At 35.3% G+C, this 58,723-nt stretch overlaps 2 protein-coding genes, 1 long non-coding RNA gene and 2 other non-coding genes across 7 annotated transcripts; 2 read left to right on the top strand and 3 right to left on the bottom strand.

The window, feature by feature from the left end:
- Positions 1 to 8,395: 8,395 nt before the first annotated feature.
- LOC117687003 (uncharacterized) lies at positions 8,396 to 31,527 on the bottom strand. 2 transcript variants are annotated; one of them, XM_034463017.2, is made up of 6 exons: positions 31,473 to 31,527; positions 13,298 to 13,480; positions 11,821 to 11,950; positions 11,171 to 11,311; positions 10,487 to 10,648; positions 8,396 to 8,905 (listed from the first exon to the last, which is right to left on the bottom strand). In XM_034463017.2, the coding sequence occupies exons 1-6, from the start codon at positions 31,510 to 31,512 to the stop codon at positions 8,854 to 8,856; spliced, it is 708 nt and encodes a 235-aa protein (XP_034318908.2). In that variant the 5' UTR covers positions 31,513 to 31,527; the 3' UTR covers positions 8,396 to 8,853. The 2 variants fall into 2 exon arrangements, with proteins under 2 accessions (XP_034318908.2, XP_034318910.2); XM_034463019.2 differs by lacking the exon at positions 31,473 to 31,527 and adding an exon at positions 17,403 to 17,619.
- On the top strand, positions 18,994 to 28,111 carry LOC136273164 (uncharacterized). Its single transcript, XR_010711382.1, has 3 exons — positions 18,994 to 19,091; positions 25,153 to 25,233; positions 27,632 to 28,111. It is a non-coding gene; the product is annotated as an uncharacterized lncRNA (long non-coding RNA).
- Positions 23,252 to 23,334, bottom strand: Trnal-uaa (transfer RNA leucine (anticodon UAA)). The gene has a single exon. It is a non-coding gene; the product is annotated as a tRNA-Leu (tRNA).
- Positions 25,001 to 25,083, bottom strand: Trnal-uaa (transfer RNA leucine (anticodon UAA)). The gene has a single exon. It is a non-coding gene; the product is annotated as a tRNA-Leu (tRNA).
- A 2,048-nt stretch (positions 31,528 to 33,575) lies between the features above and the next one.
- On the top strand, positions 33,576 to 57,337 carry LOC117687890 (uncharacterized). Of its 2 annotated transcripts, none has more exons than XM_066084129.1 (4): positions 33,576 to 33,884; positions 39,384 to 39,573; positions 50,153 to 50,229; positions 54,155 to 57,337. In XM_066084129.1, exons 1-4 carry the CDS (start codon positions 33,841 to 33,843, stop codon positions 54,195 to 54,197), a joined length of 354 nt encoding a protein of 117 aa, XP_065940201.1. In that variant the 5' UTR covers positions 33,576 to 33,840; the 3' UTR covers positions 54,198 to 57,337. The 2 variants fall into 2 exon arrangements, with proteins under 2 accessions (XP_065940201.1, XP_065940194.1); XM_066084122.1 differs by lacking the exon at positions 33,576 to 33,884 and adding an exon at positions 37,739 to 38,024.
- Positions 57,338 to 58,723: the final 1,386 nt, after the last annotated feature.

Raw genomic sequence — 58,723 nt, 5'->3', positions numbered from 1 at the left:
GATGGTGTTCGAAGCAACTACCACAACAGCTATAACCCAGCAACGGGTCGATTTACCGCCCCCGTAAAAGGCTTTTATGTTTTTGCATGGGAAACGGTGACTGGGCCTAACAAAATATTTGACACTGAGTTACTGGTAAACGGTGAACGGGTGATGTTAAACAATTGCAACAACCTAGCCCCTGGTGGAGCTTACGTCTCCTGCTCGGGAACGGCACCCACTCTCCTAAAACCAGGGGACATCGTACACGTCCGAACTACTTCCGGAACCTACCTGCACGGGGGCGGATGGTCAAGTTTCAGTGGGTGGCTCGTGCATACATTGTAGATTGTAATCAAACACTCTAAATACCAATCTTTTGCCTAATATGTATGTGATCTGCAGACTATATAGCTACTGGGTATCTTATTAAAGCTTACAACCAACTATGAAATGGCTTGAGTAGTGAGTTTTAAAAAAGTAGTGATTTGTTGGGTTTTTAAACAATGTATTGAGTGAGTTGAAGATGTTAACAAACAAATACAGTTTATAAGCATTCTCAAATTGAGATAACGGCTGAATTTTATTGTTTGGACGTACATAAATGTAAATATTAACTAAAGATTGTTTTTAAGCTAATACTGTAGATTCCTAATTATATGCGAGAGATTAATATCCGCGTAAAATCGCGAGAAATACATCTCGCGGATTTTAAAATCTCGCTTTATTTTTTGGACACATGTAAACTAAGTAAAGGATATAAGCCAAAAACTGTCCATTCTGTGAGAGAAAGAACTGATCGAGGCCCGAAGGGCCGAGATCAGTTCTTTCTCTCACAGAATGGACAGTTTGAGGCTTATATCCGACTTAAAACATTCTCCTCTTTTGTTTTAAGAATGGACTTCAACAGGTACACCAGTAGACAATGAAAATAGAGCTATTTATAACCACCCCTAACAAAAACGCGGTCTTGAGTAGAATTCTGTTTCTATTGTCTACTTAATGGACAGGTACAGGTGACTTTTTAGGTATAACTTGAACTGCAAGATTTTTCATTCATTCACACAACTTGTGTTTTAGTATCGAGATGTCTTCCTCTGATGGAGAAAGCATTTTCTTAAAATAACTCAGTCAAAATGCAAGGATGGTTATGAAAATCATCCAAACACGGATGGTGTTCTAAGTGACATTCTAGATATGGAGGCTGTGCCAGATTTTGATTTAATTCGAAACTGTGTCTTTTCTGGTATCTCTGATGAAGATATGATTAGCGCCAGTCAAGAGGTAGAGAGCAATAATAGGTTTTTTTAATACGGAGTGGTTTATCTAAGAAAACGGAGGCAAAGTCAAATCTGGATTTTCCTGATTCCACACATGTATACATGTATATATACAACTGCATTTGGATTATTTTCCACTCATGTACCAGTGCATTTGAATTATTTTACAGAGTTGTGTCAATTCATTTGGATTATTATATTTCAAAGCATGCTTTATTAAATTTCATTTTGTTCTCAGATGTATGGCATGCTATTTGTTTTATTACACGTCACCTGTACCTGTCCAATAAGTTTACAATCACTATCCATTATTTTTTACTGGGCAGATTTCACTGTCCATTCTTTAAAATAATGGACAGTTTTTTAAACTTATTGGACACTTACAGGTAACTTTTTGGATTTGTTTTCAAATCTACAAGCACTTTATGCTATATAATGGTTTAAAATAACAAAGGATGTTTTAAATGTTTTAAACAAAACTATAGCAATTCGGTGTTCGCGATTTTATATTCTCGCGATTTCATGCAAAACGTCTGAATCGCGGAATTAGGTCAAGATCTAGTAAATGATTCCAGAGTGTCTTTAGGTGCTAGAACCATTATGACGTCATTATTGATTTGAATAATCTTTTCCCGTACTTTACGGCTTTGAGGGAATTATGTAGAAAATTTTTAAACAATTTATTGGCATTTTATGTTAAATCATAGGAAAAGTAATCCCGGTACCTATATTCAGTTTGACGTCATTTTAAGGAAGATGTCAAGGCCTCGTTTAAAGTCGTTTTTGGAGAGACTGTTATCCTTCATATTTCATAGAAAATGATTGTTTAAAAACGATTTTTTATTGTGTTTACCAAATATTAAAGCCCCGGTATACCCTATGAAACAAAGCTATTATTATGAAGCGTCATTGAAAGAACTTATATCTTGAATTTCATAAACTTGTATGCACCTTTCATTTACTAGATCTTGACCTTAAGCACTCGCGTAAAATAAGGAATTTACAGTATACTTTTAACATAAACGAAAAAATTATGCTAACGACAGAAAAATTGGGTCAACAATATCTTCCCTATTTAAAAAGATTCAAGGTATGCCAAGGTTTGTTCAGATGTCCCTATAAACACAACATGGCGTTCTGTTTTCTCGTCGTTTTCGTTTTTGTTAATGTCCATTTGGGGTTTTCTGACGGTTTGTTGCTAACGGATCCGTCACATATAGAACAGCGATTCAACCAAATGGAGAGTAAATTTCAGGGACTGTCTCAAGAAATGAAAGCGCTGAAACAAGAAAACGCGGCGCTAAAATCTGAAGTATTGTCAGGTACTGTAAATCTAAAATATTTTGCTGTTTTTTTTTATTAATGCACTAAATCAAATAAATAGCAAAATGCCAATTTCATTTGTAAATAGGAAGTAACCTTCAACAATGGACTAAAACAAATCAATTTTCTTGTCGAAAAATCATTTTCCACCAAATTTTGTAGGCGTTGTTAAGGTCTTCCGTTTCCAACGGAAGACCTTCTTGTTTTCGTTTTGGGTTTTTTTCTTCGCTATTTTTCTTTTTTTCCAACAAATTTTGTGCACGCGAATTCTCAAAAACGACTCAACCGATATTCATTAAACTTTCAGATATGATAGATACTGATCTAAACTTTATACGTAATGTTTTATTTTGATGACGTCATTTCCGTTTTTGAGATATTGACGTTTTAGGGATTTTCAGAGAGTCGGCTTGTCCTGGGATCTTCTCCATTGTTTCAAACTTTCAGGGATTGTAGTCGAAAGATTGTAGTTGTGTCTTTAGGCATTTATTTTTGTCTGACTCAAAAGGCGCTGAAGCTCGCCTGGACCCGAAAATTGAGATTAAACAAGAGGACCATGGGCCACATCGCTCATCTGAACAGCAGTTCCTTGTAACATTACATTTCGTAGCATATGCTTTTTCTGTTTTAAACATTGAACCCCTTTCTGGGGACCCAGTATTGGTCCGAGGTTTATCGTTGGCTTAAACAACATAAATAGTAACATAGGAATGAAAATGTGTAGCACTGCAGTAGGACCGCACGTACACAGGCTGAAAAACTGAACGTAGAAGAGTTCCACTTCAAGAGGAAAAACTCTCAGACTGTACAGAACATCAAGAAAGATAACTCTTGGTTCCATTACATTAGAGTTTACACAATTTGAGGAGCCTTGCATTGTAATCTCACAAACTGAAGCATTATAGTTCTCGAGAAAAACTTTTAAAAAAACCATTTTCAATATATCTATCTATGTTAAACTTTGAACCCCTCTTGGGGCCACAGTATTAGTCCAGTGCTAAAGCTTTAATTATTTGGAATCTACATATTTAAGGATGCTTGCATAGTAATTTCACAAGCTGAAGCATTATAATTCCCTAGAAAATGTTTTCAACATTTTCCCTCTATATTTCTATGCTAAACTTTGAACACCTTTTGGGGCCCCAGTATTAGATTGAGGTCACGGCTTTTATAATTTCGAATCTATACTATTTGAGGATGCTTACGTAGTTATCTGACTAATTGATGCATAGTAGTTCTCGAGAAGGTTATAGAAGAAAATATGTTTATTTTACAATTATGTATCCAAGCAATGTAATGATTTTATCATGTGTTACGTAATTAGGGGTTTTTCGGGGCAAAAAGTCCAAACTTTCCATCACCCATATCTCAAAAAGGAAAACTATTTCGAAATGCATTATAGAAGAAAAGATGCTCAAAATGATATACTTAACAACATGCAACCTTCAAAATTTTATTCCGCGGCCCCAATAAGGGATACTAGTAAGTGGCCGGCCCCTAAAACGTTTTTTCTCAGATATCTCAAGAATGGTGACGAATTTCTAAACACTTGTTGAACAAAATGTCTTAAGAATTAAATAACCTATCATTTGATAGCAAGAAGAAGGGGCTGGTCTCTCAAACTAGAGACCAAGAGGGTTCTAAATGTTTTTAACCAAAGCTCTTACAACTGAAACAAAATAGTATCTGGTCCTTAAAATGTAGACCCTGTTCTTCTATTCTAAATCATGTTTATAGCTGTTAAATAGCAAAATCAAGATCGAACATATGCATCTCAAATTCTATAATCAGACGGAAGACCTCCTCGTTGCTCGCAACGAGATCGTGTCTAGTTATTCTAATTACTTTTGCGATAGAGGCTAGCTTGTTTTGGTGCAATGGAATTGAATCATTACAATTTGTGGTGAGAATTTTCGTAAATTGCTAATTGCAAACAGATTTTCGGTAACGTAAAATTGTTGGCTCATTTTAATGATTAATAAATATATATTATTTTAAGTCTTAATTAAATGTAAATCTGTGGGTGTTACACAAACGTATCGAGTTAAATAATGGCAGGAGAAAGTTAGATATTGATTTAATTTCAAATTGTGTATGCGAATCGAGATATGACCTATCTTGTTTTACATTATAGTTTTACATATAATTATTATTATATATTTCCTTTCTACAGAAATCACAACATTGGTCTATTTTTCCGCCTTCCGAATAAGCCCCTTAGCTTATTCGTCGTGGACACATGCAGACGTCGTATACGATGGAGTTCGAAGCAACTATAAAAACTGCTATAACCCAACAACGGGTCGTTTCATAGCCCCCATAAAAGGCTTGTATGTTTTCACGTGGGAAACAGTGACAGCCCCTGGAAAATTATTTGACACTGAATTATTGGTAAACGGTGAACGGGTGATGTTAAACAGCTGCAACTACAACGCCTTACACAGCTCTCAGTCACCCTGCACAGGAGTTGCGCCAACCCACCTTGACTCTGGAGACATTGTACACATCCGGGCTACTACTGGAAACTACCTGGAAGGTGGCGGATGGTCAAGTTTTAGTGGTTGGCTTGTCCATAGAACATAATCAATCACAACCATAAGGAGCCATTTGCATTATATGCATGTGATCTTTTTACCTTATAGCTATCATATTAAAAAATACAACCAACTATAAAGTGGTTTGAGTAGTAAGTGTTAAAATTGTAGTGATTTGTTTTAAGCATTGAATGCTTATTTTTGGATCTTCTCGGTCTTATAACACACCATGCGGTGCACAACGCGCGGTATAATAATTTGTTGCACTACTTGGTGTGTTACAGGACCGACGACATCCAAAAAAAGCATTCAATGCTTATATTTATATTCATACTGATGTCTTTTTGTATGAAATATATGTGTATCATCGCTGAAAAATCATTATATACTCTCTTAGTCAGGGATATTGAAATGGAACAGTCATTATGACATTAACATTTTAGTTAGTTCGCTTTGGCGACTAAAAATATAGTGCAAGAAACTTTTTTTATTCACCAGTAGATATGATTTAATGATGATTTTTCATTGGTACATATCAGATTGGTTATGTAAGACTGAAAGTTTTATTTAATCTTACAAAAATAAATGACCAAAACGCGTGATGACGTCTATATTTGTGCTCATGGCGCATGAATTAACTAAGTGTATTCAAAAGAAATTGAACATTGCAGATTTCCAAATAAATGCAAATATAAGGGGAAATATAAATGTATGTAAATATTGGGTTGTAAACAAGATACTTGACGGAGTTAAATATATAACATACAGACAATGTTGTTCAGGTATTCTCTAATTGAGATAATGACTAATTTTATTGTTTGCTCATACACATAACTATGTAAATATAAAGATTGTCTTCAGGATGGCGTTCTTTTTTTTTAAAAACACTAACGACGAAACAATGGTGTTAAATTTTGGGTCATGAAATCGTTTATCTTTTCTTTGTAACAAGATTCCAGGTCTTCCTAGGTTTGTTACTATGTGACAAGATCCCTCAACACAACATGGCGGTCTGTTTTTTCGTCGTTTTTGCTTTTGTTAGTGTCTATACGGGTTTTTCTGACGGTTTGCTACTTTCAGATCCGGCACATGTAGAACAGCGACTTAACCAAATGGAGAGTCAGATTCAGGGACTGTCTCAAGAGGTGAATACACTCAAACAAGAAAACACGGCGCTGAAAGCTCAAGTGTCGTCAGGTACATTAAATGAATTGAATTTTTGATTTGGTACTGTATACAGGGATATATTAGCTCCCGTTTTATTTTCGTCCCTACTGTCCTCTTTAAACACATTTAAGTCTGGGTGAAACTGTAAGTGTGTAGAAGTGCGAAAACTTCACGGGGCGAATATTACACAGGGCGAATATTACACGGGGCGAAAATAACCATGTATACAGTATTCTATTTAGCGTTTACTGTAGACTGCTGCATCCGATTAATTAAGTGGATAAGTAAATGTCAAAGAAATATGAAATAGATATTGGCAATTTCTTTTTAGAAATGCGCTTAATAAATCCCCACTAACTCATTGAAGAACTATTTTCCGCCAAATACCGTAAAAGTTAAGGTACCTCACTACAATTAGACTTATACTTTATAGGACATTATGTCACAAAATGGCAATTTAAACGTTTTGTTAAATTTTTTGTATCAATCGATCTGGTGATATATTGTCAATATGCCCATTTTTAGCCTATTATTCTTAAAAACATCTATCTATCAAGGTCTATCATTATCAAATAATTGTCTCCTTTGTCGGAACGTATTGCAATAAGAATAGTTCATTCTTATGAATAATAAATATAAATCAGATGAGGATATGAATTCGCAAAGAAAAAAAAGAGGGGTGGGGGTACATGTAAAGAGAAAAATATTGTAATATATTTGCAAATCTCTTAAATGCGATACAGAAATATAAATATTGATTCACAATTAATGTGTAGGAAATAAGCGTAATTTAGCAAAACAGTGTATATTTGTAAGTGTATAGAGATATTTCCCCCTGTAAATGTTACACTTATTTTAATTTTGTTTTAAATTCCTTTCTACAGGAAACACAACCCTGGTCTATTTCTCCGCCTACCGAACAAACGACCTGAACTTTCCTTCAACCACATCAGCAGATGTTGTATACGATGGTGTTCGAAGCAACCACCATAACTGCTATGACGCAACAACGGGTCTTTTTACCGCCCCCGTAAAAGGCTTGTACGTATTCACGTGGGAATCTCTGACTGCCGCCGCCAAAATATTTGACAGCGAGTTAATGGTCAATGGCGTCGTGATTATGTTAAACAACTGCAACTTCCTATCCACCCAAGGGGCTTACTCGTCCTGTACAGGGGTTGCGCCAACTCACCTTGAACCCGGGGACATTGCGCACATCCGGGCTACTTCCGGAAACCATCTGCACGGGGGCGGATGGTCAAGTTTTAGTGGATGGCTTGTTCATAGAACGTAATCATAGCCAACCAGAATGACTCATGTGCCTAATATTCATGTGCTTTTAAGGTATAAAACCGCATGTATCTAATTAAAAACTGCAACCAACTATACAGTTGTTTGAGTAACGAGTTTCTAAATTGTAGTGATTAGTTTGGTATGTAAACAGGATACTAAATAGATTTGAATGTGTTGGCACACACACACACATCCAAATAAATAAGTCTTACCCGATTTTTATGTGTATTTCTTACAGGAAAAAAAGGAAAAACTGCTTAGTTTACAAATACTACTAAAGAATCAAATATTCTTACAAATAGAAATAATTGAGCTTAAATTGTGTGAATTTTGAAAAAAATAATCGACCTTTAAACATGCGAATTGTATTTTCAAAATAAGGATGACGATGCATGTCTAGACTGTATCAATATATCTTTGCTCGGTTTTTATTAGTTTAATCAAATCATAATTTCATGATTTTGTACCGCTTAGAATTCGCTTGTAGTGACCACTGTTTAATAAAATATAAATTGGCGTTTTAAAATATTATTTAAACAATAAAATGCTTTTTTGGTGATTCATGCGGGTTATGAAGGTGGCGACATCGCGGCAAAATAGATAACCTCCGTTAGCGAGTTCTGTTAATTTTTTTCTGCAATGATCGCCACCTTCATAACCCGCATTAATCATCCAAGAAAGCGTTTTATTGTTTTTTTGTTTATATTTACATCTTTCTTTTTTCTTAATTTTTGCTACGTAATTTAACAAGCTTTTTTTTCTTGTCGAGTGTTTTTACGACCACCTCTCACAGCAAAAACGTCAACGTTGTGTCTTTGAATATATTTATTCTTCAACAAAGTAGAAAATTTACTGTATAACGTGCATAAAACTTTTACATGCATATGTACGCTTCCATGTAATTTGATATATCTCTGATGTTGATATAGATAAATATATAGACATCCGACCCTATAAGAGCACCATACATGTATATTACATCATAAAATGTCCTGGAATCTGTATAATCCGGATGCCAACCAAACTCTCTCCACTTCGATTTTACTATAGTCATTGTGATACCCTGCCCCTTGACACGGTGCAGTTGTGTATCCGTATGTTTTCCGGACAGACCAGGTCTAATGCTTCCACTATGGTCGTTTACTATACGTCTGATGATACATAAAAGTACAAAATCCACCCATTATGGCTTCTTTAAGTTATTGCCTCTTGGTACAGTATTGCGTTTTGATCACGTGATAATGGCTGTGATGCTGGATGATTTGATGAACACGTGGTCAGTAGTAGTTCCGGCTGTCACGGATCTGGGGGCGTGGTATCTGGCCATTCCTGTTGAAACGAAAGTAAAATTCATCTGATGAATTCGTAACAAAGAAATATCTAGTATTTCAGTCTACTTAATGCAATACTATTTTTTAAGCTAGAATCAACCAAAACGTGTTCAGAACAACAAACTTGTGTGGGCTTACTCTTTTAGCTATTTTTAAAGCTGTTCATTTTTGGATGACGTTTAAACGATTTTGATGTAATGGGTTTTAGTCGTGTTGTTCCATATTAAACTTAATTGAGTCTTCGCATCTATAATTAATTTCACATCATGAGTCAAATACAGTTTATTTATTACCATATGATTATGTTGAATATGATACATGTATGATTTATTACTATCCAAATATTTCAACGTGCATTAGAACGCGGAAAACGTTTGGATCTCATGCGCGGATCCAGAAAAATTTTCCAGCGGGGGGAGGGGGGTCCGAAGGATATACCGGTATGTGTTTGCCGAGGGGAGGGGGTTCGATGCATATTTTCTTTTCCCATGGGGGTCGTGACCCCCCCCCCCCCCCCCTCTAGATCCGCCCATGGATCTTTACGTCTTATTGTGACCCTCGTCTTTGTCCCGTAAAGATAATTTTCTTCATTGCTGAGACAGATAAAGCCCTTATCTCAGAACGGATTAGTTGAAGTAAACTCCCAATAAACAGTATGTGTTTTAATAAAAAAGACAGTGTGAGATTGTGAAGTCAAAGTTTTGGAATTTCCTCCAATTTGAATTGGGTTTTTTTTTTTATATTGGTGGGCTGAAATGTATACATTTTAGTGTTTAAACATGATTGCATTTCATTATTACCAAACAAAAGCAATGTTTATTTGTGCATGCAGGGGTGTAGTTTTGCTGACACACAAAAAAGAAATAATAAACAGATCTTTATTAAAAAATTGTGGTTAAATGTGCAAGATTGATAAAGAATGAAGTAGTAAATCATGTCTATTTTAAAACAAAAAAACCCCACACTGTAATTGAATAAAATCCGTTTTGGTGAAGCAGGTTTTTAAAACACACGTGTGATTGCAGCCAGCCTTTTTTTCCATTTAAAAACATAACAAATAGTGAAATATATCTATTAAATTCACAAAAATACTTACATAAATATATAAACTAGATTCACCCTGAAATTTTAGGTTCTACTGTAAAACCCGCCATTTTTTTTTAAATCATTATCAGTAAAACTAATTATATCAAGGGTTTTATTATATAGATTTCAAAAGTGATGAAATTACAATGTTTTATTCACTAGTAATTTATATGAAAAAAATTATAAAAGATACTTTTAAACAGTTTAGGAGTTTGAACACATTTTAAAACTTGTCTAAATAAAATATGTTTAAACACATACTAGTAGTGAACATTGAACTAAAAAAATTCTATATTTTTGAATTGATCTTTTGATTCGCCCCTCCTTTTCTGGGGATGTTATGAACAAACATGTAAACGACTTACGTAACGATAGTGTTTACGTGTCAACTGACATTCTGGGAACAGAAAATAATCAACATAGAAAATCAAAAGTTTAATCTTAGAGACGGTCGGTAATTATCAAAAACAGAGGTTCTTCAACAAATATTTACCAATATGGTGGATCTTTATTGTGACCGTTGTCATAGTAACCCTGGTCTTGAGATTCGAAAGCTCGGTTGTCGTATTTGTATGCTGACTTCCCGTTCATCTCGCCTTTCCTTCCGGTGTATATATGGTAGTTACTTGGATCGTCTATGACGCCCTGGGGTCTCCTGTAAAACGGAAGACGGGTATTGATTTATTAGTCGAGTGCTCACGGGTCATATCAATTCCATAGCATGGCCCAGTGGTCATGGATGAAATGCAAGTTAGGCAGAGGTTGCCTGTTCGATCCACGCTCTAGTAATTTTGCGAACTATTACGTATTCATGATCTTAGCAAGCTTTAAAATCACAGAACTGTGTTAAACTTCCAAACAAATATGTAACTTTCAAAAAATAGAAAATTAATGGTATTTTTGTTCCTAGCCTTTTCAACGACATAGCAACGAACAGACTAAGATTAACGATATATTATGCTCATTTAGTTAGTCTTAGTCTGTTCGTTGTTAGTAAATGGATTCACTTTTTATGAGTATTTATTGTAAGACAGAGGATGAAATAACTTGATATTTTAAGATAATCATTGAAATTTTCAGACTGATATTTTCTTTATTGCATAATATAGAATGCACTGGATGTATATCTATCGGATCAAATTAACATTACCCACATTTTCCCCTGCCTGTGACCTACTTGTATCCGTCCATTGAGCTGTTGTCCTGTGGTGAGATTCTGTCGGCGTACGGTCCGCTCTGTCTGATGTAGTCGTTACTGTAAGCCTGGTCTTTCTGGGGCGGATCAAACTGAGAGTAGGATCTCTGGCTTGCTGCCCGCCTACGAAAAAAAAAGGGAAATGTTTTTTTTCTGAATTAAAGGGCCTAGATGGTTAATTATGGTTTTAGACAATATAAATCTTCTTAAGGTGAAGAATTCTGTATTAAAGATATAACGAAAACATCTCAATTTTTAAGCTAAAAAAACAGGGGTTTTTTTCTCTACTTATTCAATAGTGTTGAGCAAAAAAAAATCAAATCCGGATGTTTAAAGAAGATTTGATGTGTTAATCATCCAGCCTGATCCTTAAGATGGTGTTTTTAAAAACTCCCTTTGTCAAACAGCGTAGCGCAATAGCGATTAGAAACAACTGCTCTAAGATACAATATGATTGTTTATAAACATCTCTTGAATCGGGTACATTTTGTCAATCGATTAAGAGTGAGAAAACAAACATTTCTTCAACGCGTCTTAATGATTTTGATATATATGAAGGCTTGGAGATCTTTAACGCGTTCTTCTGCACATATTTTGATATAGATTAGCAGACTTTAAGCCCCTTTTCTTACCGTCTTTTCAAATGCTGGTTATGGATATATGAACAACAGCAGATAAACAATAGTCCTAAGATCAACAAGCCTAGACAGCCTGCTCCTGTTCCTATTACGATCTTCTCGTATGTGTTCAGTTCTCCCGTCCCTAAGATAGGAAGTGGCAGGATAATAAAACAATTTCAAATTCAATACCATATTTCTAGTTTTTATTTTAAAAACAAACCTCGATACAGGTAAAATAACAAGAGGCCCATGGGCCACATCGCTCACCTGAGGAACAATAGGTATGATACAATCACCTTAATGGACTCATAATACAAACAATCTGGACAATGTACAATAATACACGTAGATCCTGTATAAATAAATTCCATTTTTTACCCTGGATATTCTTATGTTTATAATCATTAGTCCCTTTTCTAACAGGATGATTTGATAGTCATATCACATGTTGAGTATTGCAGTTCTCAAAAACCTCCTTAACAATTGTTTATATAAGGGATATAAAACTACATCAAACTCTGAACCTTCTTGTGAGGCCGAAGAATTGTCCTGGAGCCAAAGTCTTAACAATTATAAAGAAACATCTGACTGATTAGTTTCTGAGAAGAAGATTATTAAAGATTTACTCTATATATTCCTATGTAAAACTTCGACCCCCGTTGTGGCCCCACCCTACATCCAGGGGTCATGAATTTCACAACTTTGAATCTACACTACCTGAGGATGCTTCCACACAAGTTTCAGCTTTCCTGGCTGATTAGTTTCTGAGAAGAAGATTTTTAAAGATTTACTCTATATATTCCTAAGTAAAACGTCGACCCCCTATTGTGGCCCCACCCTACCCCCGGAGGTCATGAATTTCACAACTTTGAATCTACACTACCTGAGGATGCTTCCACACAAGTTTCAGCTTTTCTGGCTGATTAGTGACTGAGAAGAAGACTTTTAAAGATTTACTCTATATATTCCTATGTAAAACTTCGACCCCCCATTGTGGCCCCATCCTACCCCCGGGGGTCATGAATTTCACAATTTTAAAACTACACTACCTGAGGATTTCTAATTATCTCACCTTGAAAACGGATGTGACCCTTATTTTTCACAACTTTGAATCTCCGTTGCCTAAGGATGATTTGTGCCAAATTGGGTTGAAATTGGCCCAGTAGTTCTTGAGAAGATGTTGAAAATGTGAAAAGTTTACGGACAGACGGACAGACGGACGACAGACAAAATGTGATCAGAATAGCTCACTTGAGCTTTCAGCTCAGGTGAGCTTAAAACAAAAGTTTGAAAGTTTTCTCAATATCTTACGAGGGATTTGTTTGAAGCATTAAATTGAACATTTCGAAAGATGGAAGTTAATAAATTCGAAAAAAAAGTTTGGTTTTGCTTACAATAATTTAATATAGAAAACATTTTGAGGGAGTTAATTTAAAGAGTTGGATAACTGACCAAGATGGAATCAACAAGAACCATGATATTGACTTACATTTACACTCCAGTTCCGTGAGGTTGTCAGACCATGTTTGGTTTGAAAAACACGTGACATTGTGGGGTCCTTCCAATCGGTAGCCGAATTTCTTGCAGCCAATCAGAACTTGCGTTCCAGCGCTCGCGTTGTAACTGCTAAGAATAAAATCAGGATCGGATTCGGGTTTTATATCAGGACAAGCTGAAATTGAGAGGAAATAAGATTATTTTATTTCTCTACACACACTTTAATTACTGAACATTTGGTCAGTTCTACAGAATCCTTAAATATGACAAATCATTTATTATCGTGAAAAAAACCCTCTATTTACAAAAATTGCATTCAAAATGTGCAAGACGTCAGTTTATGAAATAAAAAGATGTGCACAAATTCCTCGGTCAATTATACTTATCATGTAACTGTATTGCATATTTTAAAATGATGTAACTACAATTAAGTTTGCTTGCCCTGAAGGGTTGATCTAAAAGAAACATGTTTTGAACTGAATGACAGGTGGGCCAAAACAAATATATTACCCTTATCTCATCATAAAAAAGCGATAATGATCTGGAAAATATTTAGTTGATATATTGAATTACTACATGTAGTATATTAGGTTGTAATAAAGCAATAAAATATATAGTTAGTCTTGTTGTAAATAACCTATATAAGTATCTCTTTTTTATCTATATCTCTCAACCTTCTTGTTTATCTAGATCAAGATTTCTCGAAAAGGGAAGTCTAAATTTTAGATGATTTATATGTACATGTATGTGTATATTTCATAAATTTATCGTCTCTAGCGTTCATATCTCTCTCTTCTCTCTCTCTTCTCTCTCTCTCTCTCTCTCCGTTTCTATGTCTTAATCCAATGTATGTTTATAGACAAGAGAGAGAGAGAGAGAGAGAGAGAGAGAGAGAGAGAAAGAGGGAGAGAGAGAGAGGGGGGAGAAAGTTATTAGGAATGACAACTCGTGTGTCTCTCACTACCCCTACCTGCTATCAGCTTATGTTTACTTTTACCAAGCTACAGCAAATAGGGGTCAAGATGCTTGTTTTTAACCTTACTCCTGATTCATGTTTAATAGCTAAGTGTACGTTAACACTTCACGCATGACGAAATTGATCTGCATCAGAATAAATTGCTCTTCGAGGTTATTTGTCATATGCAAATATTTCAAAGTTTTAAAGGGCTACGAAGTGTACAGTGAAAATAAATTTTAATTAAAAAGCACTAGTAACCTCTGTTTTATTCTCCCCCAACAAAAAAATATTTCTTAAACATATCACTTTATCAATAATGCCATTAAAACCTATCAAGATGTTTGTATGTACATGCATGTATTTAAATAGATTATATTTATGTATGCAGGTGAAATCGATTTCACATTCAAATCGCACCCAGAAAGTTAACTCATGTTGTCTATGGGGTGCATTTATAATCTTATATTGCACCTTTAAGATATATTTTGATTTATATGCTGGAGTATGATTGGGAAACACCAGTTAAAATCCCGCATAAAATGCTGCAATTGTAAATGTATTTGAAATGCTCTCTCTCTCTCTCTCTCTCTCTCTCTCTCTCTCTCTCTCTCTCTCAATATAAAAGTTGTGACCTTAAACGCTTCCTCTAATGACTTTGACACTTTCAGTTATTTTTTTATAGCTAAGAACAACCTAACCTATTCATCAGGAGTGAGCTATTGATCATGGCTGGAAATGTTCATACACAAGAGTTTTACATAATCTCTGATCCTTGAATAACCTGGACAGCGTGAAAGACATCAACCCCCCCCCCTCCCGTCCCTTCCTTCCTTCCTTAATTGATCGACAACCTAAAACTTTTTCGCTCGTGAAGATTCCGTGAAGCCATTTTAATCCATCTTTATTGTTGCACTAAGCCCTCATCCATTAGCCTGGTGGTGGTATAGGTTTAATGTGTGTTTTTAATGCTGTAATCATTTTAAGATCCTTTTTATGAATTGCCTGTATCAATCTTCGAACCAGTCACTGGCCTGAATTGTTTTAAATTTTCTCACTTTAAGGACAGTTCTAAGCGGTACTAATGCGTTTTACTTCTGGGGGTTTTTTTGGAGGGGGGGGGGGGTCTTTTTTCTTCGAGAGGTTTTACTCAGAACCGATGCGTTTACATATTGATTCTTATTATGTATTTTTTTTTACTTACATTTCCTTTTCGCTTGATATCTGCATTTGACAACTTAAGGTACCCTGCGTGGGAATTCCGATTTTAAATGTAATGTAAAGAACTCCATTATAGGAAACGCATCAGTAAATCTTGTTCTTTGTGACGATAAAAGATAAAGCACTATAGCTTAAAAAACAAAATTTCAAAATACCCCCTTGGTGACTTTATATGCATATTATACAATCCAATCCTTTCTAAATCAATTTCACTTAATATTCAGAAAAGAAAAGGGAACAAATTTCTTTACTATTGGCTGTTATCTTCTGATTGAAGCCATTACCCTCGAAGTTTATATATCCTTGAAAAATAGTTTTCAACAAAATTAGTAAAAAATGATGCCCGAGATACTTATCATATACCTAGTATTCGCTAATCTATACTGGGGTCAGATGGATGTCAAACCCCCCCCCCCCCACCCACGTTGAATTTTTTTTTTTTTTACAAAATTCATATACTAAAGTTACAGTGTACTTAGAATTACCAGAATACAAAAACCTCCAAAAAGATTTCCTTTCCCAAAAAAATCTGGATCCGCGCATGAAAATTCAAACTAACGGTTTAAAAATAAGACACGCTCCTAGTTCACGTGGGTGACTTTACTGACTTATCGATCCGCGTTCACCTGTGACCAGGTGTGACCAGGTAGACGGTCGATGTCCTAGCTTGCTGTTGTTAGTCCCCCCTCCAGGCTGGCTCTACATCGTGGACGGTACACGTGTGTACACATGTTGCCTTTGATGAGAGGGAGACAGACCGAATGGTTACAGAGAGAGAGAGAGAGAGAGAGAGAGAGAGAGAGAGAGAGAGAGAGAGAGAGAGAGAACGTACGTGGTAAATTTAAAGAGACCGGGTATCTTTCTTCCTTTAATTCTTATACAATTTTTCATGCATTTAATATTGCAGTTCATTAAGTATTCTTCATGATACAAGTTTATTGCCTAATAATGGTCTAATAATATATCCGCAATATATATAAATCAAAATACATCATGTCACAAGTGCAATATAAGTGCATCCAATTGACTGATGGTATTGACTTCTGTGTGGGATTTGAATGATTGAACACCATTAAAATCGATTTCACGTGCAGACATATATATATTTAACGAGCCCACATTAAAGGCGTGAAAAATGAACAATTTCAAGCTGTCTATTCATCGATCCTCAAGCTCCACTGCTCACTATCTCAAATAATCCATTCGGAAAACAAATCTCTGTAAATCCCGATCTCAACGATTATATTACATCATTGCCATCAGAAAGGCCTAATCATTCCTAACCTTGAATAAATGCGAGTTAATCTTATTAACGTTAAAATTGGATTAAGACTTAGAAATCAGGTTCTTTTAATGGATTTAAGATCATATCGCAGATTTCAGTGACACAGAATTTAAATGAGCACGATTTTTCACGTGTATGGGTGTGTAATACAATGTATTCCTTTTCTAACTTAGTTTTGTTCCTGGTGATGAGTATAAAGTCATTATCATCCACTGACAGAAATGATTAATTGTTTTGTAAATATGTCATTATGCTGAATCTTTTTAAAAATGGAAATTAGATGGAGACAAACAAAATCCATCAAATTCCTCAAGCTCCGACCCTTGTTTAATATTAAAAGTTCGGGACCCCCCTAAGAATTATGTTTCTCACACTTATTTTATATTTTATAGTGTAGAATCTTTTTAAAAATGTTCATCTTAAATTCGAAATCCCGCGTGTAATTTGCATTTTTTGTTTCTCCTGACATTTGAAATTAATTTTGAATGCTAACTAGGCTGTGTCTGTTCTCTGAGTCAGCCGTTTTGCATTATATAAGAGAGAATTAACCACGAAATGCAAATTGTATGCAGCAGTGCTTATTAATGTAAACAATTAAATATCATTTGCAATCTTGAACACTATTTATGTACTTACCCATTGCGTGACCCGTAAGGAATTAAATGTCCCGATTTTTTTTTATTAAACTCCTTAACCGTACGAGGAATATTTCACATTTGGGCTTCTTCCAAAAGTAGATTACTGATAAAAAGTTTTTACAACCTCTGTAAAGTAAAATTTTTACTACACCGGTCAAAAAGAAGCTCTCAAGTACTCTGTGGTACACCTGTGTTGATTCAAGCGTCTGTGTGACCGGAATCTAAACATTTCACGCTTGGCTGAGTTTAGTGTGTCGTCATGTTCAATGAAACTCTTCAGGGTATTTGTCACACTTTGACAAATCTGTTAATCATTTTCAGTACGGTCTTGGGTCATTAATTGAATCTCTAATTACGTTGTTATTATTGTTATAATAGACATGTGACATATGTTTTCAATTGGCGTCTTTTACATACAAGGACGCAAGTGAGACATCTTCGCAGAGAGCATAATGAAGAGATGTGCAATGTACATGTACATAATGCACATTTGTATTACGGAAATAGATAGATGCAATTATAAATCTTAATTAATTATTTCAATGAATAATGAAAATGGTACTTATGATCTAATGAAGTCAATTTAAGGTGGAATGGGGCATCTGTCGATATTAGTGTGGATAAAAGGACATTAAAAATAAGATATTTTCGCCGGTTTAGAATTTTCAAATTTTATAATATTTGACCAAAAAATACGTTTCAAAAGTTTTGGAAAGGTAAAAATTTTAAAAGTCCCAGTGGAATCCAAGCTTGAGTTAAAGATCATCAATGAATTCTCTAACCCAATGCGTAACACTGATAGGGGCAATTTCGGTATAAACAATTTTTTTTAATAAAACTTAATTTTATTGTTTATTTCGATACAAAATACGTCACAGCATGGAGGTGTCCCATACCACCTGAATCCTCGTCTTATAAAAAAAAAATTCGCGTGTGAGGTTGTTTCACCTCCAATTGCACTTTGGCAATGATTGACACATTTTGAATTTTACCCCAAAGGTATCTGATCAATACAGGACACAATGCATGTATCCTTTGTTACATTTCCTACTGTCACGGCCATGCAACTCACACATCAATTTTCGCGCTTTACAAAAGAAACAAAAAAAGGGGGAGGGAATAAAGCACCCGTTTCTCACAAGCACATTCAATCAATAAAATGTACATGTAGCTAAATGCTTGTGTTGTTTTCTGGTGTGTGTTTTTTCTGTTTTTAATTGATTTGCCGATTTTGTTAATTAAACGATGGAATTAATTTGTTTGTGATTTTAATTTACGGATAACAAAATTATAACTTTTTTGTGCTATTAGAATTTACGTACAGTAATTTAAACTATTTGCAAAGTAACACAAAAATAGGTGGTAACCGTAATAAAAAAAAAACTTATTTAATAATAATAAAAAAAAACGCATCATGTATTAAGTTATCAGAATAAGAAGTACAAGAGGTTTGGAAGATCAAAACAACCAGAGTCAAAATTATCACAAGATCTCTGGGCATGTTCTCGACATGTAAAAATAAAGGTGTCTATAAAGTAAACATGGAGTCGGGTGCGGAATGTCTCCTAAATGTAAATCTCACACCCGAGGGAATTGAACAAAAGACGGCGACATTCCCTGTAATTACGATCGTTATCAGACGACAGCAAAACACAAGGCAGGGAAATTTACGACCTTGAACGAGCCAGTAAGTTAGGGCCACTTTCCCTTTTCAGTCTTTATGCTACATATACATACATTGTAAGGTACTGCATGCGCGGATCTAGAGGGGGGGGGGGGGGGGGTCGGGGGGGTCCCGACCCCCCCCCCCTGGAAAATGAAAATTTATTAAATTTACATAGTAAAATTATCGCGAAAATATGCCTCGGACCCCCCCTGGCAAACACAATTATCCTTCGGACCCCCCCTGGAAAAATTTTCTGGATCCGCGCATGTACTGGGTACAGTCCGTCACTAGTCCAATAGTCTAATCAAACGTGGATTTAAAAAGAATTTGGGGACGATAAAGTTTGGGAGGGAAGTTGTTTTTATTGCGATGAGGACCCAAAGACCGTTTACTGGAAAATTAGAATGTAAATTTAGACTACACTTTCGGGGGAGGGTGCTAGACCCTTTCTTTCCCCCCTTCCCAAAGGTTAACTGCATGACTGAAATTTCCCTTGTGCGAATCCGGAAAATTTTTCCAGAAAGTGGACGAAAGGGTGGGGGGGGGGGATTTAAAATGCAAAGGAAAGATCCGGAGACTATTTTATTTTTTGTACATGTAATTTTACTATGTGAATTTTACAACTTGGAATTTCTTCGGGGGGGGGGGGGGGGGGTCCTCTAGATCAGCGCATGGTTTCTTAAAAATTCTCTCTAAATAGAAGCATAATTAATTTTCGTGTACCCCTTTCTTTGAAAAACTAAGATATCTTTGCAAGAAAAATCTTTTCCTTTACAACATCAGCAATTTTTTTTATCAAATTCTTGAGTTTTCAAACGCTTACAGAACTTTGTATTTACAAGCATTCTTCCTTGTTATTGAAACCTTCATATGTCTTTCCTTTATACATGTACAATATTGTTTTTGTGGATATAACGTGCCTAAGCTACTGCCTCTTAATGCTTAATTCTGTGAGGTACATTGTATTTTGCGACTTGCTTTCTGACTTTTCAAATTAGAGTTGTCGCGCTTTAAATGACCAAAGACGCATTTTGCACTTGGCATATCACCTTATAATGCTAGAATTTTAAAATACGACAGATGATTAAAAAAATACGTTTTGAAATCAGCAAATTGCTTTAAATTGTTCGCACGCACTTTTTAATATGGTAGGATAAGGACTACGATTTTGAGAAAAAAAATCAAGAATAGGGATTTTTTAAATCAACCACGTCATGGCTGTTTTTAAAATGATACGTATATTAAACCTTTTTGAGATAAAGAGCTAAACGAGCTCTGTATGTATAGAAATAATAGAAAGAATTCAAATTTTAACCTGAAATATTTGGATTATTTCAAAACTAAATAATGATAAGTGTATGGCATTTGAATTTTTAGGTAGATCTAATTGGGAATTTGTTGAGCATTCAGCCACCTTAATATTTCTCATGTTCAAGATAACAAAGTAAAAATAATCAGTGATGATGGTTAATTTTTAAAGAGAATTTCAAGTGAAATTTTTTTTTGGAGATGATTTTCCCACCTCGATGACAATTTAAATAGCTGAATAGCTCAATATATGTATATGTTTTATTTTCTTGCATGTTTTTTCATGCAGAAATTCGATTGTATTCATACAGCTACTAACAAAATTGAATTATTTTGTCTCTGTATGCTTGCCTTTTAAAAACCTTTTTTTCAAAATCGTTTCTCCTTATTGGGCGCTGTTTAGTTTTCTAATTGTCAACATTTGATTAAAAAACCAACTCAAAATGATGCTTACATTGTGTTTATACTTATAAGTCTGGCTTTGCGAGAAATATTTCATAATCGATAGCACTTTGGCCACACACTACATCATGCTTGTACCAATTCTATTATATAATTTTTACATACATGTACATTAGTATTATCTCTGCACTGCAACTTCAGTTATGAGAATAAAGTTTATTGTCATTGGGAGAAAGGAATGCACGAACTAACCCCGGACTTCAAGTAAGGTGTCAGTCGTGCACCGGAGCATGATCCATATATGGAAGAATTGGCTGTTCCTTAATTGCAATGTACTGACTGAAAATAACAAGTAACTTATTTATACACACTTCAAATACAAAGGCGTCGGAACCGGGTTTGTGGGGGGGGGGGGGGGGGGGGGCTTAGCCCCCCCCCCCCCCCATTTTGTTTGCTAAGTTAGACCTACCCATTAGGCATATAGCAGAATAGAGGGTTCAGCCCCCCCTTTTTTTCGCAGGAAACATAATTGTTCCGTAATGTACGTTTGAAAGATAGAAGTTGGAGTCAAAGGCATACTAGCCCCCCCCCCCCCCCCCCCCCCCGATTAGGAATTTCGTAGGTTTAAAAAAAATGTGGTAGGTAAGATTTTTTTATTGGAACTATAGGACTCCCCCCCCCCCCCCCCCCCCGGATTAGGATTTTCATGATTTTGGGAATTAGGTTTTTTTCTCTCAATATTTCTGAGGACCAGTCTAGCCCCCCCACTTTTAATTTACTTCCGACGCCAGTGAAATAGATAACAGCTTTGGAACTCTCTCTCTTTCTCTCTCTCAGAACAATAATATTCTATGATATTTAAATGTGGTCAAAAGCCTTTGCATTAAACCACTGCCTAGATCTCGTTCCGTTCTCGTCCCACGAGTTCTGGTAAAAATAAAAATGTTGATCTCCCCCAATTCTATATCTCTGAGTGTAACAATTCCAATCTCCTTAGAGACAAGAAAAATTCCTCTACATTTACACGAAACATATTCGCGGACTTTATGATCAATATTTGCAAGATTGAGTGGTAAATATGCCAAAGTGAGCATCTAGAGTCTTCAAATTACAGACCCCTCGATACCTCGTTTATATCGACCGCTTTACGGCAAGTCGTAAACATCCAGATAAAATCAAAGGAGGTTGTCGTAAAACGCAGTCGATAAATATTGCGGCTGGTTTTAGGGAGGTTAGAGAGAATTAAGCTACTGTTTTTTACTTCTAGATATGAATAAATAAATTGTTTAATCAGGCTCGATGATCAGTATTTTCATATCAGTCTCTGGTCGTTTTGAAATTTTTGAAAAATATTGTATTAGCGTTATGTTATAAATATCAGCCTAAATATCTTTTAAAGCTTAAAAGATTAATCTTATTTGAATATTCTCTTTAAGTTTTACTCACAACTCTCATATAAGACGATAGTTTACCATAAAAATGGCAATGGCTACTCGGGTCTTTAAAAGTAACATTTGAGGGGGCAAAGAATTTAAAAGCGCTGTACAATGTGCAAATATGACATGCTTCATGTAGCGTTAAGGTCTTATTTACAATCAAGTTTCACGACAATGATTATGTTCAATATTAATTATGCATACAGTATACAGTTGGGTGTTTATCAAAGCCTCAAATGTATATAATTGTCGTATATATATGCACTTTTTTATTGATTTTGTGTAATACGGACATATAATGGTGATTTATTAATATCTGTGCATGGACTGTTAGTATTGCATATGCATCTTAAGCATCACAGTAACTTTGCTTTTCAAAATATACTGTTAATTTATCAAAATGCATGGATATTGATATACTGTATAAAAAGCAATGCTATATAGATATGTCAACGATTTCCCCTTCCCCTGGAAAATTCAGATCTGTTTAATTCAAATTGTAAAATTCACAAGAATAGGCATTGCCCCACCCCCCGGAAAAAATTATCTACCGATCCCCCCTCCCTGGAAAAAAAGATATTCTGGATTCGCGCATGTATACAAGAACTCTATCTATAGTCTTACTTGATGGATTAATTTCAATTATTGCGTGCCGTGTTACAATTACATACATTACATGTACTGTAGTTTATTCTATTATCAAAGGGCAGATCACTCTAACTGCACGAAAAGAAAATTTAGAACACTGTAAAAACTGTCTAATATTCAGTTCTACCACTTTCATATATTCATTTCAATTCAAAATGCTGGATAGCTTTGGTTTTTTATACTGTTCTAGACCATAAAAAAGAAGTAGATGTAGAAAGATATTTAACATTTTCATGCGTTTCATTTGGGTTTTTTTCTTCTCTTTACTAAGTTATCATTTTTGGTGAACAAATCCATGGATAGTGAAAAGGGTGGAGATGATGAGTTATTAATGTCCAATAATCTGACTAACTAATTCTTCGTTTAATAATAAAAAAGAAATATAGATAGTACGGGTGGGGTTCGAACCCACGCGGACATTCGTCCATTGGAACTTAAGTCCAACGCCTTAACCACTCGGCCACCGTACTGTATTTATTAAATATCGTATGTTTAAGGTTCTTGTAATTTTTTCTTTGTTTTTATATTTTCAAGGTGATCTAAATTGGTCGATAAAAAATGTATATTTCGTATTTAATGCTTTAAAACAAGATGGTGTCAGCTTGGTGTATGTAATTATATTCACATCTCTATCATCTTCTCCCTTTTAAACGAAACAATTTTTGTTTCTCTCTCAAAAACTATAAATCCATTTTTTTTCTCACTCTACAGCATTAGTCAGGCCAATATCTTTTGAATCCTTTGCACTACGTCCATGCATCTACATGTAGATATAAAAAATAGTATTGCAATCCAACTGTTATTAGTAATAAACGGTGATAACTTTTTGTGATTACGCATATATGCATGTTAATGAATTAAATCTGAAAAAGTGGATTCCTATCATTACGAAAAAGACCCTACTAGCTGAATATACCTGGAAACATACATTGAAATATTGAGAGAGAAAAAAATAGAGTATAAAATTAAATATGCTATGATTTTAAGAAAGATGGATGGTCATGGTCATTTTTAAACAACATATACATATCTACTAGTATCTCTTTGAGGCGATGAGCTCTGAATAATGATATACGGAAATATTAAAAGCTTAATCCTAGAATATTTGGATTTTTACATACTAAATTGTGTAGTTTTATGCTAAAGTCACATCTATGATTTTAAGGTTATGGTAGATTCCTTCAAGTTAACTGAAATTTGGAAAAAAAATCAAACAGTATCATACATGTACAAATTATGTATTATTAGTCTCCCGTTTTGTCAGTGTTTTGTTTGGGGTTTTCTCTCTCTCTCTCTCTCTCTCTCTCTCTCTCTCTCTCTCTCTCTCTCTCTCTCTCTCTCTCTCTCTCTCTCTCGCTTACGCATGCATTGTTAATTAGTAACAAATACCACATATTGTATCATTATAATCTCTCTGTACCATTGTGCAATGTTGTTGAGATTGAAATAAATGAATTGAAGTGTAATGCATTGGATTTTAATAATGACAGCTCTCTCAGATCTCAAGAGGTCATGCTAGAATACTAAATAAAGCCCAAATGGTATGTCATTACTTCGTTTTTCCTATAAATTAGATCATAAGACTCGATTATCCTGGGTTAATTTAATTAACCGATTTACACAGATTTTATGTAAGTGTTTTTTGCTTGGCACTGTTATTGATTTGTTAATCCCCAACAATTAGAACAGATGGTCTACTTTCATTTGTCTTAATAAATCGGACTACTATCTATATATATATATATATATATATATATAACAAATATAATTTCTGTTTCAGTTTTGAAACGCTTGCATTTTATTTTACTTTTTGTATGATGTTATTAAGGACCGTTGTTTGTTAATGTATATATATTTATTGATTTATTTATTGTTAATTTATTGTGTTTCAATATGGACTTAATTTCGCGTTATTTCCGTATGTCAATGCTATCTTAACGGTATGTTTGGCAATTCGCGATAGTTTACTCGGAATTTGTGTAAAATTTTATGTTCTCACAAAAAAAAAAGTTCTAAATTTCAACAATGCATTATAACGTTGACTGAAATATTTTCACACTGAGACCGAATGGATGACAAAATTTTCAGTCAGTACTAACTACTGTTTGCTCTTGATCAACTAAAGAATAACAAAATTAGTACGGGTGGGGTTCGAACCCACGCGGACATTCGTCCATTGGAACTTAAGTCCAACGCCTTAACCACTCGGCCACCGTACTGCTGTATGTATAATATTTCGATTCTGTTTTTGTTAAAATGAACGGTTTTTATTTGTTTCTGCTTGTTAGGTTAATGCGTCCATAATCATTTGTCAGGGATTGATTGATGGCCGTGTACAACCATCATTGGAGCTTTCCTCGGATATAGAGGTAATACTGCGATGAGATCAGTTAACAGGTTAACGAGTGTCAACAAGAAGTTTGTGTAAGCCATTTGTATGGTTGATAAGTTATTAATAACTTATATAAGCTATTAAAAGTGTCGTTATTCCACCCCTTCCCCTCCTAACTGTTCAAAAAACAATAACATACTTTTTTGTCCTTCTGCCTGTGGCTCTGTTTTGCATAAAAGTTCACATTTTAGAAGAAATCTGTTAAAATTGCAGCATGTTTTTTTTTTAAATTACACTACTGACAAAATAAAATCAAATGCCTTTTCAAATACAATCCGATTAAAGTATGCTGGTAATATACACATGTCTTCCCACAAATGTTTATTTAAAAATAAAATTTGGTGTTATGACTATTTTAAAAAAAATAGTCATAACACCAATTTTTATTTTTGAATAAACATTTGTGGGAAGACACACATTTAAAGCAAAATTCTATCTCGATATGCATTATTTTATCTTTTGATGCTTGATAAAACAATTTATCTAGTGATTTCTACATGATTACATCCTCAGTATTTCACTCGAACGTTTTATCTATTACTGTCTCTTCTGTTCGGCTATAATCGTATTTAGTAAATAGTACCCCATCTTTTCGTTCCTTTTTTTTTTTTTGGATGTAATACACAGAGTCGTCGTTTTTTCATATCACGGTATAGTTAATCGCTAAACTTTTCAAGAAAAATATAGTTTTCACTACAATATTACATTTATCTAAACTTCTTAGAATGCAATGTTTTCTGTGCATTAACGAAATTGTAGTTTTGAATGGTTAACTTTTGATTTAATCTGACAGTTAATCATACCCCACGCAACGAAGTTACAAAAGGTACTCATTGTTTTTGAGACCGACCCTTTTCCAGAACTTAGAATTTCGGTCATGTATGTGTTGAATATAGTAATAAACACTTTGCAAGCAAAATTCCGAATCCACTATATATATTTTTTTTTTTTATAATTTCAGCCCTTTTTAAATCAAAATTTTGCTATTATTAAAGACAAAGAAATTCTTTGGCAGGAAAGGTTTGAGCTGATGATTTTTGGAAGTTATGAACTTTTTCAATTTTTATAAGCATTTAACGCGCGCCTTGCAATTCATTATATATGTGTATCATTGTTAAGAAATGGGGAAGTGTGGGGTATACGTATGTAAGCTTGCTCAATTTTTCTTTCTTATCATTATGAAAAATGCAATGGGGGGGGGGGGGGGGGGGTCTACATGCTTAATGGACCACCACACATCCACCCCTAACCCCAAGGGACCGATCAGACAGTAAAAACCCTCAGCCGAGACTCTGCCCCCGAAATCATCAGCATTCCGATATCTGACTTTCCAGACTTTCGTTTCCATGGTAACAGTGAACACGAGACCAGCACTCTAGTCACTCGAGGTGACAAACCGATTGATTTTTAACGTTCGCCGCCATGCAGTCGCATAAATCAGTCCCAGAGCGCCTCCAAACTTCCAGGTCGCCATGGCAACCCTTTCCCGTTTGATGGATCACCCACAGATTCGGGTTTTTGGACCGCGTTCTGCAGACAAAGTTTTGGCACATGTTTTTTAAGCCCATTTGTTTCTCTCGCGCTTTTGCTATATTGTGTATTGCTTAGTTAAATGTTAGAAAAAAGGGAAAGAGGTAAAGAAAGAAAAGAGAGAGAGAGAGAGAGAGAGAGAGAGAGAGAGAGGTTGAGAGAGAGAGAGGTAAAAGAGTTATGTTTGAGAGATATATACACATATAGAGACCATCGGAAGGACAGACGGACAGGCGACCAGACGGGCGGACAGACGGACGGATGAACAAAGGGACAGGCGGGCAGATAGACAGACAGACAAAAACAAGTGATCCTTGATAAATATATATGATCAGCCAGCCACAATTCAGTTACCATACATTTCTAGGTGAGAAGTGATGCCGCATAGATGCTTACTGATCAGAAAACTTGATACTGTTGGATATCATTATCTGATTTATCAAATGTCACGTGTGAATGAAGTTCACTAGCTGTGTATATAAATAACCTAATTTTCAGAAAAGGTTCAATATAAGGGGTTCCCCAAGAGACCAACGATACCATAGAACTCTATGATTTAAGTGTCTTTTTGGTATAATCGAGTCATATCTATTTGGTTTTCCCTTAGTGTTGGTTTATAATTGCAATGATACAGTATGATAGAGTGCTTTCAGATCATGCAAGCATAGAGAGGGGGCATTTAATTTTTATATGATATTAAGACTGTAAGATTTTACATGATCTTTGTACTGATCTGTGTACTATGTAATTTATACAAACGCAAAAGTCATTAAAAAACGACCTCTCTCTCTCTCTCTCTCTCTCTCTCTCTCTCTCTCAACAAAATCTAATTTATCTATTAACAGAGCCGAATGATCAATTAGGGCAATCTATCCTTTGGTCTGTTGTCCACTCCTGGAAGAAACCGCTGAACAGTAACTCAAACTGCAAAACAAATCTCATTACTGAGTTCAGTCATCGACGAAGTGGCACAGAATCGGGCTCGGAAATCAGAAAACATCAATTATAAATGAAGACCGAACACGACCGGAGAGCGGTTTCCGGGAATAGGGTCATTCAGTGGTGATCGTTTATCTTAATTATGTACAAAATAAAGACAACGATCTGTGCTTGTGTTCTCTAGTTTCTTGAGATCATATTTCCAGAGCAAAAATGTTTTTATTCAATGATGATTTTGACACCACGTTCCGCATTTTTCTTTGACTTTGGCTATGGTGAATATGAATTTTTAAAGCAAAACTGAAGATTGGAAGTTTTGAAAGCAATGTTCATTTTTAGCTAACGATAATATTGTGAAAAAAAAATTTAAACTGAAAAAAAATCAAATATGTTGGACCATAATTTGTACATGAAAATGAAATGAAATATAAACGTGAACTACAAAAGAAGCTTCTATTTCATATGGAGGGCCGCAGCTGGCTAATAGTAATTGTACATACCTTGTCGAATGGTCTGTTTCATATGATAATTACATATCAGCTCAGAATATCAAACTTATTGTTGTCTGTCTAAAAAAGTGTTAAAAATAATATAACGAATCGTTATTTTTAAACTGACATATGTACAGTTTATCTATCATTAAATTTATATCTTTCAGAATCATAATTATACTGTTAATTTGATGGGTTTTTTTTTTCATCTGGTTATTCCTTCTTGAATATCATTATTTTCGCGAAAGTTATAAAATGTCGAAAAACCATTTATGTGATGTTGACCATATATTTCATATATTTTATCGTGGTTTTGATTCAATATACTTAATCCAGCTCTTCTACCCTATTTAATATAACGAAGATATTTAGTTATCATTGTATCTGATAAGTTTATAATAGAATTTTTATAATCAGCGGAATAAAACTGATTTCACTGTGAGCGTGAATTCATAATACGTATATTTACAGTATAAGGTTTAACGAAATGGGAACCGTTCATAGTGTTTTAGGAAGGCCGGAAGCCCAACAAAACACTTATAAGAGCTATTTTAAGATTTTGAATATGTTTTTTTGCCATAAAAATAAAACCTTTATTACAGAAAAGTCCAAATAGTCCTATTCTTTTACAAAGAGTTCTTCTTTTAAGGAGACAAATAAAGTTTTTAAAAATGGCCGTGACCATCCAACCCTCTTAATCAAGGTGTGTGCTCAGGTACGACACAGGTAACTGATGACAGGTATGTCAAACATTTCATCAAAGGACGGACTCTGGACATAGATATATACATAGATAAAATAATGGGACGGTGAACTCTTGAGAAGACACGGGTTTTTTTAAAAAAGCCTGGGACGCCTAATTGCTCGAATTGAACTTCGCGTAAATATTATTACGAACAGCAGTTCTCTCAGTCAAGAACATTCTTTATAAATGAGATCATTTTCGGCTGACCATGAAAGAATGGAGCTCGGTCAACTAAAGAGTTTCATTTTTTTTAAAGATTTTTTTTCAACCTTGATTTATAAATGGTGCTTTTCCTGTAAGAACATGATTGGAATTTCAAGACTTTGATTATTGAACTTATAGAAAGGTCAAACTAGGTTGTGTTTGTTTGTTCGTCCCTCAGTTTATTTAGCTATGGTATAAAGCAATTTAAATTCAATCAAGCCATTTGAATAAAAAGATCAAATAATTCGTTAAACAAGCTCCGACTCTAGTCTAATCAAAGTACTGAGAGTACTGAAAGACGGGGTCCCGAAAGTTTGAATTTGTAATTGTCATTGATTTCCTCGAATATGCTTCCCAAATTATGAGTTTGAATTAGTTGTTAATTCGGCTTTTTTGCAATTGTCTGATTCTTTGTCTAAATTTTACTCAATCCCGGCCTTCATTATTGTAGAAAATTGACACAACGGTATTTTATGTAAAATAAGACCCCAAGGAAAAAATTACCACTAACCGGGAAAATCAAAACAACTATATCAAGGTAGATAATTTAAATTATTAGATTTATTCAATTTTGTGGTCCAAGGGAAAATCAACAAGTCGGACGATATCCGTTATACAAGGTTTATGAAAACCCCGAAAACTCTCAAACTGTTGAATTAACAAAGTGAACATTTGTATACCGATGACAAACACAGGCACCTGACGCTAGAAATATTTCTTTTTACAATAAGTACTCTTACAATAAAAGGGTTTGTCATGGTCGCCATTTTGATTTTTAAAACCGACTTATCTGACACGATTTTCTTGCAGCGATTCATGCAAAATCAATAGATTAATAGGTAAAAATAAATCCGTTCGCCACTTACTACTTTTTTGTGTAAACTCGTGCATCACCTACACGAATTACGATACAACCGTTCCTTTCATTAAAAATCATTCTCCGAAAATCAGAGACAGAAATAACAGAGATTGGCAACTCCGCCATTAGGTGTAAATGTTACGGGACCAACCTTACTTTGAGAACCACAAGTGCAACAGCAATCTTGTATAAGTCATTAAATTTGAACCTGATAGTGAACATAAACCATAAATATGTTCAAGCATGTTTTATCTATGAAACATTTACATAAACTCTTTATTTAGCTTTTAAATTACTTTTTTAAAACGTATTGACTTTTCACAAAGTAATGGTAATGGTAATGCATTACTTTACTCATGTAATGGTAATGTGATGCATTACATTAAGAAAATTAAGTAATAGTAATGATAATTTAATTCCCTAATTCATGAAGTAATGGTAATGTAATGCAGTACTTTACAATGTAATTCACCCCAAGCCTGATTCCAACTAAGCCGGAACACATGGACATTAACATTTAACTTGGTTCTTCAATCGATAAGATTGTGTATATTATTTGATCTATTGGTCACCCAAAATGTATAATCTATATAAAGTTTGCTTACAATGCATTGTTCAAAATTTAAATTCAGTTTAATTAACTAAAGAGACAACGAACGAGTAGGCAAATTCAGACTTGTTTTTATTTTCTATGTACAAAATTCCTTTAGAGACGAACAGCAGTCATACCACAAGTAGACTGCAAGCCAATGAAACACCTATTTAATATGTAAGACATCTGTGTATAATCCGTCCTGATTTTAACTTAATTGGCTTGCGCATGAAGTTCAGTAGTGTTCAAGTGAAAGATTGTCAAAATAAAATTCATGACTTTTCAAAAATGGCACATTGCGTTTGGGAACTTAACTTTCGATTCAACCTTCAACCTCTTCTATTGATAAATGAGCTCGGACACCAACTGAATCGTCAACGGCGCTGTGCATTCAGTTACGTAACTCATTCCACATTTGAACCCGATTAAGAATATTTTGATCAATAAAACTATTTGTTTATTTTCTAAATAGAATTTGGTTTATACACAGAGGACTCGAAAAGATTTAATGCGTGTTTTTATAATATATATTTAGTGATATGCATGAAAACTTTCTGCACTATTTTCTTACGCGTACACTCAATTCATGTGTTCTACGCGTGCCTTCCGGTTTGAGACTTCGGCTGACAGTAAACTAATAGACGGGGTCACGTGACCCCGTCTAAAAATTACGAGATTTTACCAGTTGCTAACTAGACTTTGACAACAGGAAGTGCAATGCCAATAAAATCTTCATTTGTATCTAAAATAGCAAACCAGAACCCTTGCTTGTAATAAAAGAAAGGCATATAGAAATTTCATAGAATGTTCAACTTTCATTTTCATTTTAAAAAATAATCATCTAATATTTAATTACCAGTTGTCTCTGTAATCAAACTTTGGTTCTTTTGCTCCATCACGGTGCTCTGTTCAACAAAGGATGCAAGCGTAACTGTTTTCTGACAAGCATAGGCCTACAAAATATAAAGGGCAGAATAAGGTCTGAACAAGAACGCCTGGCGACTCCAATCGGAACACCTCGATGGATTAGGTAAAAACGTATGATGTGTAATAGCAAAACCTGTCGAATACCTTTAAAATTGCTAGAAATAGCAAATGACAAATAAAATCAGATGTCTATCTGAAAAAAAAAATGTACAATGTAAGCAGCTGCTGTCATGTGGATGCGGAAACAATGATTTTAAAATCCAATTTTTCTCGTCTTTATTTTCCGCTTTAAAGATGTTAAACTTCCTTTCTTCTTTTGTTGTGTTAAACAAACATCTATCTACATCTTCCGTCTGTACATATACTTAATATTATATACATGGCATTTACCTGTATTGATTTCACATTATTCATAAAATCTAATATTCTCATGTAATCTAAAAAATAGTTTTACTTTTTTTTTAAAATCAGAACAGAATGACAAAAAACGTCCTATGTAAGAAACAAGTTGTTTTATTGCTCCAAGTCAATTTACGTTAATTTCCTTCAAATGAAAAGAGCTTTGTACGAAAATATGTAAACGCTTTCAAATTTTGAAATATCTTGAACATCTTTTACACAAAATGACAAAAATGATTAATCATATGATAAGAGTGTATGCAGTATAATTTCCGATTAGTTTGTACGATGCATAATATTTTATTTGCTTTAAAAAGCGCAATGCGTAATGTTTCATAAAATAAAAGATAAGACAAATTAGCCATTGTTAGAGAGATGTTGACCATACTGCCTCATTACGCATATATTCATATAAAGTACATATCAAAAACAGCGTGGGCACGGAGAATGACGGTCTTTCTATGTTAAGGGTCATCAGAACAATTCCTTTAACCAGATTTAAACGTATTTGTCCAAAGTAAAGATCAGTATTTTCTTCTCGATGGTATAAGCGTTAACATGGACGGCCAAACGGCACTTCAAAGCAATAATTCTCTCACCAGAGGGCGTGCTACACAAGTTTTGGAAAGCTTTTGTAGAACGCCCTCTGGTGAGAGAATGCAGAGCAATTCGATACAGCAGGAGGTTTGGTCAATTAACACAAACATGTACGGGTATGCAGTAGAAACAATTGTCGATTTTCTATAGAGATAATACCTGCAATAGCATTATATTTTTTTTTCAACCAACAAAACAGGAGATGTCAAGCTTGTTGCAAACAATGATCACGGAAAAGGCAGATAACTCATATCAATGGCGCAGTTGATTGGCGAAAAAGATAGTGAAAGAGTGAATCAGAAAAAGTCTGGGTTATCTCTGCGTTTAATCTACTGTCAACAATAGAGGTAATTTAAAAGCTTTTAAAATTCTCCTTCAGCCTGGTGATTTACTCTCGATATCTTCTTATTCCCTTCAGATACGATCAAGCCTTATTGTGACAGACCTGTTATTTCCATATTTGCAAGATCAGGACTTTTATCGCCAAACGATATAGTATTAATGAACTTTAAGTTTCCTTTTTTCCGAAGAAATTCCCACCCTCTATTTAATTATTTAAATTCTATTCGGACCTTTTTTTCTTTTAGGGTCAAGGGATGTTTTTGGTTGGGTTTTTTTTATTAGCCTTAAAAAAAACTGCTGAATAAGCAAATAGCTTTTTATAAAAGTACGCCATCAATAATAAAATATGACATGTGTTTTGAAATCCTAGTCTTCCATTGGTTTTTACGTGGCATTGAAAAGTTTAACAGCCCAACAGGTTCTGAATTGTTATTAAGATGAATTTGAAACTGTTTTCTTTGCTTCCCCCTTCCACCCTCTCTACAACTTCCCAATTTTCCCAAATGTCCATTATATGTAAATAAGGCGATGTTTCGTTATTTATGCCGCATTATATACAGAGGTTTTGCTGGGTCGTAGCCTCTTCCATGCTCCTGTGTCTATTGATTTTCATACTTTGCATACAAACGCGTGTAACCGAATCTGCTCAGTTTGTCTCCTATCCTCAGTGAGTCGGAAACAAGCGCCTCACATGACATGGAAGTATCGGTATAATAGCAGACTGGCTTTACATTGTTGTTACACGCAGACACCGCCGGAAAATTGCCCACTTCACCGCTTAAGCGCTGAATGAATTTTGTATTAACAATTATTTCCATATTTGGAGTTTATCAGAGCGTGACGTGCCTATTTCCTCCCCATGCTCTCTCGTTCTCTCTATCTCCCTGTCTCTGTCTCGTTCTATGCATCATACATGACGATGGTTGACCTAGAAAACTCTGCGCGGCTCTACCCCAGAGATGTTCCGGACTCCGGTGTACCCTAGCTCTTGTTCTAGACTAAGGTAAGCCAATCGTGTTATGTTTCCGGTACGATAAATCACATTTGTATGTTAACTTACTAAAATGTCCTTGTATATAGGTAGATGAATATTTTTATTTTTATTTTTTTTTGGGGGGGGGGGGTTACTTTATACATGAAATGATTTAGGCGCGCTAGACGGGAAGGTTTTTATTGTGAGTTTGTTTCCTTATGACTTATATGATCCTTCGTCCACATTTTCCCACCATAGACACTATATGTGTACAGTATACAATGCGTGAAAAGAAAGATGGATGATACTGCTGTTGATAATTTTTATATACGGGTCATCTATAATTAAGATTTTGCGTCATGAGTGGGTCATTGAACGTCTTTTACTACAGGGGCTTGGGGCTAAGGTCCGTGGTCAAGATGGTGGGTAGGGTCGGGTGATGCTAGCTTCCTGGTACCGGGGAACGGGGTTGGGTTTGGGGGTGTGTAAATTATGTTGCAAACTCTCTATGTCCGTGGTGGGTAGGGGTGGGGGGTTGGGTTTGGGGGGGGGTGTAAATTCTGTTGCAAACTCTCTATGTCCGTGGTAATGATGTTGGGTAGGGGTTAGGGTGGAGCTATGTTCCAGCTGGTACCGGGGTACGGGAGTGGGTTGGAGTGGGAGGGCTAGATCGAACCCGTGCTGTTGTATCCTTTCCACGCCGCATTACACTACAATGGAGAAAATTTACAAACTTTTTTTGGATACGTATACATTGTACATTCCCATGGTATGCTTGTTTTAAAAAAAATGGACTGCTTTTTCTCCATTCATATTTTTATGTTCCCACTTTTCCTAGAATTTTGCGTTTTGGGAAAATCTACAAAAATGAGATGTTGTTAAAAAGATTTAAAAGAAGAAAATAATTCCGTACATGCGGTGTTTTCATGTTCTTGTACGGTGGGAGAAAGGGGGTGATGGCGGGAGGGAGGGGAATTATAGGGATGTTCTGTTCTTTGGTACACAATAATCGACCCAAAATGCATGCAATTCAAGCATATCAAGTTAAAAGGGCTGGCTAAAGACGAGAGTAGAACAGTGTTTGGTCTCTGATTATGTGAGAAGGGAATAACTATTGTTGGTCCAATATCAGCCGGATTAAATATCCTTGTTATTGATTCGTCTTAATCCACCCACATTTCTCCTTGTTTGGACCATAAATTGGGGTAGCAATTAGCAAGCAATAGAGCGGGTATTTATTAAATGGGTATGGTATGCATTTATGCATGTATTGAAATGTTCAATGTGGTGTAGCTGAGAGAGAGAGAGAGAGAGAGAGAGAGAGAGAGAGAGAGAGAGAGAGAGAGAGAGAGAGAGAGAGAGAGAGAGAGAGATGAGGAAAAGACAGTCAGACAGAGAGGAATAGATAGAGAGACAGAGAGGAAAATGGATAAGAATATTTTCATGTTGTAAATTTTGAATTTACCGGGTGGAAGTAAATACTAAATTACTGCCACCCATTAAATTCAAAATTTACAACGTGAAAATATATAGATGGAGAGATAGAATAAGTCATACGAATGAACAGACATCCCATACGACAGTTGGAGACACAGACGAACAGACAGACAATGTGACTGATAAATGATCATCATATGTATCCCATCAAACATCCAAACTATCGTTTGTCCTTTAAAATCAACTTCTAACAATTTTTCTTCTTTTTAATAATAAAAAAGGTAGCAATAGCTGAATGATAACTGACACTGGTTCGGTGGTCTTGCTTTATTTTTCCTGGATGAGAGATTTAAGGTTTCATACCTAAATCATCGCCAACACTATAACGGGGAGGGGGGTTGGTTGGGGTGGGGTGGAGGAGCCGTTGGGTGGGTGGGGGGGGGGGGGTAGGATGGATGAGCGTTTTGTCCTCTACCTTGGTTTTAAAAATGGACTTTAACAAACACAAAACATAGGCGTAGGAACCGGGGGGGGCTAGGGGGGGGCTTAGCCCCCCTCCCCCCCCACTTTTTTTGCAAATTTATACCTTACCATTAGAAACATAGCATAATAGAGGGTTCAGCCCCCTCACTTTTTCTCGCAGGAAAGATTATTGTTTCTAAATTTACCTTGAAAGATTGAAAAGTTGGATTCAGAAGCATACTACCCCACCCCCCCCCCCCCACCCCCCCCACCCCCCCCCCCCGGATTAGGAATTTCTTGATTTTGGAAAAAAAAATTGTTGGGTAAGTAATTTTTTTTTTTACGGGAAGTATAGGTATACCCCCCCCCCCCCCCACGGATTAGGATTTCCATGATTTTGGGAATTACTTTTTACTTGAGTCTAGCCCCCCCCCCCCCCCACTTTCAATTTGCTTCCGACGCCAGTGCAAAAACCTAGCAGACTCACAGTCATATGAACGATGCAATAAGCACGTGACCAACGGCGGGTACTTACGTCTAGGAGTGTCATTAAACTCCAAAAAGGGGACTCAAGTGGAAGTCAATGGTAGGAGCTTTACACACGTGACTACGTAGATCACGTGATTACACAGTGCACTGTACTGATGCTACTTAGAACTCTTGATAAACCAAGGAGTACCATTCATAATTAGGCTGCTTTTTTATGTGCACTGAATTTTAATTGTTATAGACTAGTAGATAGTAGTGGCATGTGATGATGACGTTGAGAGGAGTGTACACGCAGTAAGTTGTACAAGTGCTACTCGGTGCTTAGCAAATCAACAGTAAAAATTAGTGTAGATTAAAATCATGCTAAAAAATTAATAAGCCATTAGGAAATGACTTTTTTATTGAAAAAACATGTAGTACTAAAATAATGCAACATTACAATTATTAAACAAAAAAAGTGTAAAATATACGTAAATTTACACGTGGCACATTTCATCAAAAAGCATTCAAACTCGTGACCTAAGACTTATAGGTTTATTAGTCGAGTAATGAAGCCGTTTTGTAAACCCAGGCATTTTACTTGCCTTTTTTTTAATTAGTATTACTGATAGAAAGTAAGATTACGGCCTCTTCAAGACCAACATATGCACTTATAAACTTGGGAAACTAAAATTGAAAAATGTTTGATATACTAGCTCTATGTAACATCTTTCATCAATATAAACACCATGTGTTGTTGAACAAAAAACCCAAAATAAGCAAGACAATTTCTGAAAAAAGGCTTTTTCATATATTTATATATTGTATCATTTGTATTCACTGTATACCATCCTACTTCGTAGTTGACTCTTCAACTAGTAATCAGAACGTAACGAACAGACTTTTTAATGGTCGCCAGATTGATAACGGCGTGGCAGAAAAGGGCAAATCACGTGACTTCCGGTTGAACTGCGATTGGTCATTGACATTTTCTAATCTCTCATCCGGAAGACTAAATGATTCTGTCGTGTTCCTCCCCCGTAAAGGCCAAATTTCTGCTAAATCTGCATTTTCGATTTCTTTTCATTTTGGCATTTATTGTTTGGAAGATATAGAAACGGAATGGAAAGGCGATTTACATACGGGTCTTTTGGGGGGAGTTTAGCGAGATCATGCATTACTAGGGACCGGTAGTTAAACGCACTTGTCATTTTTACTCAGTATTTAGGACCCACGAGGTTTTTGTGATTTTTCACAAAATGAATAAGAACAATCACCGTTCAAAGTAGAAATGAATTGTTAATATATATTAGTGTTTGAATATAGGAAAGAAAGTTATTAAAAATGTCTGTTGATGATGCATATATGACTTTTTTTTAATCAATCTATTGATTTCTTATTAAATTAATCGTGCATTTGTAAGAACTAAATAAGACAAATATATTTTCATACATTTGTCTTCTTTTTTATCTAAAAAAGGATTTTTAAAACATTGTTTTCTGGGTGTGTACGCCGAGAACACGACAAAAATCTCCAATGTACATTTATTTAGTTCTTCCATACTTTAAAGCACTTACAAACAGTCCAAATAAGCGGAAGTTGTAAAACCACGTGATTTGTTGGAGATTAAGATTCTTCCTGTTCGAGAAACAATTACAAAGGAGTTAAGAGGAAGAGATTTCCGTTAGAGTAAAATCACATGAACGAAGCGTTTGAAGTCAGAAGCTGTCCCTAATGAGAGCGTCCAAGTGTTCTGCATATGTTGGAGTTGGACAAGATGGCTGCAAGCCCGTTCCTTTATAGGTCAGTGTATATAGTAAACTTGTACGCAGTTAGGTCGGCTAAAATTAATTAGCTCCTCTTGTTGGTTAACCGTTTCATTTTCATTGTTTAAGGGGATGGAATGATTGGTGATTAAATTGCTTTTGCAATAGCTGTATTTCTAAAATTGTTTTCTATCGACTGTTTCATTGCAAGTGAATTAAGGCCTGTACGGATTATTTCATTAATCCCTTAAAATTCTATTCTCGTAATTTTCTCCCTACGATTTCAAAAATTTAAGCTTTGTTAAAAGAACTGTTATCAATGAGGAAGAAACACTGAAAAGACTCAAAATCGGTTACGTAATTTATTCAAACTGTAGATAAGGTCTGAACAAACTCAGAAAACATCTCTCCCTCCCCCCTCTCTCTCTCTCTCTCTCTCTCTCTCTCTCTCTCTCTCTCTCTCTCTCTCTCTCTCTCTCTCTCTCTCTCTCTCTCTCTCTTTAAAAGGAAATGCAGTACTGTCAAACAAGCGAGCTGAAAAAACCCATAAAATTCAGAACTAGAAAACAACAACATTTTCCATTGTTCAGATTTCCCGAGTCTCCGTTCCGGGAAGTAGAGCAAGACGTACAAACATGGCGGCGCTTCCTGTCTCCACAGTCAGGATTAATTGTGTAGGAAATGATTATTCAGAATAACTATTGCATCTAAATACAGTTTTTACGAACATAGTAACTATGGACCCAAACATATACTGTATTTGGGAAAAAGGTCCAAGGCGACCATTTAAGGACATTACACACTGAAGAATTTTAGGACACGGCGTTTTCCACTAGTCTAATGCACTATTCATATTTCCCTGATGTAAATCACGTGACTCTGGATAAGCCACACCGCTATTGTAGAATTCATGAAGCCAGTTTAGGAATTACGTATACATAGTATTTCCTTGGCGAATGATCATTTATGGTTAAAAGGGAAATAAAGAGCAAACAAAAAATAACATTACGTCCACTTAGAGCAGGAAGAAAAATGTGTCCGGGTTCAGATTATCAATGAATGTAAAAGAAAGGAAATAGCCAGAAGATACAGAAAGTAGAGGGAAATTGGGGGGCGTTTACAGAAAATGAGAGAGAGAGAGAGAGAGAGAGAGAGAGAGAGAGAGAGAGAGAGAGAGAGAGAGAGGGCTTATGGATAGTCCCAAAAATTGACGAGGACAGAGACAGAAAAAAATAAGTTGTCAGTGCAAGAGATTGATACGGTTGTGCACTTCTTTACCATAATCCGAAAACTTTATTTTCCACTTCTACCAAACGTCCCTTCGACACGGATTAGTTGTACCTCTTTGACCTTTTTATTGATTTTTCTCCCTTCTTTTTCTTCCAATTGTTCCCAGCACACAGGATGCAGACAAAAATTATAATAAATCCTCGCCTCACGCATCGAGAGGATGCTTCCAGACTGGGCTCTGCTTAATTCTCCATCGTGGAAGCAGGACAGGGAAATCCGAGTTACACAAACTCTTCATTCGGGATGGATTTATTACGGGACTATGCAAATTGGATCATACATACGAAGAAATAAGCGTGAGTATTAATTTTGTGATGTTAAATCTCGGTAAAAGAAGGCTAAATGTACCATTTCAACGTACTAGATGTGAATGCGGTTGTTCTATTTTCCACTGTTTTAATACCTTATGATTTTTTTTCATTCTATTGTCTATAATACTGTTTCAACATCTAAAGTATAAACGAATTTTCTTTTTTTATGTTTAAGAGTTGAAAAATATCAACAACGTTTTTATCAGTTATGTGCTACAGTTACTGTTTAATGAAATCAAGCAATTTCTGATCGTTAATCTTAATCACGTGATTATAAATAGGCCATACGTATGAGGGATAGTTTTAGGAACGAAATTAATTTGCCTGACGCATGCATTTTGTCAATTTTAAGAAAATTTGAAATGTAATAGTCAGAGAGAGAGAGAGAGAGAGAGAGAGAGAGAGAGAGAGAGAGAGAGAGAGAGAGAGAGAGAGAGAGCGTAATCAGTTGACCTATTGATGACATCGGATACTATACTACGAGTTTAGGGTTGACGCATACAGTGTTCATTGCTAAATAGATTCAACCATCCGGCTCATTTCCTTTGTTCAGATTCAATCATCCCCGCCATAATTGTAACGACATCATATTTATAGTAAATCAGTTGTAATAGGCAAGTTTCCCAACCAATCACAGGCAATTGTTATAGTTAAGAATGGGTCGGAAATCTGGTAGTCCTTTTGGTAATTATAGCGGTTACAACACAGTGATGTTTCATATCCAACCACTTCTCTTTTCAACTGAGTGATATTAATTCAGTTATATCGTTCTTGCACTGAGTATATTGCCTCGGGATCGATATTCCGAACCGTCTGTTACAGCTTGGCTTTAATTTGCATTGCGTGCCGGCGGAGGGGATCTTTCGCCTGCACCATGCGTCCCAATGGTGCACTGCAATCCTCTCGATGGCGCCAGAAAGATGGAAGAAGGAGAAGGCTTTTAGATCAAGATGGAGTCAGGGGACCGTAATTGTTTTGTGCGCAGGAATTAGTAGCGTTAGAATTCGTCGATCAATAGGTGATCAGGTCGTGTCTGTGATATTCTTCCGCGGGATTTGAAGACTATCTGTAGCTAATAATGACGGATGATTAACGTTTAGAGATCGGGAAACAGCACTCAAATGGTCCCGATCACGCAAACTTAAGTCATATCCATCAATCCCCGCTCTCCGTCCCCACTGTTATACGGTAGGAGTTACTTCCGGAATTTGTCAGAGTCATTAAAACGTTTTGTTTGGCGGGGTAATGATTAAGTGGGGTTTTTTTTCGTAGACTAACTTCAGTTGAATAAACAGATCTTGAATTGATCTTAACAATAATGTTATGACTTTTTGGCTATATTTTTACATTCTTAAGTTCTATTTTCGTTTTGTTTGGCGGAGTAACGATTTAGGTTTTATCTTCTTGGATTAACTTCAATCAAATAAAGCTATAATCCTGAATTGGTCATTACTTTAACGTCATGCCCCTCTTTAACGAGCAGCTTTGTTTAATAGTTATTGCGTGCATAAACTAATCCAATTATCTTTGTAAAATAACCGAGCGTGCGATCACTTAATTGCCGAGCTGTATGCATTTGTATAAAATTTAAGGGACGAACCCTTAAACAACTCTGTAAATAAATGATGCGCTGAGTGTTGGACCTTTTTTTTACAATCTGACTATTAGACGAAACAATTGATCGACTTTTGATTTTGTTCTTTCCTTGCAAAGATAAACAGTTTTAATCGCTTTCCTTAATTTTTTGAAATATAGATTAAGGCATTTCATATCAATATATTTATTATCAATATCAATTTACTTCAAATTTTTTCACGATATATAATCCAAAAAAAAAATCATGGATTTTCACCTGTTATTCATTCACTAACTCATAAACATTAGGCATGCATAAAATTGTTTTGATTTTACATATTTTGAATGTTTTTTACAATCAAAAGTCATGAAATATTTCTAAAAAGAAAATAATAACTTTCTCAAATTGAGTTAGCTGGAATTTTTGAACAGCTTTATTCTTTTGCTTTATGTTAAGAGAACAAATGAGAAAACATTTAAAAGACGTTACAATGTCGCCTTTGACGTCTAGGTCACAGAGACGCTTTGTTCTTTTTTTTCTAAATCAAATTTGGTCTGGTATGCGTCTTTATTTAATCATTGCACGATAGCGAAATAAATAGCGCTTTCTTTTAAGAAGATAATCAGCCGAAAAAATCGGCATGATAAACAGAATGCAAATTACTTTGCTGTGACATTTTAATCACTGACCGTCAAATTTGACACATTGTAATAATTTTTCCGTAAGTCTTGACACAAAGACGCTTTTTTTTCTTGGTGTATAATATAGAACAAGTATTTAAATCTGTAGAGTATAATTTATCATTTTTAAAAGATTGGTTTAACAAAGATTTGTCAATCGGAGAGGAAGGGGGTGTATATATTTATTCTTTAAAAGTCATCATGCAGACTTGCTCTTTAAAATCTTTTCAACGAAACCTTTCTTAATTGTGAAATCTATGGAACTACAAATTTGGATGCATTACGTACATTGATCGGAATGCACCTTCATTTTGAAATATAGGAATATTTATAAAACCCTGTGTTTTGTTTTGAATTATACATCCATTGTAAATGCTGATAAATACTGTAACAAGTACGTTATGGTTTCGCGGTAGTATAGGAAATGTTCGAATCTCCTTGGTATTTAATCGGAGTTTTCTCATCCATTGTTATCTCTTTTAACAGCAATCAAATCAAGATATGGAATCGTGTTATAGAAATGATTTTTGTCATCCTTTTCTAATTCTCTAACAATCACTCAAGTTTCTTCACAAGATTTCACAATTGTACTCTTTTTATTTATCAAAATAATTTTCTTAAAAAAAGTTTGTAATTAAAAAACAAAAGCAATTTTGAAACTTCTCAAATTCCCTCATTACCTGTATTCATAAGAAACGAGCCCGTACACGATTCTCCAATGTATGTACTGTATATATATATGTATCAACTTGTTATCTTGTCCCTATCTTTCTCTACTTTGGAATGCCTATGTAAATGTTGCAGATACAAGTATGTATGTAAATAAATAGATAAGTCGACAACCTAGCAGGCCAAAAATAGCTCAGCTATGTGTCAACACAGGTAAAAGCCAGCATTTCATCTCAAAAGAATACCTGCGAAGTATGCATACGTTAAGTTGCTACCTGTGTACAGCGGAGCCTGAAGTACAACGGACATAGCCGCATCACTGCGCAGGAACTCGTTGACTCCACGACAACAAATAGCTCGCGGCGGAGGTCTCCCTTTATCATCTTACCTGTCTATACAGGTAAATTGGAGGGTTACGTCATAAAACGTGAAAATCAAAGCACAGATAATCTGATAAACTCATTTACTCCCATCAACGAATTATCTTGTCGTGTCGCCTCGCCAGTTTCACGATTAACAACGCTTAAAGCCGAGACTGGTTATGGATGCTAGTGTAATGGCAATTCTAGCTTGATTGAATTTATTATTCAAGCAAGCCAAACAAAATCAACTTTTTATGATTCGCCATAAACCATGATTGCCACATATATGTTGTCAATGATTAGAAACCGGATTCTTGCTGACTGCGTGGTTTGGTTTTTTTTTTTTTGCATCCTTTTCACAATGAGAAGTTAAAAACCAGGTATGTGAGAATTTTTCCTCCTATTTTTCTTTCCTTCTTTTCCTTTTCTTTTTCTTCCTGTTGTGATGTTTACGGTTTGTCCGAGAAGATTTGCGGTTTTAATGTAAAACGTTTGACAAGTTTTTTACCTTTCATTTACACGACATTTGGCAGGATTTGCAGGTTTTAATGTAAAAATGTCTGTTCAGAAGTTATTTTGTGGGCGCATTTTGATACATGAGCTGACCTGATTTTGATGTAGTACTATGTTGCATAAGGATGTTACCACTTGACATTCATTATATGACTCTGTTAAACACCACTTTGATGGTTCCAAACTACGTACGCGGTACAATTACATGCGCAAACCCACACATACTTTCACACGAAAGAATTTTATTTGCGGTGATTTCCACGAGAAATCTACTGATGCAACGACAAAAGCTCTTTTTTTCCGAGTGAATCTTATTTTATTTTATCAAACATTTCATGACTTAATATTCTCTCCGAGACATATATTATTAGTCTACTACTCTAAAAATGATCATTATTAAGCGTCGTATAATTCCTTTTCGGTTGTCGTAAAACAAAGTACTTCACAGTTCTCCTTTAATGGGACGTGTCTCACGAGAGGGCCAAAAACCAACTACTTTTACACTTTACGTTGTTATGTTGTCGATCAGCTGGGGGTCGTCTTCGGAAGTAATAAAAACCCCTTCTACCGGCGAATTACATAATGGGGCTATCCTATAACTAAAAATGTCTGACCCCAGGTATATGGGTAATATTAGTGGGCGGGTATTTTCTCCGAAACATGACTCCTTTTTTGTCAAGTACACAGGTTGAATGGTTCTTCTAATTTGACCCTTACAAGTAGTGATAGAGTAAAATTGATTTTTATTTTCCATTTTTATTCGGTGACGAAGAATGTGGAAATGTATACTTATGATATAAGTTTTAAACGAATTTGTGTGACTACATGTATCGCATCAAACATGTGGAAAGGGGGGGGTGATATGTAAGAAGGGTACTCTATAATTGTAGTTATTGTTGATGCACGGTATTATCTTGTATTTATTAAGGTTCTTTAGTAGAATAATCTTGACCCCCCCCCCCCCCCCCAACAAAAAAAACATCGTTATTTACTGCAATTTTGTTGTTGATTAAGATCGAAAATTTGATAATGAATGATTATACATCTAGTAGAAGTAAAGAAGATTCATGAATATTCGAATTTATTCAAGAAATTTAAGCCTACATGTAAATGTAATTATTTAAGTTTAAAAGAACCGGTATCCATACCAGGAATTTTATTTTATAGATGAGTGAGAATTATGATTATTCATTAACCAATTATAGCATCAACATCATTGGGTATCTGTTCCTATAGTATTTATGGAATTACCATGAATATTCATAAAGAGAAAATCGACAAAATTTGAAAGTTTATAAAAGTCAAAGAAAGATGAGACGATGTAAGAACAGCGATATTTAAAGAGCGAGTCTTGCAATGTTTCGTGATTACATTGTAACTGAAGAGGGATCATCTCCGTCAGAAAGTGTCTATCGGGAAAGAAGTGGGTTACACATCCCCGGGGGATGACATCATAGACAGATTATTGACAATTGTGGCTCTCGTACAAAACCAACAATTGAAAGAAGACAATAGTTTCCCGGCCTCGCAATCTAAGCGATATCTTCGTCCACGGGTCAATAGCAACGATACGTTGCCAGGGTAACTAGAGGAGAAAATATGACTCAAACCACACACGGTGCTCTCTTGGGCCGGAATTGTGAGATCTCCCCTCTTGACATTTACGCTCCATAGAAGAGTTTTCCCTCTGACAATAGAATGTTGCGTTTACATTTCTTCGATAATTGATTTTTTTTTATGTTCAGTAACATCATCATCATCGTGAGCGCTTATGTGTAGTTCGACTGTTCTGGAATTTTTCATATTACAAAGCTATATTTGTATAAAGTTGTGTTATGACGTCACAGAGAGACCTAAGTTTTACGGTGTGCAACTTACACTAGTATCGATATCAAATTAGTGAAAATGATTCTAATGGTCCTAATTTGAAAGAAAATTATCTGTTTTCGGGAAGTACTTGTAAACGAATAAATAGTATTTTGAGTAGTCTGCGTAAAAATAAATTACATTCAGGGCGAGTAATATTAAACTGGTCTTATACACCCCCCCCCCAGCCTTGCTGCATATGCCAGCTTATCTTTGATTTCATCGTCGTCTAAAGCAAAATGTCTTGCAAGTCAGACGTATCATGCGTATTGCTATAGGTTATTGAAACACAAATGTATGCTTCTTTCTTCTTTTATTTTCTAAACCCTTGCCATTTTGAACGCTATTTCTTTAATCGCTCTCTATTGCTCTAAAGGGCCACTTTTACCTCCATTCACATTACCATCAATGGCTTTTCTTCCAAACCATTCTTGTGTTATACGCTACGCTGCAGCAAACTTCCCCTTTACTTCCTCCTTTGCAGTTTTCATAAAATACATGGTCTATATTTATTTTTGATACATAAATACTTTTTGCGTCTCAACGTTCACTTCACATTATCCAAAGGATCAACTATTGTTTTGATATTTTAATGCTCCTATATATGTAAAGTGTATTGTTTATAATTTGCTAAATTAAATACTGTAAACTTACTTTTATTCGCGACTACTTTATTTCGCGATTTGCCAGAGATAAACTGGTTCGCGACGACTAATGTTCGCGACAAAACCTTATCCAGACCTGTGTTGTTATGAAAATCAAACGACAAGGACAGATTCTCAGCGAGAAATGCTTGCGAAAAAATCTTGCACGCCAATACAAGTTTGTTTACAAAATATATGAATACCTTGTTGTTTGAAATGATTGGTTACGTGGGTAGCAATTTTTTGTGATTTCATTCATGGTTATGATTGCATCTATTTTTGTTTTTTTAAGGGAGGGATGTCTTTTTAGGTCTTGTCTATGACTCATGGCTATTTGTAAAAGATTTGAAAAATAAAAATTCATTTTAAAATCATGATGATATCAAACTATTAATTCTGTTTCATGCGACCACTGTACGTGAAATTTTAGGCTTGATTTATTGCAAATATGTCAAAGCTTTGGCAGCCTATCAATATATAGCTAACCTAAGCTTTGTGTTGCCAAACTTCATAAAATCTTATGAAGGATGGCTCACGAAAAAGTTACGTTTATATACATTATAAAGCCAAACCCTTCCTCAACAATAGTTTTACGTAGGTTCGACTTCCGATTCATCAGATCTCAAACCATGTATCAATGAATTACATGTATGTGCGAACCAGTGGTTTTGCGCCTATCTTTACTTTCAGTACTTAGATTTTTAAAACTTTTTTTTTTTTTACAAATTGTGCTTAAGCCCCTATTATAATATATCTTAGTCACGAATAATTCCTTTTGCAATAAAATACAAGTAAGGCATAATGTAGATTTGCCGTCGAAACGTTTTAATAGTCATTTTCATTTGACATCTATTTATGATTTGCTACTTACTTTCAGTCCCAAATTCTATTTATCATGCATACTGAGGTTTATTGTGCCATGTTTAATGGGTTTTTTTAAATAATGAATATAGCTGGAACATTATGCATGACTATGAATGATTTCGTAAGTAAGTAAATTGTTTTTTAGAGAAAAAAAATATTGAATGAGTTATATAACAAAATGGTGCATGTCTGAATGAATGAATGAAAGAATGAATGAATAAATGAATGTATGAATAAAAGTTCTTTTTTTGTAATACAAAGACTGCTTATATCAGCAGTTTGGTATGCAAACTTTTTTAATCTGTTAATCGAGGCCTGAATTTTAACATTGCGTACACATGCAACACTATATGTAAATTACTATTTTTCTAAAATGTAAATTTTTCGTTTGTTGTAAGTCTCCGGAACGATGACTGTTAAAGCTTTGAAACTACACATGCTTGAAGGCTTCTAGTATACACACCTTTTTTCAGGTAGATAATGAATTAAGTTTTACCTGAGAATAAAAAACTGGACGTTTAAATCTTAAGCCTGGATACAACGATAGATCAAGGATATTTTTAACCTCTCTCTCTCTCACTCATTCTTTTCTCTTTTCTGTCACTCTTTTTTCTTTTCTTCTCTGTCCCTAGCTGTGCAGTGGCTGGGATTTAAGGAGGGGCTGGGCCATTTAAATACTGGGACTGATAGACAGGTTCTAAATTTGGGGGGTTGGATTTTGTGTGTTAATTATCTGAAGGGACGGACAGAGGGTTTTTAAATCTTTTTCAATTGTTTGCTTTCGTCTTAAAGTATTGATTTATAAGTGGCCTTCGCGCTTGCAATTCATAAATTTTTCTCTGATGATTGAAAACAAATCTGTGAGTTGTTGCCTGGGCAACTTTAAAAAAAAATTAATTTTTAAGCGCATTCGGTGCGTCTTGTAATTTTTGCATGCAACCAATCAGTGCAATCACAAGATAACTTTATTTTATTGTTTTGCCAATTAATTTTTGATGGTTGGTGTTATTTCGAATTCGTGTTTGCAGTTGTTTGGGTTTTTTTTTTTTACATGCATTTCCTTTCTGGCTGTATGCATGAAGATAAAATTTAGAAGGCCTCTTTAGCAATCCTGTAACTTTTCCGTAGAAAGGGGGAGGGGTAATTGTCTGAAATTCTAGGATGACTTTTAATTTTGTGTGGAGGAAACAGCGTTAATTCATACAGAGTCAGGAAATATCAGAGAGAGAGAGAGAGAGAGAGAGAGAGAGAGAGAGAGAGAGAGAGAGAGAGAGAGAGAGAGAGAGAGAGATATGGAGAGAGGGGGAAAGAAAGAGAGAGAGAAAGATGGAGAGTATGAGGGTGGATAGAGAGATCAATATGTATACTCAGAGGTTACTATAGCGGTTACAATATGCGTGCAAAGCTAGCATGTTTATAACTTGTCAAAATCGAAACCTCGGGGGCAGGTTTGAACAATTTCCCCCGACATTCTACGTTTTCTACGTTACGGCGGCACGCGACATAGTCCGCCCAGAGACCCGTCTGAGCCGGCGGGTCGCTTATATCATGCCTGGAGATTATACTTGTTATAAAGGGATTAAAGGTCGCGCTTGATCAAACAAAGACAAAGTGCAGTAACATGTATATGATGTCGTTTTCTCAGGTCCTTCATTCAGTAAAGACAGCGTATATCGATATATACCCCCGCCCCGTCTATATATACCCCCGCCCCGTCTATTTATCTGATTAACCCCGTTCGATAATGCTTTAAACAGTATTTAACGATTAAAGGAATATCGATAAAAACGTGGCACTAGCCATTTTTAGACGTTTTTTATCTCCTTCAGTTGAAGAGCTATGTATAAAGATATATATATATATATATATATATATATATATATATATATATATATATATATATATATATATATATATATATATATATATATATATATAGAACGTTATTTAAATATTTAAACTAACCTTTTTCCTTAACTAATGAATAGGTTATGACCTGATTTATCTTATGTACAATTTCAAGGCACATCTGGTGGGTGGTTTGTTGACCAACACGCCTCCTTAAGCAGCTTAAATGCATATAAAGATTAGGGGAATATCAAATCATCTATACATGAAACTATCCCAACCGAATTTTGTTTATCATCTCCTCATCAAAATCGAAATATTGTTTTTTTTTAATTTGAATTATCTGTTTTCCTTGGCCGATTTTTTTAAAATTTAAATTTGGTTTTTTAAAAACATGTTTTTATTTTGTTGTCAGTTGGAAGCTGCTTAAAAGGAAACTGGCTCCGTATTTGTTTCCTTATTGTAAATTAATATGATAATTGTAGACTCATGTTTCGAATGGGGACCCATCTCACGTGTTATCCGCACATCTGGCCTCAAAGTGAATTGATTATGATAGTGATACAAACTGTACAGTATACCTTGTATCGATAGCGTACGCTAGTTCAATATACTACGCAGATATTGAAATTTGTATGTAAACAGCTGTGCATGGCATATATACATTTTAAATATAATGTTCACGCTGGTTTATAGTGATAATTTCTCTCTCTGTGTCTCTGTTAGTCTGTCTGTCTGTCTCTCTCTCTGTCCGTTTCTCTCTCTCTCTCTCTCTCTCTCTCTCTCTCTCTCTCTCTCTCTCTCTCTCTCTCTCTCTCTCTCTCTCTCTCTCACCCAACCGCCGACCGAATGAATTTATATATCCATAAATATATGTTATCCTGGGGCCTTTCTTTTGATTATGTCACCTTATTTAACAATGGACAGAGAGTAAGAATTAAGTGGCACCTTATCCCGGCGGGGTAGATGGTATCGGGGGGAATTTTCTTGTGGGAAGCACTCATTGTTGAAATTCACAAAATCGGGAATTAAAAGGCACCATGTAGCTTTTATTTAATCGAATAAAAGGGCATAAATTGAAGTCGGTGTTTTAAATTTTCGCTACATTTTCGGGGCATCTGCTCAATCTTTAAAATACGGGTATTTTCTGCATACCTAAGTTTCAATTTTCATTGTTTGAGTCATTTAAAAAATTAAAAAGTTGGGGAAAAAGCTACCCCCCTCTCTCTCTCTTTCTCTCTCTCTCTCTCTCTCTCTCTCTCTCTCTCTCTCGCTCTCTCTGTATCACAAATAAAGATGCATAACGATTTCTACCCTGTTTCCCTACCTACCCAACGATGTGGAATGTTTTAAACCCCCAACTTAGAAACTGTCCAAATATTTGTATCTTATCCCCACGAAAATGTCGCCACCCCCTGTCGTTTCCTTGGTTACCGGGGTCACAGTTCCGGTATGACCTTAGCCACTAAAACAGATGCCACATTTTCCATTTAAAGGTCCGAGAGCTGAATTAAATTTTCTCTTTTTTTTCTTTGTTTATAGAGGAGGATGGGGATCGAAGGGAGAATTCGGGGATTTTATTTTGTCTACAGTGGAATAGCTGAAGTCTTTGCCGCTGGGTAAGTTTTCCATTTTTGTACCATATTAGATCAATTCTGTAAGGGTACGAGAGTTTATAGCTAATTAATTTCTAGGTTAAACAACGAATTCACTTCCTTGCCTTCTTATATTTTGTATTTGTGTGTTCAGTCTATGTATTGTGAAAAAATAACATGTACATTATCTATAGTATATACAAATGTATGTATATGTATAAATTATAATTATTATTCGCAACATTTAATATTAATGGTGTAGTAGAATTGTCAAGACTCATCAATTGCATAATTATACACATAAAGCAATAAAGCATTCTGTATTTTCACCCCCATTTGAAATTTTTTTTCAGATTTTCACCAGCTGCCAATGCATTTAATTTAGCTAATATCTCAGAATTTCTTGTATATCAAATATTATAAGTACACATATATATGTTCAGACGTACTGTATACGTTGCCATATTATATTCCATTAATGATAGGCTAGGCTACTAAATTTAGTTCAGTCAGTGTTTGTCCAGTGGATAGAATTATAGTGTCACGTGTGTAACATCAAAACTGCGGAAGTGTCCCCTTTAAACTGTTTGAAAAACGGGCACCTGCATTTTCGCACTACAAATCTCTCTATTCTCTTTTCCCGCCACACCTAGAAAGTAAACTTGTTCACCCCTCCAAATGATCATGTGAACTAACCCAACGACCTCCATGTGATCTTAACCCGACCGTTTGATTGGCTACGTTGCCGGATATTCTAAAGGTCATGACCTCACGAAACGTCACATTTGTCCGCGAAATGCATAGCGAAGCGCCATGTGACATCGTTCAAGCCAGGTGAGGCTATCTTATCGGGAAAATAATTTATCGTAAAGTCCACGGTGTAGATGAATTTAATCTCCAGCATTTAGAAGAAGAAAGGGGCGTTGATGTACGACGAATGTTCTCATGCACACTTTTGGCCAACTCCGTTGTATATTATACACCGTATACGCAGGTATGTGTTATGTGATATTTTCTGTACGCCTGCTAGCGTACACTGCGAACGGGTTGTTAACACGTGGCATCCAGCACATCTGCTTCGGATAACACTTTGTGTAGAGGGCGAGAGAGAGAAAAAATGTAACACGATAGTGTGAAATATTTCAGCATATTGTAAGCGGATACGATTTTAAGATTCTTAAGTCCTTGGGTTACGGAAGACGTTTTCAATTGTGTGAAGTCGGCAAAAAAACTCGAGTTTTCTTCGCCGGAATTTTTGACAATGGCGAGAGTGCCCAGGGGCAGAGAGACTTGGTTATGCATTGTGCGGAAATATGCTACCTATTTAGGACACAAAAACCAGTTTCACCAGGTAATGCTTCGTGTGTTCATTTTAGCGAGACGGGACGGTGCGCTGAGCTATTTTTACATTGATGCTCCGATAGAAAGAAAAAAGGGGGGATGAATGAGAATAACATTAATAAGTCTCGTCGTTGATTTGAGTAAAAACGAGGCTGTATCGCTCTACACAGCACAGGGCACCATCTGTTACAGTATTTTCAAACGATTTTATCGATTGGACTCTGCCAGCAGTCCGAAATATCACCGAGTTCAGTATTTTATTTACAGAGTAGATGGGGAATTTCTCGGTGTCTGCACTGTGCGATGTGTGTCGGGAAGTTCACACGATGCATAATATGGCCATTGATTCTGTGGACTACACACACTGCACACGTGTGTATACTATATGTGAAGATGTAAGTGCTAGGGTGTGGTTATTATACACACAGACTGTCATTAATATATGAGTGTGTGTGAGATTATGTCTGTGCACGTGTAGATCAGGCGTCGTCTGCAGATATTTTGCAGATTGTGGTAAGAGGATTGAAAGCTGTGCGAATTCAGACATCTTTTGTTTACATTGAATATGTTCAAAATTATCATAGGGAGGGGAAGGGGGTTATTTAATATGAGACTTGTAAAGGAATATGGACTGTATTATGCAAGAGACTCCAATAAAGGGTCATTTCACAAATTCTCTGCTCAGTGAGATCTGGGGTTTATCCAAAGGGATATTTTATTGGGACTTTTGGATAATAAATTTATTATATTATGGTAATTTTTGTCTCTGCCTAGATATATACGAGGACTGGTTAAGCAATTAAAAATATGCTTATCTTAATGATCATCATTTAAATTGAGCTTTTCCCTATTCACAAAGTGCTTTTTCCAATGCAAGTTAATTGTTACATGTAGAAATCTGCTAATCAAAACTCCATTTATACAATTACATTTACAGCTGTTAAAATACTACCACTATTGCAATTTTGTTAAGACTTATATTGAATTTCCAGGGATGGGACTTGTTATTAGATTTGCTGGGACAACAGAATTACTGGAATTTAATAACTGTGATACAGAGGCACGGGGTATATAAATTGGGTCCCTCCATTGTAAACTGTTTTGTCTGCGTGTCGGATGATGATTTTTGACACTTTCTGAGTTGACAACAAACTTCCAAGAAACCAACTACCCTCCTGTTGAGAATGGAGAAGTAATTATAGCTCAATGCTTAGAAATGTGTGCCTTTTGTGGAATTTGGGAAAAAGTCGTTCTTGTTAAAACTTTTTGCTAGGGAAAAGCGAAAATTAAATGGACCTTTGTTGTCAGGTTGAATGAGCTGTGTAATTACAGGCCTTTGCAGCTATGTTACATTTCATGATTTATAGCAAGTGAAATGTAATGGATGAACATTTTTTTATGATTGTTCATGATGGAACTTGTACCAAATTGAAAGTGTTGAAACAAACATTTGCGGAGGTCAGCGAAGGTCAAATTGTTCTGCCAGATAACGAACCATTCTATGCTAATGAGTTGACACTAATTAATTCAAGTCAGCAATGAGTGTAGAAAGTGGAATTTCTGACATAAAATCACTGACACAAGCAATTTGTTGAAAGTCATATTTTTTGTCAGGCCAATTCTCGATTAAGAAATTCACTATTTGCCCTCTCTCAGTTAGGGTTTGAAAAAAAGACGTTACTTAATTTTGGTTGGTGATGCTATTTTAAGTATTTTTGTCAGACTAATTTAAAAAAATCTTTATTAGCCCACTTGCAAGTAGGATTTCACATTTTCAATGATGATTTGTGGAGAAATTAGTATTTTTCATTGAAATGAATTAAGTAGGTTTTCTATTACCATAGCTGAAAAATAATTGTCATCAGAAGTTCTGATTTCTCAATAAATTAGAAAGAAAGAAAAGGAAGGGCTTGTGTAGGCTCAATTTTCCGAAGGTTATAGCCATAGTACTAAAAATTATGTTGTCATAAAACATATCAGTTTCTTGTTTTTGTTTGTAAAATGATGGGTGATTTACGCATGGTAAGCAGTTGTGAGCGAACTCGATGTAAACGATGATAAAATACGTGAAATTAAATGCAAAGTAATGTCCTCCGGCTGTCAAGAGCTGTGATGGTGAATACTCTGTGGCTATTAGTACATTATGGTCGTGTAATATAAGTAAAAGCATGATTGTTTTTGGCGAACAGTCATAAACCTGCCATGTATGGTGAAAATACTCATTTTTCCTGTTTTTTGACAAATTATTTTTCTCACTCAATGAAAAATGTTGGAAATGATAACTCTTTGAAAAAAGAACTCAGAAATATAAGAAAAAAAGAAAATAATTGAGGGCATGCAATTAATCAGTTAAACATGTATTTTTCCTATAATAGAAAATGTTCTTCACTGATAAACTGAATAAATTAACATTGTACTATAATGTGATATGAATATTCAATGAAATAATTTTGATATGCTATTACATGTAAGATTAGAATTTCCAATGCAAAGTAACACTCCCCCCCCCCCACCCCCCCCCCCACCCCCCACCCCCCAAAAAATATCATAAATAATTGAATTCAATAGAGCAAAGCTTGTATTGACCTTTTTCATATGTGTTTTGTAGAAAAAGCTGGTCGTCAGAAGAATTGAAAATCGGCATAATGTAGACGACAGTGACTGTTACAGAGACTCCTTGACAGGCCACCAGTCAAGAGACCATTGGTATTTCGTAGGAGTGGGCAGAGATGCTGGATTGCAGACCACCAGTTTAAAAGGGTCAAAGTGGGAGTCTTCTATCCTCTCTCCTTCCTGTCACAACAACTGCAGTGATGAAGTCGTTGAGAAGCATTGGAAGGTCAAGTAATTCAGGTGGTTTAAGAAGGCAAACTACTCCTTAGATCTACCAAGAAATTTTTTAAACGATAACCTATAAGATCTACCTCAAAAATTTTAATACAATTTTTTGGCCATGAAAAGAAAGAAATCCAAATATTTCATGTTAAAAATTTTGAATATTTTTCTATTTCTTAATGCAGAGCTCTTCATCTGAAAGAGATTAGAATGGTCTTAAAATGGCCAGAGCTATACAGCCGCCTTAATGAATGGAGAAATTTTGACAATGTTGAAGGTGGTGACCTGTTGTGTAACAAACAGCTGGTCAATTTCCTTGTCTGTGTTGACCCAAATATTTTGGGCCCTTATCAGTTCATCGTCCAAAACTTGAGTGATAGTTTTGAGAGAGAGAGAGAGAGAGAGAGAGAGAGAGAGCAAGTGCAGGAGAGAGAGAGAGAGAGAGCAGGAGAGAGAGGAGTGTAGAGTGCAAGAGAGGGAGATAGAAAGGGATGGAGGAAAGAAAGAGAGAGGGAGGGGAGAGGTGAAGAGATATAGAGGGAGAGATTTCAGAGAGAAAGATAGAGACAGTAATAAGAAAGAACTGGCAGTTGTGTTTTGCATGAATATGATGTAAATTTTGTATTGAAAAGAGAACAGAAACATTTCGTAATTATTACAAAATATTGCCAAAAATCATAACAGTGGTAATTAAGTTACAAAAAAATATGACTGCGTAATAATTATGTAGCTTGAAAATGCTCTTTTGATATGAGGCACAAATTGGCTGTGTGTAGAAGAGAGAGAGAAAGAATGAAGATCCATAGGTCATGTTTTTTCTATGCAAACATAATATGGGTTGTGTTGGATAAATTGTTTATATTGAAAAAAGTGTGCAGAGATGGTTTGTTTGCAGAAGAGATGCTGGATCTACGAAAATTTTCTCTATTGACTATGATGAAAAATTGTTCAAGTGTGAACAAAATTGAACAGTGATATTTTCCGCAGATAAAAAAAAAATCAAAGTACTGACAGTACCGAGAGTTCAGAAAGGCAGGAAATGTTCTTTCACATTTAATTTGTGATAGCTTTAATGTTGATTATGATAGAATGGACATGATTGTAAGATAATGAAACAAGGATACATTTTAATTCTTTTCCCACCCCACTTCTTTCATTTCTTTGAAAAAATCAAAGAAAATAGTTTGATCTTGAGCAGTGCACTTTCCTACTATGAAATAGAATGTAGATTTACTTGCTTTTCTAGTCGGCTATGGTATATATTTAACCACAATCTGTATTTCTAAGCTAAAGTTAGGTAATTTCATGTTTAGAAAGAATAGCCATTAATTTTCATGATCTTTTAGAAAAGCCGTTAGCACCCATAATGAAAATCTCTTTTAAATCTGCTGTAAATTAAAAGTGGTAATGGTTTTGTTTCAAACTCTGCATTCTTTTACAGTTAAGGTGCAGTTACAATCCTTTTGTTGGTTTACATTTGGTTGAATAAAGAGTTGAAGGTGTCAGTGTATGTATGCAGTGAAGGAGAGATAGATGCGTGGACAATGCACCAGTTGTTACGCCAAGGAAAATGTAGGAGTAGATATATTGATCAAAATGATGAATGAATTGGAAAGAATTGTGGTTTTGAGGGGGTTTTTTATTTGAAAAAAAAAGACTGTATTGGAGAAAGGAACACGTTTATGGTGGGCGTCTGTTTAGGGTTACACTTGACGACAGATATTGAAAAAATGAAGATGTGTTTGACAAGGTGAAACCACCCGTGACTTAAGAGGTTTGTGGTTTGGTTATTCCTGGATGGAATGTCAGATATGTTGAAACAAATCAATCTGGGCTCATACCAGGATTGTGCAATACAAGTCGGGTACACCCATCTACCCTGGATGTGTAGGTGGCTATTAAAATTAGGTAATGTGAAACATTCAGGCTGCTGAATACATTGTGCTCATTCAATTTGCTTAATATGGCAGCACTTCGGAATTTAATGCTAAAAAATTTTAATTTCAATTTTTTGACTGCCAAAAGCAAGTCATGATTGAAGGGTGATTTCTGATAAGAATATATTGAATTTGACGTTTAGATTTCTTGGGTTGAGATTTTGAATCTCATGTTGAAGAAGTGTCCCACTGGAGTGTCCTTTTATCAGGGAGTAGTGTTCCATATATATATATCCTATATTTATTGAAGTACTTAGTTTGTTGTACATTATTTTTAACACTGAAATTATAGAGTTCCTTTGATGACTGATTCATCCTTTGTAGAGCCTGTCCCACTCTTGTCCACAAAAAGATCCAAAAAAACTAATAAAATTACATGTACCAGTACACTTCAACATTATTGATGAAAGTTATTTTACTGTTTCTTATTTAGGCCACGGCAAAGATTATGCAAACATCTTTCAGGTGAATGATCTCTTTTCAAAGGGAAATAACTCCAGTTCAAGTCATTTGTTTTACCTCATCAAGATCATTTGTAAGGGTCAAGGTCAACCGATTAAAGGTAATGACCTTTGACACCATAAAAACTGTACACTGACAGAAGACGTGTATATCTGATTGTCAAATATTTCTATCGCCCACTCGTATATCTCAGTTGGTGGAGCATTTGACAAGAGAAACGGTGAGACCTGGGTTTGAATCCTAGAACTATATTGTGGGAAAGGGAGATGGAGATCAAAACTGAGCTCATCCAAGTTCTATAGCCTAGGCCGAGTAGGGGCCTGGGGTGCTCTCGTCTCTATCATTATTTGTACTATCCTAATGCATGTGTACAAGAGGGGTCCATAACCCGAGTATGCGTAGAAGTGCAGTTGATTGGAAATAGGACCAAAATTCTACTTAGGGTTTTTTCTTCAGGTTGTACATTTATGTATAGAAATAGACTTTAATGTATTGTGGTGTTTTGCGATTGTTGAATTATTCATTTTCATTGAGAACTGTTAGTTTGTGTTCGTTCCATAATCATATTTTATAAGTGATATTAATTTTTCATAACATTTATGTTAATTAGCCTTTCTTGGGAACTTACAGTAGTATGGGAGACCTCCATGTTTTGACGTATTGTGAATCGAAATCAACAATAAATTGAAGAGTTACTGTAATTATATAAATAATTTCTTTTCCAATATTGCCACCTAACAGCGTAGCGCAGTGGGTTAGAGGGTTTGAGTTCGAATCCCGCTGGGTTTTTAAAAAATTATTTTTTTTTTACATCTCCCAAGTATTTTCAAAAGCTTTTTTTATTGGTTAAATATTGTTAAATTTGAAAATTATAAACAAGTGAAAGTGTTTCAATTATGATATACTTTAATCCAGTTTAATATCCTCAGATGCCCTATACAACCTTAATTTTGTTTATGTACTTGTATATACATGTAAAAGGAAATGTATTACTTTTTTTGCCTATTTTGATTGGATACTAATTAATTTCCTTTACATGCTCTGGTGGACTCTCATTGGATGATACTTTACACGGTTACGCCTCCTTATCACTTGTTCGTCGCAGTTGCTATAGAAACACTGGACGGAGAACTGATAAGGGCATGTGACCAAACATACTACAGAGGAGAGCCGAGGAAATCCGGAATACAACAAAGCTGAGGAAATCCGGAATACAGGAAAGCGTAGGAGTGTGGTTTTGCTCAACTCTGATAATAAAAAAAATGAATGTATCTTAAGTGTTTTGGTTGGTTTTTTCGGTCAGGTTATATCTTAATTGAGTTGGCTGCATTAATGTGTGTAAGAGAAAGTTGGGGGGGGGGGACAAGTAAAAGGATCACTTGTTGATAAAAAAAGATGCACGAGGAGATAAGTTCTAATTTGTGTGCGCCGTTAATTGCAAGATTTTAAATTTACATATCCGGAACAGTATCACTGCGGTTTGTCATTATATATATTTACGAAAGAAGGTGTCAAACTATATAGACCCTAGCAGACTTTGGATAATGATAAATGTAATGATAATGTAATGCATTGCTTTCCAAAATCAAGTTCAATACTGGCATTACAAGGCATTAGATTGCATTACTACGCTTATTTATGCATATTATTTTTTAAAAATATGATGAATGAAAAGGGGGTGTCGAACTACTAGTATATATAAAGACCCTATTCACCGTAAATTTTTTAATACATTTCCCATCTTGTCTTATTAGAAAGCTATTTTTTTTAATTCGCCCCTTAATGTAAAATTAAATTACATTCGCGAAAGAACTAAATTACATTTGCGGAAGAATTAAATTGAATATACTTGATAATTAGATAGCTCTTGTAATCAGTTTGTGAATTTTTAGCCGTGTACTGGTTAAGATATAGCGGTACATGTTTTCAACACTGCATGTTTT

The sequence above is a fragment of the Magallana gigas genome, chromosome 1 (genome assembly GCF_963853765.1).
Source record: "Magallana gigas chromosome 1, xbMagGiga1.1, whole genome shotgun sequence".
Taxonomy (NCBI): Eukaryota; Metazoa; Mollusca; class Bivalvia; order Ostreida; family Ostreidae; genus Magallana; species Magallana gigas.
This window is presented reverse-complemented; position numbering and strand designations above follow the sequence as displayed.

Bases quoted from the DNA above. Each gene is read 5' to 3' on its own strand.
- LOC117687003 (XM_034463017.2), bottom strand. From the start codon at position 31,512: ATGGAGCAAAAGAACCAAAGTTTGATTACAGAGACAACTG. The intron at 11,951-13,297 runs GTAAGTCAATAT...TTCCTATCTTAG, and splicing joins CACGGAACTGGAGTGTAAAT to GGACGGGAGAACTGAACACA. The intron at 10,649-11,170 runs GTAGGTCACAGG...TCCGTTTTACAG, and splicing joins AGCTCAATGGACGGATACAA to GAGACCCCAGGGCGTCATAG.
- LOC117687890 (XM_066084129.1), top strand. From the start codon at position 33,841: ATGTTCCGGACTCCGGTGTACCCTAGCTCTTGTTCTAGACTAAG. The intron at 33,885-39,383 runs GTAAGCCAATCG...AATTGTTCCCAG, and splicing joins AGCTCTTGTTCTAGACTAAG to CACACAGGATGCAGACAAAA. The intron at 39,574-50,152 runs GTGAGTATTAAT...CTTTGTTTATAG, and splicing joins ATACATACGAAGAAATAAGC to AGGAGGATGGGGATCGAAGG.